The sequence below is a fragment of the Schistocerca serialis genome, unplaced genomic scaffold, assembly GCF_023864345.2.
Source record: "Schistocerca serialis cubense isolate TAMUIC-IGC-003099 unplaced genomic scaffold, iqSchSeri2.2 HiC_scaffold_1370, whole genome shotgun sequence".
NCBI lineage: Eukaryota > Metazoa > Arthropoda > Insecta > Orthoptera > Acrididae > Schistocerca > Schistocerca serialis.
Window position 1 is genome coordinate 5184483 of NW_026047592.1, and position 72089 is coordinate 5256571.

Genomic DNA, 72089 nt, shown 5'->3' on the forward strand with positions numbered 1-72089 from the left:
TTGCATCGGAATTAAATACAAAAGGCACAATGCCGACGTAAGTACAAGAAGACTGACTCTTCTTACTGTCTATGTTTGAACCATTCCGGTGACACTAGTTATAGATTGCGATGCTTCACTTCAGGTTTACTGTATGCCTTGGATCTTCTTTTTGACGACGAAACACAGATATTGCAACAGAATTAAATACAAAAGGCACAATGCCGACTTACGTACAAGGAGAGTGGCTCTTCTTACTTTCTATGCTTTGAACCATTCCTGTGACACTAGATATAGATTCCGATGCCTCACTTAAGGTTTACTGTATCCCTTGGACCTTCTTATTGACGACGAAACACAGATATTGTATCGGAAATGAATACAAATGGCAAAATTTCGACTTAAGTACAAGAAGACTGGCTCTTCTTATTGTCTATGTTCTGAACCATTCCTGTGACACTAGTTATAGATTCCGATGCTTCACTTCAGGTTTACTGTATCCCTTGGAACTTCTTATTGACGACGAAACACAGAAATTGCATCGGAATTAAATACAAAAGGCACAATGCCGACGTAAGTACAAGAAGACTGACTCTTCTTACTGTCTATGTTTTGAACCATTCCTGTGACACAAGTTAAGGATTCCGATGCTTCATGTTAGGTTTACTGATTCCGTCTCAACTTCTTATTGACGACGAAACACAGAAATTGCGTCGGAATTAAATACAAAATGCACAATGCAGACTCAAGTACAAGAAGACTGGCTCTTCTTACTGTCTATGTATTGAACCTTTCCTGTGAGACCGGTTTTAGATTCCGATGCTTCACTTCAGGTTTACTGTATCCCTTGGACCTTCTTATTGTCGATGAAACTCAGAAATTGCATCGGATTTAAATTCAAAAGGCACAGTGCCGACTGAAGTACAAGAAGACTGACTCTTCTTGCTAACTATTTTTTGATCATTTCCTGTGAGACCAGTTAAAGATTCCGATGCTTCACTATATGTTTACTGTATCCCTTGGACCTTCTTATTGACGATGAAAGACAGATATTGCATCGGAGTTAAATTCAAAAGGCACAATGCTGACTTAAAAACTAGAAGACGGTTTCTTCCCACTGTCTATGTTTTGAACTAATCCTGTGACACTAGTTATAGATTCCGATGCCTCACTTAAGGTTTACTGTATACCTTGGACCTTCTTATTACGACGAAACACAGAAATTGCATCGGAATTAAATACAAAAGGCACAATCCTGACTTAAGTACAAGAAGACTGACTCTTCTTACTGACTATGATTTGAACATATCCTGTGAGACCAGTTTTAGTTTCCAATGCTTCACTATATGTCTACTGTGTCCCTTGGACATTCTTATTGACGATGAAACACAGAATTTGCATCGGAATGAAATACAAAAGGCACAATGCCGACTTAAGTACAAGAAGACTGGCACTTCTTACTGTCTATGTTTTGAACCATTCCTGTGACACTAGTTATAGAATCTGATGCTTCACTTCAGGTTTACTGTATGCCTTGGACCTTCTTTTTGACGACGAAACACAGATATTGCAACAGAATTAAGTACAAAAGGCACAATGCCGACTTAAGTACAAGAGGAGTGGCTCTTCTTACTTTCTATGCTTTGAACCATTCCTGTGACACTAGATATAGATACCGATGCCTCACTTAATGTTTACTGTATCCCTTGGACCTTCTTATTGACGACGAAACACAGAAATTGTATCGGAAATGAATACAAAATGCACAATTTCGACTTAAGTACAAGAAGACTGGCTATTCTTACTGTCTATGTTCTGAACCATTGCTGTGACACTAGTTATAGATTCCGATACTTCACTTCAGGTTTACTGTATCCCTTGGAACTTCTTATTGACGACGAAACACAGAAATTGCATCGGAATTAAATACAAAATGCACAATGCAGACTCAAGTACAAGAAGACTGGCTCTTCTTACTGTCTATGTATTGAATCTTTCCTGTGAGACCGGTTTTAGTTTCCGATGCTTCACTTCAGGTTTACTGTATGCCTTGGACCTTCTTTTTGACGACGAAACACAGAAATTGCAACAGTATTAAATACAAAAGGCACAATGCCGACTTAAGTTCAAGAAGACTGACTCTTCTTACTGACTATGTTTTTAACATTTCCTGTGAGACCAGTATTTAATTCCGATGTTTCAATATATGTTTAATGTATCCCTTAGACCTTCTTATTGACGATGAAACACAGAAATTGCATCGGAATTAAATACAAAAGGCACAATGCCGACTTTAGTACAAGAAGAGTGGCTCTTCTTACTGTCTATGCTTTGAACCATTCCTGTGACACTAGTTATAGAATCTGATGCTTCACTTCAGGTTTACTGTATCCCTTGGACCTTCTTATAGCCGACGAACCCCAGATATTGCATCTGGAATAAATACAAAAATGACCAATGCCGACTTAAGTACAGGAAGACTTGCTCTTCTTAGTGTTTATGTTTTGAACCATTCCAGTGACACTAGTTATATATTCCGATGCTTCACTTCGGGTTTACTGTATCCCTTGGACCTTCTTATTGACGACGAAACACAGAAATTGTATCGGAAATGAATATAAAAGGCACAATGCCGACTTAAGTACAAGAAGACTGACTCTTCTTACTGTCTATGTTCTGAACCATTCCTGTGACACTAGTTATAGATTCCGATAATTCACTTCAGGTTTACTGTATCCCTCTGACCTTCTTATTGACGATGAAACACAGAAATTGCATCGGAATTAAATACAAAAGGCACAATGCCGACTTTAGTACAAGAAGAGTGGCTCTTCTTACTGTCTATGCTTTGAACCATTCCTGTGACACTAGTTATAGAATCTGATGCTTCACTTCAGGTTTACTGTATCCCTTGGACCTTCTTATTGCCGACGAACCCCAGATATTGCATCTGAAATAAATACAAAAATGACCAATGCCGACTTAAGTACAGGAAGACTTGCTCTTCTTAGTGTTTATGTTTTGAACCATTCCAGTGACACTAGTTATATATTCCGATGCTTCACTTCGGGTTTACTGTATCCCTTGGACCTTCTTATTGACGACGAAACACAGAAATTGTATCGGAAATGAATATAAAAGGCACAATGCCGACTTAAGTACAAGAAGACTGACTCTTCTTACTGTCTATGTTCTGAACCATTCCTGTGACACTAGTTATAGATTCCGATAATTCACTTCAGGTTTACTGTATCCCTCTGACCTTCTTATTGACGATGAATCACAGAAATTGCATTGGAATTAAATACAAAAGGCACAATGAAGACATAGGTACAAAAAGACTGACTCTTCTTACTGTCTATGTTTTGAACCATTCCTGTGACACTAGTTATAGTTTCCGATGCTTCACTTCAGGTTTACTGTATCCCTCTGATCTTCTTATTGACGATGAATCACAGAAATTGCATCGGAATTAAATACAAATGGCACAATGCCGACTTATGTACATGAAGACTGACTCTTCTTACTGTCTATGTGTGAACCATTCCTGTGACACTAGTTAAGGATTCCGATGCTTCACCTCAGGTTTACGGTATCCCACTGACCTTCTTATTGACGATGAAACCCAGAAATTCCATCGGAATTAAATACAAAAGGCACAATGCCGACTCAATTCCAAGAAGACTGGCTCTTCATACTGTCTATGCTTTGAACCATTCCTGTGACACTAGATATAGATTCCGATGCCTCACTTAAGGTTTACTGTATCCCTTGGACCTTCTTATTGACGACGAAACACAGAAATTGTATCGGAAATGAATACAATTGGCACAATTTCGACTTAAGTACAAGAAGACTGGCTCTTCTTACTGTCTATGTTCTGAACCATTCCTGTGACACTAGTTATAGATTCCGATGCTTCACTTGAGGTTTACTGTATCCTTTGGAACTTCTTATTGACGACGAAACACAGAGATTGCATCGGAATTAGATACAAAAGGCACAATGCTGACGTAAGTACCAGAAGACTGACTCTTCTTACTGTCTATGTTTTGAACCATTCCTGTGACACTAGTTAAGGATTCCGATGCTTCACGTTAGGTTTACTGATTCCCTCTCACCTTCTTATTGACGACGAAACACAGAAATTGCGTCGGAAATAAATACAAAATGCACAATGCAGACTCAAGTACAAGAAGACTGGCTCTTCTTACTGTCTATGTATTGAACCTTTCCTGTGAGACCGGTTTTAGATTCCGTTGCTTCACTTCAGGTTTACTGTATCCCTTGGAACTTCTTATTGACGATGAAACTCAGAAATTGCATCGTAATTAAATTCAAAAGGCACAATGACGACTTAAGTACAAGAAGACTGACTCTTCTTTCTGACTATGTTTTGATCATTTCCTGTGAGACCAGTTAAAGATTCCGATGCTTCACTATATGTTTACTGTATCCCTTGGACCTTCTTATTGACGATGAAACACAGATATTGCAACGGAATTAAATACAAAAGGCACAATGCTGACTTAAGTACTAGAAGACGGTTTCTTCTCACTGTCTATGTTTTGAACTATTCCTGTTACACTACTTATAGATTCCGATGCTTCACTTCAGGTTTACTGTATCCCTTGGTCCTTCTTATTGACGACGGAACACAGAAATTGAATCGGAAATTAATAAAAAAGGCACAATGCCGACTTAAGTACAAGAAGACTGGCTCTCCTTACTGTCTATGTTATGACCCATTCCTGTGACACTAGTTATAGATTCCGATGCTTCACTTCAGCTTTACAGTAAACCTTCGACCTTCTTATTGACGACGAAAGACAGAAATTGCATCGGTATTACATATAAAAGGCACAATGCAGACTTAAGTACAGGAAGACTGGCTCTTCTTACTGTCTATGTTTTGAACCATTCCAGTGACACTAGTTATAGATTCCTATGCTTCACTTCGGGTTTACTGTATCCCTTGGACCTTCTTATTGACGACCATACACAGAAATTGCATAGGAATTAAATACAAACGGCACAATGCCGACTTAAGTACAAGACGACTGACTCTTCTTACTGACTATATTTGAACATTTCCTGTGAGAGCAGTTTTAGATTCCGATGCTTCACTATATGTTATCTGTATCCCTTGGACCTTCTTATTGACGACGAAACACAGAAATTGCATCGGAATTAAATTCAAAAGGCACAATGCCGACTTAAGTACAAGAAGACTGGCTCTTCTTACTGTCTATGTTTTGAACATTTCCTGTGACACTAGTTACAGATTCCGATGCCTCACTTCAGGTTTACTGCATACCTTGGACCTTCTTATTGACGACGAAACACAGAAATTGCATCGCAATTAAATACAAAAGGCACAATCCTGACTTAAGTACTAGAAGACTGACTCTTCTTACTGACTATGATTTGAACATATCCTGTGAGACCAGTTTTAGTTTCCGATGCTTCACTATATGTCTACTGTGTCCCTTGGACATTCTTATTGACAATGAAACACAGAATTTGCATCGGAATTAAATACAAAAGGCACAATGCCGACGTAAGTACAAGAAGACTGACTCTTCTTACTGTCTATGTTTGAACCATTCCAGTGACACTAGTTATAGATTGCGATGCTTCACTTCAGGTTTACTGTATGCCTTGGATCTTCTTTTTGACGACGAAACACAGATATTGCAACAGAATTAAATACAAAAGGCACAATGCCGACTTACGTACAAAGAGAGTGGCTCTTCTTACTTTCTATGCTTTGAACCATTCCTGTGACACTAGATATAGATTCCGATGCCTCACTTAAGGTTTACTGTATCCCTTGGACCTTCTTATTGACGACGAAACACAGAAATTGTATCGGAAATGAATACAAAAGGCACAATTTCGACTTAAGTACAAGAAGACTGACTCTTCTTACTGTCTATGTTCTGAACCATTCCAGTGACACTTGTTATAGTTTGCGATGCTTCACTTCAGGTTTACTGTATCCCTTGGAACTTCTTATTGACGACGAAACACAGAAATTGCATCGGAATTAAATACAAAAGGCACAATGCCGACGTAAGTACAAGAAGACTGACTCTTCTTACTGTCTATGTTTTGAACCATTCCTGTGACACAAGTTAAGGATTCCGATGCTTCATGTTAGGTTTACTGATTCCGTCTCACCTTCTTATTGACGACGAAACACAGAAATTGCGTCGGAATTAAATACAAAATGCACAATGCAGACTCAAGTACAAGAAGACTGGCTCTTCTTACTGTCTATGTATTGAACCATTCCTTCGAGACCGGTTTTAGATTCCGATGCTTCACTTCAGGTTTACTGTATCCCTTGGACCTTCTTATTGTCGATGAAACTCAGAAATTGCATCGGATTTCAATTCAAAAGGCACAGTGCCGACTGAAGTACAAGAAGACTGACTCTTCTTGCTAACTATTTTTTGAACATTTCCTGTGAGACCAGTTTTAGATTCCGATGCTTCAGTATATGTTTACTGTATCCCTTGGACCCTCTTATTGACCATGAAACACAGAAATTGCATCGGAATCAAATACAAAGGCACAATGCAGACTTAAGTAGAAGACGACTGACTCTTCTTTCCGACTATGTTTTGATCATTTCCTGTGAGACCAGTTAAAGATTCCGATGCTTCACTATATGTTTACTGTATCCCTTGGCCCTTCTTATTGACGATAAAAGACAGATATTGCATCGGAATTAAATTCAAAAGGCACAATGCTGACTTAAGTACTAGAAGACGGTTTCTTCCCACTGTCTATGTTTTGAACTAATCCTGTGACACTAGTTATAGATTCCGATGCCTCACTTAAGGTTTACTGTATCCCTTCGACCTTCTTATTGACGACGGAACACAGAAATTGCATCGGAAATTAATACAAAAGACACAATGCCGACTTAAGTACAAGAAGACTGGCTCTCCTTACTGTCTATGCTTTGAACCATTCCTGTGACATTAGTTATAGATTCCGATGCTTGACTTCAGGTTTACAGTAAACCTTCGACCTTCTTATTGACGACGAAACACAGAAATTGCATCGGAATTACATACAAAAGGCACAATGCAGACTTAAGTACAGGAAGACTGGCCTTTCTTACTGTCTATGTTTTGAACCATTCCAGTGACACTAGTTATAGATTCCGATGCTTCACTTCGGGTTTACTGTATCCCTTGGACCTTCTTATTGACGACGAAACACAGAAATTGCATAGGAATTAAATACAAACGGCACAATGCCGACTTAAGTATAAGAAGACTGACTCCTCTTACTGACTATCTTTGAACATTTCCTGTGAGAGCAGTTTTAGATTCCGATGCTTCACTATATGTTTACTGTATCCCTTGGACTTTCTTATTGACGACGAAACACAGAAATTGCATCGGAATTAAATTCAAAAGGCACAATGCCTACTTAAGTACAAGGCGACTGGTTCTTCTTACTGTCTATGCTTTGAACAATTCCTGTGACACTAGTTACAGATTCCGATGCCTCACTTCAGGTTTACTGTATACCTTGGACCTTCTTATTGACGACGAAACACAGAAATTGCATCGGAATTAAATACAAAAGGCACAATCCTGACTTAAGTCCAAGAAGACTGACTCTTCTTACTGACTATGATTTGAACATATCCTGTGAGACCAGTTTTAGTTTCCAATGCTTTACTATATGTCTACTGCGTCCCTTGGACATTCTTATTGACTATGAAACACAGAATTTGCATCGGAATGAAATACAAAAGGCACAATGCCGACTTAAGTACAAGAAGACTGGCACTTCTTACTGTCTATGTTTTGAACCATTGCTGTGACACTAGTTATAGATTCCGATACTTCACTTCAGGTTTACTCTATGCCTTGGACCTTCTTTTTGACGACGAAACACAGAAATTGCAACAGTATTAAATACAAAAGGCACAATGCCGACTTAAGTTCAAGAAGACTGACTCTTCTTACTGACTATGTTTTTAACATTTCCTGTGAGACCAGTATTTAATTCCGATGTTTCAATATATGTTTAATGTATCCCTTAGACCCTCTTATTGACGATGAAACACAGAAATTGCATCGGAATTAAATACAAAAGGCACAATGCCGACTTTAGTACAAGAAGAGTGGCTCTTCTTACTGTCTATGCTTTCAACCATTCCTGTGACACTAGTTATAGAATCTGATGCTTCACTTCAGGTTTACTGTATCCCTTGGACCTTCTTATTGCCGACGAACCCCAGTTATTGCATCTGAAATAAATACAAAAATGCACAATGCCGACTTAAGTACAGGAAGACTTGCTCTTCTTAGTGTTTATGTTTTGAACCATTCCAGTGACACTAGTTATATATTCCGATGCTTCACTCCGGGTTTACTGTATCCCTTGGACCTTCTTATTGACGACGAAACACAGAAATTGTATCGGAAATGAATATAAAAGGCACACTGCCGACTTAAGTACAAGAAGACTGGCTCTTCTTACTGTCTATGTTCTGAACCATTCCTGTGACACTAGTTGTAGATTCCGATAATTCACTTCAGGTTTACTGTATCCCTCTGACCTTCTTATTGACGATGAATCACAGAAATTGCATTGGAATTAAATACAAAAGGCACAATGAAGACATAGGTACAAAAAGACTGACTCTTCTTACTGTCTATGTTTTGAACCATTCCTGTGACACTAGTTATAGTTTCCGATGCTTCACTTCAGGTTTACTGTATCCCTCTGATCTTCTTATTGACGATGAGTCACAGAAATTGCATCGGAATTAAATACAAATGGCACAATGCCGACTTATGTACATGAAGACTGACACTTCTTACTGTCTATGTGTGAACCATTCCTGTGACACTAGTTAAGGATTCCGATGCTTCACTTCCGGTTTACGGTATCCCACTGACCTTCTTATTGACGACGAAACACAGAAATTGCATCGGAATTAAATACAAAAGGCACAATGCCGACATAAGTACAAGAAGAGTGGCTCTTCTTACTTTCTATGCTTTGAACCATTTCTGTGACACTAGATATAGATTCCGATGCCTCACTTAAGGTTTACTGTATCCCTTGGACCTTCTTATTGACGACGAAACACAGAAATTGTATCGGAAATGAATACAATTGGCACAATTTCGACTTAAGTACAAGAAGACTGGCTCTTCTTACTGTCTATGATCTGAACCATTCCTGTGACACTAGTTATAGATTCCGATGCTTCACTTGAGGTTTACTGTATCCTTTGGAACTTCTTATTGACGACGAAACACAGAGATTGCATCGGAATTAGATACAAAAGGCACAATGCCGACGTAAGTACCAGAAGACTGACTCTTCTTACTGTCTATGTTTTGAACCATTCCTGTGACACTAGTTAAGGATTCCGATGCTTCACGTTAGGTTTACTGATTCCCTCTCACCTTCTTATTGACGACGAAACACAGAAATTGCGTCGGAAATAAATACAAAATGCACAATGCAGACTCAAGTACAAGAAGACTGGCTCTTCTTACTGTCTATGTATTGAACGTTTCCTGTGAGACCGGTTTTAGCTCCGTTGCTTCACATCAGGTTTACTGTATCCCTTGGAACTTCTTATTGACGATGAAACTCAGAAATTGCATCGGAATTAAATTCAAAAGGCACAATGCCGACTTAAGTACTAGAAGACTGACTCTTCTTTCTGACTATGTTTTGATCATTTCCTGTGAGACCAGTTAAAGATTCCGATGCATCACTATATGTTTACTGTATCCCTTGGACCTTCTTATTGACCATGAAACACAGATATTGCATCGGAATTAAATACAAAAGGCACAATGCTGACTTAAGTAATAGAAGACGGTTTCTTCTCACTGTCTATGTTTTGAATTATTCCTGTGACACTACTTATAGATTCCGATTGTTCACTTCAGGTTTACTGTATCCCTTGGTCCTTCTTATTGACGACGGAACACAGAAATTGAATCGGAAATTAATACAAAAGGCACAATGCCGACTTAAGTACAAGAAGACTGGCTCTCCTTACTGTCTATGTTTTGACACATTCCTGTGACACTAGTTATAGATTCCGATGCTTCACTTCTGCTTTACAGTAAACCTTCGACCTTCTTATAGACGACGAAAGACAGAAATTGCATCGGTATTACATACAAAAGGCACAATGCAGACTTAAGTACAGGAAGACAGGCTCTTCTTACTGTCTATGTTTTGAACCATTCCAGTGTCACTAGTTATAGATTCCGATGCTTCGCTTCGGGTTTACTGTATCCCTTGGACCTTCTTATTGACGACGAAACACAGAAATTGCATAGGAATTAAATACAAACGGCACAATGCCGACTTAAGTACAAGACGACTGACTCTTCTTACCGACTATCTTTGAACATTTCCTGTGAGAGCAGTTTTAGATTCCGATGCTTCACTATATGTTATCTGTATCCCTTGGACCTTCTTTATGACGACGAAACACAGAAATTGCATCGGAATTAAATTCAAAAGGCACAAGGCCGACTTAAGTACAAGAAGACTGGCTCTTCTTACTGTCTATGTTTTGAACATTTCCTGTGACACTAGTTACATTTTCCGATGCCTCACTTCAGGTTTACTGTATACCTTGGACCTTCTTATTGACGACGAAACACCGAAATTGCATCGGAATTAAATACAAAAGGTACAATCCTGACTTAAGTACAAGAAGACTGACTCTTCTTACTGACTATGATTTGAACATATCCTGTGAGACCAGTTTTAGTTTCCGATGCTTCACTATATGTCTACTGTGTCCCTTGGACATTCTTATTGACATTGAAACACAGAATTTGCATCCGAATTAAATACAAATGGCACAATGCCGACTTAAGTACAAGAAGACTGCCACTTCTTACTGTCTATGTTTTGAACCATTCCTGTGACACTAGTTATAGATTGCGATGCTTCACTTCAGGTTTACTGTATCCCTTGGAACTTCTTATTGACGACGAAACACAGAAATTGCATAGGAATTAAATACAAAAAGCACAATGCCGACGTAAGTACAAGAAGACTGACTCTTCTTACTGTCTATGTTTTGAACCATTCCTGTGACACAAGTTAAGGATTCCGATGCTTCATGTTAGGTTTACTGATTCAGTCTCACCTTCTTATTGACGACGAAACACAGAAATTGCGTCGGAATTAAATACAAAATGCACAATGCAGACTCAAGTACAAGAAGACTGGCTCTTCTTACTGTCTATGTATTGAACCTTTCCTGTGAGACCGGTTTTAGATTCCGATGCTTCACTTCAGGTTTACTGTATCCCTTGGACTATCTTATTGACGATGAAACTCAGAAATTGCATCGGAATTAAATTCAAAAGCCACAGTGCCGACTGAAGTAGGAGAAGACTGACTCTTCTTACTAACTATTTTTTGAACATTTCCTGTGAGACCAGTTTTAGATTCCGATGCTTCAGTATATGTTTACTGTATCCCTTGGACCCTCTTATTTATCATGAAACACAGAAATTGCAACGGAATCAAATACAAAAGGCACAATGCAGACTTAAGTAGAAGACGACTGACTCTTCTTTCTGACTATGTTTTGATCATTTCCTGTGAGACCAGTTAAAGATTCCGATGCTTCACTATATGTTTACTGTATACCTTGGACATTCTTATTGACGATGAAAGACAGATATTGCATCGGAATTAAATTCAAAAGGCACAATGCTGACTTAAGTACTAGAAGACGGTTTCTTCTCACTGTCTATGTTTTGAACTATTCCTGTGACACTAGTTATAGATTCCGATGCTTCACTTCAGGTTTACTGTATCCCTTGGACCTTCTTATTGACGACGAAACACAGAAATTGCATAGGAATTAAATACAAACCGAACAATGCCGACTTAAGTACAAGAAGACTGATTCTTCTTACTGACTATCTTTGAACATTTCCTGTGAGAGCAGTTTTATATTCCGATGCTTCACTATATGTTTACTGTATCCCTTGGACCCTATTATAGTCGACGAAACACAGAAATTGCATCGGAATTAAATTCAAAAGGCACAATGCCAACTTAAGTACAAGAAGACTGGCTCTTCTTACTGTCTATGTTTTAAACATTTCCTGTGACACTAGTTACAGATTCCGATTCCTCACTTCAGGTTTACTGTATACCTTGGACCTTCTTATTGACCACGAAACACAGAAATTGCATAGGAATTAAATACAAAAGGCACAATCCTGACTTAAGTACAAGAAGACTGACTCTTCTTACTGACTATGATTTGAACATATCCTGTGAGATCAATTTTAGTTTCCGATGCTTAACTATATGTCTACTGTGTCCCTTGGGCATTCTTAATGACGATTACACACAGAATTTGCATCGGAATTAAATACAAAAGGCACAATGCAGACTTAAGTACAAGAAGACTGGCATTTCTTACTGTCTATGTTTTGAACCATTCCTGTGACACTAGTTATGGATTCCGATGCTTCACTTCAGGTTTACTGTATGCCTTGGATCCTCCTTTTGACGACGAAACACAGAAATTGCAACAGAATTAAATACAAAAGGCACAATGCCGACGTAAGTACAAGAAGACTGACTCTTCTTACTGTCTATGTTTTGAACCATTCCTGTGACACAAGTTAAGGATTCCGATGCTTCATGTTAGGTTTACTGATTCCGTCTCACCTTCTTATTGACGACGAAACACAGAAATTGCTTCGGAATTAAATACAAAATGCACAATGCAGACTCAAGTACAAGAAGACTGGCTCTTCTTACTGTCTATGTATTGAACCTTTCCTGTGAGACCGGTTTTAGATTCCGATGCTTCACTTCAGGTTTACTGTATCCCTTGGACCTTCTTATTGACAATGAAACTCAGAAATTGCATCGGAATTAAATTCAAAAGGCACAGTGCCGACTGAAGTACAAGAAGACTGACTCTTCTTACTAACTATTTTTTGAACATTTCCAGTGAGACCAGTTTTAGATTCCGATGCTTCAGTATATGTTTACTGTATCCCTTGGACCTTCTTATTGACGACGAAACACAGAAATTGCATCGGAATTAAATTCAAAAGGCACAATGCCGACTTAAGTACAAGGCGACTGGCTCTTCTTACTGTCTATGCTTTGAACAATTCCTGTGACACTAGTTACAGATTCCGTTGCCCCACTTCAGGTTTACTGTATACCTTGGACCTTCTTATTGACGACGATACACAGAAATTGCATCGGAATCAAATACAAAAGGCACAATGCAGACCTAAGTAGAAGACGACTGACTCTTCTTTCTGACTATGTTTGATCATTTCCTGTGAGACCAGTTAAAGATTCCGATGCTTCACTATATGTTTACTGTATCCCTTGGACCTTCTTATTGACGATGAAAGACATATATTGCATCGGAATTAAATTCAAAATGCACAATCCTGACTTAAGTACTATAAGATGGTTTCTTCTCACAGTCTATGTTTTGAACTATTCCTGTGACACTAGTTATAGATTCCGATGCTTCACTTCAGGTTTACTGTATCCCTTGGTCCTTCTTATTGACGACGGAACACAGAAATTGCATCGGAAATTAATACAAACGGCACAATGCCGACTTAAGTATAAGAAGACTGACTCTTCTTACTGACTATCTTTGAACATTTCCTGTGAGAGCTGTTTTAGATTCCGATGCTTCACTATATGTTTACTGTATTTCTTGGACCTTCTTATTGACGACGAAACACAGAAATTGTATTGGAAATGAATACAATTGGCAAAATTTCGACTTAAGTACAAGAAGACTGGCTCTTCTTACTGTCTATGTTCTGAACCATTCCTGTGACACTAGTTATATATTCCGATGCTTCCCTTGAGGTTTACTGTATCCTTTGGAACTTCTTATTGACGACGAAACACAGAGATTGCATCGGAATTAGATACAAAAGGCACAATGCCGACGTAAGTACCAGAAGACTGACTCTTCTTACTGTCTATGATTTGAACCATTCCTGTGACACTAGTTAAGGATTCCGATGCTTCACGTTAGGTTTACTGATTCCCTCTCACCTTCTTATTGACGACGTAACACAGAAATTGCGTCGGAAATAAATACAAAATGCACAATGCAGACTCAAGTACAAGAAGACTGGCTCTTCTTACTGTCTATGTATTGAACCTTTCCTGTGAGACCGGTTTTAGGTTCAGTTGCTTCACTTCAGGTTTACTGTATCCCTTGGAACTTCTTATTGACGATGAAACTCAGATATTGCATCGGAATTAAATTCAAAAGGCACAATGCCGACTTAAGTACAAGAAGACTGACTCTTCTTTCTGACTATGTTTTGATCATTTCCTGTGAGACCAGTTAAAGATTCCGATGCATCACTATATGTTTACTGTATCCCTTGGACCTTCTTATTGACGATGAAACAAAGATATTGCATCGGAATTAAATACAAAAGGCACAATGCTGACTTAAGTACTAGAAGACGGTTTCTTCTCACTGTCTATGTTTTGAACTATTCCTGTGACACTACTTATAGATTCCGATGCTTCACTTCAGGTTTACTGTATCCCTTGGTCCTTCTTATTGACGACGGAACACAGAAATTGAATCGGAAATTAATATAAAAGGCACAATGCCGACTTTAGTACAAGAAGACTGGCTCTCCTTACTGTCTATGTTTTGACCCATTCCTGTGACACTAGTTATAGATTCCGATGCTTCACTTCAGCTTTACAGTAAACCTTCGACCTTCTTATTGACGACGAAAGACAGAAATTGCATCGGTATTACATACAAAAGGCACAATGCAGACTTAAGTACAGGAAAACAGGCTCTTCTTACTGTCTATGTTTTGAACCATTCCAGTGACACTAGTTATAGATTCCGATGCTTCACTTCAGGTTTACTGTATCCCTTGGAACTTCTTATTGACGACGAAACACAGAAATTGCATAGGAATTAAATACAAAAAGCACAATGCCGACGTAAGTACAAGAAGACTGACTCTTCTTACTGTCTATGTTTTGAACCATTCCTGTGCCTCAAGTTAAGGATTCCGATGCTTCATGTTAGGTTTACTGATTCCGTCTCACCCTCTTATTGACGACGAAACACAGAAATTGCATCGGAATCAAATACAAAAGGCTCAATGCAGACTTAAGTAGAAGACGACTGACTCTTCTTTCTGACTATGTTTTGATCATTTCCTGTGAGACCAGTTAAAGATTCCGATGCTTCACTATATGTTTACTGTATCCCTTGGACATTCTTATTGACGACGAAACACAGAAATTGCATACGAATTAAATACAAACCGAACAATGCCGACTTAAGTACAAGAAGACTGATTTTTCTTACTGACTATCTTTGAACATTTCCTGTGAGAGCAGTTTTATATTCCGATGCTTCACTATATGTTTACTGTATCCCTTGGACCCTATTATTGTCGACGAAACACAGAAATTGCATCGGAGTTAAATTCAAAAGGCACAATGCCAACTTAAGTACAAGAAGACTGGCTCTTCATACTGTCTATGTTTTAAACATTTCCTGTGACACTAGTTACAGATTCTGATGCCTCACTTCAGGTTTACTGTATACCTTGGACCTTCTTATTGACCACGAAACACAGAAATTGCATCGGAATTAAATACAAAAGGCACAATCCTGACTTAAGTACAAGAAGACTGACTCTTCCTACTGACTATGATTTGAACATATCCTGTGAGACCAATTTTAGTTTCCGATGCTTCACTATATGTCTACTGTGTCCCTTGGACATTCTTAATGACGATTACACACAGAATTTGCATCGGAATTAAATACAAAAGGCACAATGCAGACTTAAGTACAAGAAGACTGGCACTTCTTACTGTCTATGTTTTGAACCATTCCTGTGACACTAGTTATAGATTCCGATGCTTCACTTCAGGTTTACTGTATGCCTTGGATCCTCTTTTTGACGACGAAACACAGAAATTGCAACAGAATTAAATACAAAAGGCACAATGCCGACGTAAGTACAAGAAGACTGACTCTTCTTACTGTCTATGATTTGAACCATTCCTGTGACACAAGTTAAGGATTCCGATGCTTCATGTTAGGTTTACTGATTCCGTCTCACCTTCTTATTGACGACGAAACACAGAAATTGCGTCGGAATTAAATACAAAATGCACAATGCAGACTCAAGTACAAGAAGACTGGCTCTTCTTACTGTCTATGTATTGAACCTTTCCTGTGAGACCGGTTTTAGATTCCGATGCTTCACTTCAGGTTTACTGTATCCCTTGTACCTTCTTATTGACAATGAAACTCAGAAATTTAATCGGAATTAAATTCAAAAGGCACAGTGCCGACTGAAGTACAAGAAGACTGACTCTTCTTACTAACTATTTTTTGAACACTTCCTGTGAGACCAGTTTTAGATTCCGATGCTTCAGTATATGTTTACTGTATCCCTTGGACCTTCTTATTGACGACGAAACACAGAAATTGCATCGGAATTAAATTCAAAAGGCACAATGCCGACTTAAGTACAAGGCGACTGGCTCTTCTTACTGTCTATGCTTTGAACAATTCCTGTGACACTAGTTACAGATTCCGTTGCCTCACTTCAGGTTTACTGTATACCTTGGACCTTCTTATTGACGACGATACACAGAAATTGCATCGGAATCAAATACAAAAGGCACAATGCAGACCTAAGTAGAAGACGACTGACTCTTCTTTCTGACTATGTTTTGATCATTTCCTGTGAGACCAGTTAAAGATTCCGATGCTTCACTATATGTTTACTGTATCCCTTGGACCTTCTTATTGACGATGAAAGACAGATATTGCATCGGAATTAAATTCAAAATGCACAATGCTGACTTAAGTACTATAAGACGGTTTCTTCTCACTGTCTATGTTTTGAACTATTCCTGTGACACTAGTTATAGATTCCGATGCTTCACTTCAGGTTTACTGTATCCCTTGGTCCTTCTTATTGACGACGGAACACAGAAATTGCATCGGAAATTAATACAAACGGCACAATGCCGACTTAAGTACTAGAAGACTGGCTCTTCTTACTGTCTATGATTTGAACCATTCCTGTGACGCTAGTTATAGATTCCGATGCTTCACTTCAGGTTTACAGTAACCCTTCGACCTTCTAATTGACGTCGAAACACAGAAATTGCATCGTAATTAAATACAAAAGGTACAATGCCGACTTAAGTACAGGAAGACTGGCTCTTCTTACTGTTTATGTTTTGAACCATTCCAGTGACACTAGTGATATATTCCGATGCTTCACTTCAGGTTTACTGTATCCCTCTGACCTTCTTACGGACGATGAATCACAGAAATTGCATTGGAATTAATTACAAATGGCACAATGCCAACTTATGTACAAGAAGACTGACTCTTCTTACTGTCTATGTTTGAACCATTCCTGTGACACTACTTAAGGATTCCGATGCTTCACTTCAGGTTTACTGTATCCCTCTGACCTTCTTATTGACGATAAAATCAAGAAATTCCATCGGAATTAAATACAAATGGCACAATGCCGACTCAAGTACTAGAAGACTGGCTCTTCTTACTGTCTATGTTTTGAACCTTTCATGTGAGACCGGTTTTAGATTCCGATGCTTCATTTCAGGTTTACTGTATCCCTTCGACGTACTTATTGACGACGAAACACAGAAATTTCATCGGAATTAAATACAAAAGGCACAATGCCACCTTAAGTACAAGAAGACTGGCTCTTCTTACTGTCTATGTTTTGAACCATTCCTGTGACACTAGTTATAGATTCCGATGCTTCACTTCAGGTTTACTGTATCCCTTGGACCTTCTTACTGACGACGAAATACAGAAATTGCATCGGAATTAAATACAAAAAGCACAATGCCGACTTAAGTACAGGAAGACTGGCTCTTCTTACTGTCTATACTTTGAAACATTCCTGTGACACTAGTTATAGATTCCGATGCTTCACGTCAGGTTTGCTCTATCCCTTGGACCATCTTATTGACGACGAACCACAGTTATTGCATCTGAAATAAATACAAAAGGCACAATGCCGACTTAAGTACAAGAAGACTGGCACTTCTTACTGTCTATGAATTGAACCATTCCTGTGACGCTACTTATAGATTCCGATGCTTCACTTCAGGTTTACTGTATCCCTTAGACCATCTTATTGACGACGAAACACTAAAATTGCATTGGAATTAAATACAAAAGGCACAATGCCGACTTAAGTACTAGAAGACTGGCTCTTCTTACTGTCTATGCTTTGAACCATTCCTGTGACACTAGTTATAGATTTCGATGCTTCACTTCAGGTTTACTGTATCCCTTGGACCTTCTTATTGACGACGAATCACAGTTATTGCAACTGACTTAAATACAAAAGGCACAATGCCGACTTAAGTTCAAGAAGGAACTGGCACTTCTCACTGTCTATGTTTTGAACCATTCCTGTGACACTAGTTATGGATTCCGATGCTTCACTTCAGGTTTACTGTATCCCTTGGACCTTCTTATTGACGACGAAACACAGAAATTGCATCGGAATTAAATACAAATAGCACAATGCCGACTTAAGTACAGGAGGACTGGCTCTTCTTAGTGTCTATATTTTGAAACATTCCTGTGACACTAGTTATAGATTCCGATTCTTCACGTCAGGTTTACTGTATCCCTTGGACCTTCTTATTGACGACGAACCACAGTTATTGCATCTGAATTAAATACAAAAGGCACAATGCCGACTTAAGTACTAGAAGACTGGCTCTTCTTACTGTCTATGATTTGAACCATTCCTGTGACGCTAGTTATAAATTCCGATGCATCACTTCAGGTATACAGTAACCCTTCGACCTTCTTATTGACGACGAAATCCAGAAATTGCATCAGAATTAAATACAAAATGCACAATGCCGACTTAAGTACTAGAAGACTGGCACTTCTTACTGTCTATGTTTTGAACCATTCCTGTGACACTAGTTATAGATTCCGATGCTTCACTTCAGGTTTACTGTATCCCTTGGTCATTCTTATTGACGACGGAACACAGAAATTGCATCGGAAATTAATACAAACGGCACATTGCCGACTTAAGTATAAGAAGACTGACTCTTCTTACTGACTATATTTGAACATTTCCTGTGAGAACAGTTTTAGATTCCGATGCTTCACTATATGTTTACTGTATCCCTTGGACCTTCTTATTGACGACGAAACACAGAAATTGCATCGGAATTAAATTCAAAAGGCACAATGCCGACTTAAGTACAAGGCGACTAGCTCTTCTTACTGTCTATGCTTTGAACAATTCCTGTGACACTAGTTACAGATTCCGATGCCTCACTTCAGGTTTACTGTATACCTTGGACCTTCTTATTGACGACGAAACACAGAAATTGCATCGGAATTAAATACAAAAGGCACAATCCTGACTTAAGTACAAGAAGACTGACTCTTCTTACTGACTATGATTTGAACATTTCCTGTGAGACCAGATTTAGTTTCCAATGCTTCACTATATGTCTACTGTGTCCCTTGGACATTCTTATTGACGATGAAACACAGAATTTGCATCGGAATGAAATACAAAACTCACAATGCCGACTTAAGTACAAGAAGACTGGCACGTCTTACTGTCTATGTTTTGAACCATTCCTGTGACACTAGTTATAGATTCCGATGCTTCACTTCAGGTTTACTGTATGCCTTGGACCTTCTTTTTGACGACGAAACACAGAAATTGCAACAGAATTAAGTACAAAAGGCACAATGGCAACTTAAGTACAAGAGGAGTGGCTCTTCTTACTTTCAATGCTTTGAACCATTCCTGTGACACTAGATATAGATACCGATGCCTCACTTAAGGTTTACTGTTTCCCTTGGACTTTCTTATTGACGACGAAACACAGAAATTGAATCGGAAATGAATACAAAAGGCACAATTTCGACTTTAGTACAAGAAGACTGGCTCTTCTTACTGTCTATGTTCTGAACCATTGCTGTGACACTAGTTATAGATTCCGATGCTTCACTTCAGGTTTACTGTATCCCTCTGACCTTCTTATTGACGATAAAACCAAGAAATTCCATCGGAATTAAATACAAATGGCACAATGCCGACTCAAGTACTAGAAGACTGGCTCTTCTTACCGTCTATGTTTTGAACCTTTCATGTGAGACCGGTTTTAGATTCCGATGCTTCATTTCAGGTTTACTGTATCCCTTGGACGTACTTATTGACGACGAAACACACAAATTGCATCGGAATTAAATACAAAAGGCACAATGCCGACTTAAGTACAAGAAGACTGGCTCTTCTTACTGTCTATGTTTTGAACCATTCCTGTGACACTAGTTATAGATTCCGATGTTTCACTTCAGGTTTACTGTATCCCTTGGACCTTCTTACTGACGACGAAACACAGAAATTGCATCGGAATTAAATACAAAAAGCACAATGTCGACTTAAGTAGAGGAAGACTGGCTCTTCTTACTGTCTATACTTTGAAACATTCCTGGGACATTAGTTATAGATTCCGATGCTTGACGTCAGGTTTACTCTATCCCTTGGACCATCTTATTGACGACGAACCACAGTTATTGCATCTGAATTAAATACAAAAGGCACAATGCCGACTTAAGTACAAGAAGACTGGCACTTCTTACTGTCTATGTTTTGAACCATTCCTGTGACACTAGTTATAGATTCCGATGCTTCACTTCAGGTTTACTGTATGCCTTGGATCCTCTTTTTGACGACGAAACACAGAAATTGCAACAGAATTAAATACAAAAGGCACAATGCCGACTTACGTACAAGAAGAGTGGCTCTTCTTACTTTCTATGCTTTGAACCATTCCTGTGACACTAGATATAGATTCCGATGCCTCACTTAAGGTTTACTGTATCCCTTGGACCTTCTTATTGACGACGAAACACAGAAATTGTATCGGAAATGAATACAAAAGGCACAATTTTGCCTTAAGTACAAGAAGACTGGCACTTCTTATTGTCTATGTTCTGAACCATTCCTGTGACACTAGTTATAGATTCCGATGCTTCACTTCAGGGTTACTGTATCCCTTGGAACTTCTTATTGACGACGAAACACAGAAATTGCATCGGAATTAAATTCAAAAGGCACAATGCCGACTTAAGTACAAGGCGACTGGCTCTTCTTACTGTCTATGCTTTGAACAATTCCTGTGACACTAGTTACAGATTCCGTTGCCTCACTTCAGGTTTATTGTATACCTTGGACCTTCTTATTGACGACGAAACACAGAAATTCCATCGGAATCAAATACAAAAGGCACAATGCAGACCTAAGTAGAAGACGACTGACCCTTCTTTCTGACTATGTTTTGATCATTTCCTGTGAGACCAGTTAAAGATTCCGATGCTTCACTATATGTTTACTGTATCCCTTGGCCCTTCTTATTGACGATGAAAGACAGATATTGCATCGGAATTAAATTCAAAAGGCACAATGCTGACTTTAGTACTATAAGACGGTTTCTTCTCACTGTCTATGTTTTGAACTATTCCTGTGACACTAGTTATAGATTCCGATGCTTCACTTCAGGTTTACTGTATGCCTTGGACCTTCTTATTGACGACGAAACACAGAAATTGCATCGGAATTAAATTCAAAACGCCCAATGCCGACTTAAGTACAAGGCGACTAGCTCTTCTTACTGTCTATGCTTTGAACAATTCCTGTGACACTAGTTACAGATTCCGATGCCGCACTTCAGGTTTACTGTATACCTTGGACCTTCTTATTGACAACGAAACACAGAAATTGCATCGGAATTAAATACAAAAGGCACAATCCTGACTTAAGTACAAGAAGACTGACTCTTCTTACTGACTATGATTTGAACATTTCCTGTGAGACCAGTTTTAGTTTCCAATGCTTCACTATATGTCTACTGTGTCCCTTGGACATTCTTATTGACGATGAAACACAGAATTTGCATCGGAATGAAATACAAAAGGCACAATGCCGACTTAAGTACAAGAAGACTGGCACTTCTTACTGTCTATGTTATGAACCATTCCTGTGACACTAGTTATAGATTCCGATGCTTCACTTCAGGTTTACTGTATGCCTTGGACCTTCTTTTTGACGACGAAACACAGAAATTGCAACAGAATTAAGTACAAAAGGCACAATGGCAACTTAAGTACAAGAGGAGTGGCTCTTCTTACTTTCTATGCTTTGAACCATTCCTGTGACACTAGATATAGATACCGATGCCTCACTTAAGGTTTACTGTTTCCCTTGGACTTTCTTATTGACGACGAAACACAGAAATTGTATCGAAAATGAATACAAAAGGCACAATTTCGACTTAAGTACAAGAAGACTGGCTCTTCTTACTGTCTATGTTCTGAACCATTGCTGTGACACTAGTTATAGATTCCGATGCTTCACTTCAGGTTTACTGTATCCCTTGGAACTTCTTATTGACGACGAAACACAGAAATTGCATCGGAATTAAATACAAAATGCACAATGCCGACTTAAGTACAAGAAGACTGACTCTTCTTACTGACTATGTTTTTAACATTTCCTGTGAGACCAGTATTAAATTCCGATGCTTCACTATATGTTTAATGTATCCTTTGGACCTTCTTATTGACCATGAAACACAGAAATTGCATCGGAATTAAATACAAAAGGCACAATGCCGACTTAAGTACAGGAGGACTGGCTCTTCTTACTGTTTATGTTTTGAACCATTCCAGTGACACTAGTTATATATTCCGATGCTTCACTTCGGGTTTACTGTATCCCTTGGACCTTCTTATTGACGACGAAACATAGAAATTGCATGGAATTAAATACAAAAGGCGCAATGCCGAATTAAATACAAGCGACTGACAATTCTTACTGACTATGTTCGAACATTTCCTGTGAGACCAGTTTTAGATTCCGATGCTTCACTATATGTTTAATGTATTCTTTGGAACTTCTTATTGACCATGAAACACAGAAATTGCATCGGAACTACATACAAAAGGCACATGGCCGACTTAAGTACAAGAAGACTGGCACTTCTTACTGTCAATGTTTTGAACCATTCCTGTGACACTAGTTATAGATTCCGATGCTTCACTTCAGGTTTACTGTATCCCTCTGACCTTCGTATTGACGATGAATCACAGAAATTGCATCGGAAATAAATACAAAAGTCACAATGCCGACAACAGTACAAAAAGACTGACTCTTCTTACTGTCTATGTTTTGAACCATTCCTGTGACACTAGTTATAGATTCCGATGTTTCACTTCAGGTTTACTGTATCCCTCTGACCTTCTTACGGACGATGAATCACAGAAATTGCATTGGAATTAATTACAAATGGCACAATGCCGACTTATGTACAAGAAGACTGACTCTTCTTACTGTCTATGTTTGAACCATTCCTGTGACACTACTTACGGATTCCGATGCTCCACTTCAGGTTTACTGTATCCCTCTGACCTTCTTATTGACGATAAAATCAAGAAATTCCATCGGAATTAAATACAAATGGCACAATGCCGACTCAAGTACTAGAAGACTGGCTCTTCTTACTGTCTATGTTTTGAACCTTTCATGTGAGACCGGTTTTAGAATCCGATGCTTCATTTCAGGTTTACTGTATCCCTTGGACGTACTTATTAACGACGAAACACAGAAATTGCATCGCAATTAAATACAAAAGGCACAATGGCGACTTAAGTACAAGAAGACTGGCTCTTCTTACTGTCTATGATTTGAACCATTCCAGTGACAATAGTTATAGATACCAATGCTTCACTTCAGGTTTACTGTATCCCTTGGACCTTCTTACTGACGACGAAACACAGAAATTGCATCGGAATTAAATACAAAAAGCACAATGCCGACTTAAGTACCGGAAGACTGGCTCTTCTTACTGTCTATACTTTGAAACATTCCTGTGACACTAGTTATAGATTCCGATGCTTCACGTCAGGTTTACTCTATCCCTTGAACCATCTTATTGACGACGAACCACATTTATTGCATCTGAATTAAATACAAAAGGCACAATGCCGTCTTAAGTACAATAAGACTGGCACTTCTTACTGTCTATGATTTGAACCATTCCTGTGACGCTACTTATAGATACCGATGCTTCACTTCAGGTTTACTGTATCCCTTAGACCATCTTATTGACGACGAAACACTAAAATTGCATTGGAATTAAATACAAAAGTCACAATGCCGACTTAAGTACTAGAAGACTGGCTCTTCTTACTGTCTATGTTTTGAACCATTCCTGTGACACTAGTTATAGATTTCGATGCTTCACTTCAGGTTTACTGTATCCCTTGGACCTTCTTATTGACGACGAATCACAGTTATTGCAACTGAATTAAATACAAAAGGCACAATGCCGACTTAAGTTCAAGAAGGTACTGGCACTTCTCACTGTCTATGTTTTGAACCATTCCTGTGACACTAGTTATAGATTCCGATGCTTCACTTCAGGTTTACTGTATCCCTTGGACCTTCTTATTGACGACGAAACACAGAAATTGCATCGGAATTAAATGCAAATAGCACAATGCCGGCTTAAGTACAGGAGGACTGGCTCTTCTTAGTGTCTATATTTTGAAACATTCCTGTGACACCAGTTATAGATTCCGATTCTTCACGTCAGGTTTACTGTATCCCTTGGACCTTCTTATTGACGACGAACCACAGTTATTGCATCTGAATTAAATACAAAAGGCACAATGCCGACTTAAGTACTAGAAGACTGGCTCTTCTTACTGTCTATGATTTGAACCATTCCTGTGACGCTAGTTATAAATTCCGATGCTTCACTTCAGGTTTACATTAACCCTTCGACCTTCTTATTGACGACGAAATCCAGAAATTGCATCAGAATTAAATACAAAATGCACAATGCCGACTTACGTACTAGAAGACTGGCTCTTCTTACTGTCTATGTTTTGAACCATTCCTGTGACACTAGTTATAGATTCAGATGCTTCACTTCAGGTTTACTGTATCCCTTGGTCCTTCTTATTGACGACGAAACACAGAAATTGCATCGGAATTAATTTCAAAACGCCCAATGCCGACTTAAGTACAAGGCGACTAGCTCTTCTTACTGTCTATGCTTTGAACAATTCCTGTGACACTAGTTACAGATTCCGATGCCGCACTTCAGGTTTACTGTATACCTTGGACCTTCTTATTGACAACGAAACACAGAAATTGCATCGGAATTAAATACAAAAGGCACAATCCTGACTTAAGTACAAGAAGACTGACTCTTCTTACTGACTATGATTTGAACATTTCCTGTGAGACCAGTTTTAGTTTCCAATGCTTCACTATATGTCTACTGTGTCCCTTGGACATTCTTATTGACGATGAAACACAGAATTTGCATCGGAATGAAATACAAAAGGCACAATGCCGACTTAAGTACAAGAAGACTGGCACTTCTTACTGTCTATGTTTTGAACCATTCCTGTGACACTAGTTATAGATTCCGATGCTTCACTTCAGGTTTACTGTATGCCTTGGACCTTCTTTTTGACGACGAAACACAGAAATTGCAACAGAATTAAGTACAAAAGGCACAATGGCAACTTAAGTACAAGAGGAGTGGCTCTTCTTACTTTCTATGCTTTGAACCATTCCTGTGACACTAGATATAGATACCGATACCTCACTTAAGGTTTACTGTTTCCCTTGGACTTTCTTATTGACGACGAAACACAGAAATTGTATCGAAAATGAATACAAAAGGCACAATTTCGACTTAAGTACAAGAAGACTGGCTCTTCTTACTGTCTATGTTCTGAACCATTGCTGTGACACTAGTTATAGATTCCGATGCTTCACTTCAGGTTTACTGTATCCCTTGGAACTTCTTATTGACGACGAAACACAGAAATTGCATCGGAATTAAATACAAAATGCACAATGCCGACTTAAGTACAAGAAGACTGACTCTTCTTACTGACTATGTTTTTAACATTTCCTGTGAGACCAGTATTAAATTCCGATGCTTCACTATATGTTTAATGTATCCTTTGGACCTTCTTATTGACCATGAAACACAGAAATTGCATCGGAAGTAAATACAAAAGGCACAATGCCGACTTAAGTACAGGAAGACTGGCTCTTCTTACTGTTTATGTTTTGAACCATTCCTGTGACACTAGTTATAGATTCCGATGCTTCACTTCAGGTTTACTGTATCCCTTGGACCTTCCTATTGACGACGAAACACAGAAATTGCATCGGAATTAAATGCAAATAGCACAATGCCGGCTTAAGTACAGGAGGACTGGCTCTTCTTAGTGTCTATATTTTGAAACATTCCTGTGACACCAGTTATAGATTCCGATTCTTCACGTCAGGTTTACTGTATCCCTTGGACCTTCTTATTGACGACGAACCACAGTTATTGCATCTGAAGTAAATACAAAAGGCACAATGCCGACTTAAGTACTAGAAGACTGGCTCTTCTTACTGTCTATGATTTGAACCATTCCAGTGACACTAGTTATATATTCCGATGCTTCACTTCAGGTTTACTGTATCCCTCTGACCTTCGTATTGACGATGAATCACAGAAATTGCATCGGAAATAAATACAAAAGTCACAATGCCGACAAAAGTACAAAAAGACTGACTCTTCTTACTGTCTATGTTTTGAACCATTCCTGTGACACTAGTTATAGATTCCGATGTTTCACTTCAGGTTTACTGTATCCCTCTGACCTTCTTACGGACGATGAATCACAGAAATTGCATTGGAATTAATTACAAATGGCACAATGCCGACTTATGTACAAGAAGACTGACTCTTCTTACTGTCTATGTTTGAACCATTCCTGTGACACTACTTAAGGATTCCGATGCTCCACTTCAGGTTTACTGTATCCCTCTGACCTTCTTATTGACGATAAAATCAAGAAATTCCATCGGAATTAAATACAAATGGCACAATGCCGACTCAAGTACTAGAAGACTGGCTCTTCTTACTGTCTATGTTTTGAACCTTTCATGTGAGACCGGTTTTAGAATCCGATGCTTCATTTCAGGTTTACTGTATCCCTTGGACGTACTTATTGACGACGAAACACAGAAATTGCATCGCAATTAAATACAAAAGGCACAATGGTGACTTAAGTACAAGAAGACTGGCTCTTCTTACTGTCTATGTTTTGAACCATTCCTGTGACACTAGTTACAGATTCCGATGCTTCACTTCAGGTTTACTGTATCCCTTGGACCTTCTTACTGACGACGAAACACAGAAATTGCATCGGAATTAAATACAAAAAGCACAATGCCGACTTAAGTACCGGAAGACTGGCTCTTCTTACTGTCTATACTTTGAAACATTCCTGTGACACTAGTTATAGATTCCGATGCTTCACGTCAGGTTTACTCTATCCCTTGAACCATCTTATTGACGACGAACCACATTAATTGCATCTGAATTAAATACAAAAGGCACAATGCCGACTTAAGTACATTAAGACTGGCACTTCTTACTGTCTATGATTTGAACCATTCCTGTGACGCTACTTATAGTTTCCGATGCTTCACTTCAGGTTTACTGTATCCCTTAGACCATCTTATTGACGACGAAACACTAAAATTGCATTGGAATTAAATACAAAAGGCACAATGCCGACTTAAGTACTAGAAGACTGGCTCTTCTTACTGTCTATGTTTTGAACCATTCCTGTGACACTAGTTATAGATTTCGATGCTTCACTTCAGGTTTACTGTATCCCTTGGACCTTCTTATTGACGACGAATCACAGTTATTGCAACTGAATTAAATACAAAAGGCACAATGCCGACTTAAGTTCAAGAAGGTACTGGCACTTCTCACTGTCTATGTTTTGAACCTTTCCTGTGACACTAGTTATAGATTCCGATGCTTCACTTCAGGTTTACTATATCCCTTGGACCTTCTTATTGACGACGAAACACAGAAATTGCATCGGAATTAAATACAAATAGCACAATGCCGGCTTAAGTACAGGAGGACTGGCTCTACTTAGTGTCTATATTTTGAAACATTCCTGTGACACTAGTTATAGATTCCGATTCTTCACGTCAGGTTAACTGTATCCCTTGGACCTTCTTATTGACGACGAACCACAGTTATTGCATCTGAATTAAATACAAAAGGCACAATGCCGACTTAAGTACTAGAAGACTGGCTCTTCTTGCTGTCTATGATTTGAACCATTCCTGTGACGCTAGTTATAAATTTCGATGCTTCACTTCAGGTTTACAGTAACCCTTCGACCTTCTTATTGACGACGAAATCCAGAAATTGCATCAGAATTAAATACAAAATGCACAATGCCGACTTAAGTACTAGAAGACTGGCTCTTCTTACTGTCTATGTTTTGAACCATTCCTGTGACACTAGTTATAGATTCAGATGATTCACTTCAGGTTTACTGTATCCCTTGGTCCTTCTTATTGACGACGAAACACAGAAATTGCATCGGAATTAAATTCAAAACGCCCAATGCCGACTTAAGTACAAGGCGACTAGCTCTTCTTACTGTCTATGCTTTGAACAATTCCTGTGACACTAGTTACAGATTCCGATGCCTCACTTCAGGTTTACTGTATACCTTGGACCTTCTTATTGACAACGAAACACAGAAATAGCATCGGAATTAAATACAAAAGGCACAATCCTGACTTAAGTACAAGAAGACTGACTCTTCTTACTGACTATGATTTGAACATTTCCTGTGAGACCAGTTTTAGTTTCCAATGCTTCACTATATGTCTACTGTGTCCCTTGGACATTCTTATTGACGATGAAACACAGAATTTGCATCGGAATGAAATACAAAAGGCACAATGCCGACTTAAGTACAAGAAGACTGGCACTTCTTACTGTCTATGTTTTGAACCATTCCTGTGACACTAGTTATAGATTCCGATGCTTCACTTCAGGTTTACTGTATGCCTTGGACCTTCTTTTTGACGACGAAACACAGAAATTGCAACAGAATTAAGTAGAAAAGGCACAATGGCAACTTAAGTACAAGAGGAGTGGCTCTTCTTACTTTCTATGCTTTGAACCATTCCTGTGACACTAGATATAGATACCGATGCCTCACTTAAGGTTTACTGTTTCCCTTGGACTTTCTTATTGACGACGAAACACAGAAATTGTATCGAAAATGAATACAAAAGGCACAATTTCGTCTTAAGTACAAGAAGACTGGCTCTTCTTACTGTCTATGTTCTGAACCATTGCTGTGACACTAGTTATAGATTCCGATGCTTCACTTCAGGTTTACTGTATCCCTTGGAACTTCTTATTGACGACGAAACACAGAAATTGCATCGGAATTAAATACAAAATGCACAATGCCGACTTAAGTACAAGAAGACTGACTCTTCTTACTGACTATGTTTTTAACATTTCCTGTGAGACCAGTATTAAATTCCGATGCTTCACTATATGTTTAATGTATCCTTTGGACCTTCTTATTGACCATGAAACACAGAAATTGCATCGGAATTAAATACAAAAGGCACAATGCCGACTTAAGTACTAGAAGACTGGCTCTTCTTACTGTCTATGATTTGAACCATTCCTGTGACGCTAGTTATAGATTCCGATGCTTCACTTCAGGTTTACAGTAACCCTTCGACCTTCTTATTGACGTCGAAACACAGAAATTGCATCGTAATTAAATACAAAAGGCACAATGCCGACTTAAGTACAGGAAGACTGGCTCTTCTTACTGTTTATGTTTTGAACCATTCCAGTGACACTAGTTATATATTCCGATGCTTCACTTCGGGTTTACTGTATCCCTTGGACCTTCTTATTGACGACGAAACATAGAAATTGCATGGAATTAAATACAAAAGGCGCAATGCCGAATTAAATACAAGCGACTGACAATTCTTACTGACTATGTTCGAACATTTCCTGTGAGACCAGTTTTAGATTCCGATGCTTCACTATATGTTTAATGTATTCTTTGGAACTTCTTATTGACCATGAAACACAGAAATTGCATCGGAATTACATACAAAAGGCACATGGCCGACTTAAGTACAAGAAGACTGGCACTTCTTACTGTCAATGTTTTGAACCATTCCTGTGACACTAGTTATAGATTCCGATGCTTCACTTCAGGTTTACTGTATCCCTCTGACCTTCGTATTGACGATGAATCACAGAAATTGCATCGGAAATAAATACAAAAGTCACAATGCCGACAACAGTACAAAAAGACTGACTCTTCTTACTGTCTATGTTTTGAACCATTCCTGTGACACTAGTTATAGATTCCGATGTTTCACTTCAGGTTTACTGTATCCCTCTGACCTTCTTACGGACGATGAATCACAGAAATTGCATTGGAATTAATTACAAATGGCACAATGCCGACTTATGTACAAGAAGACTGACTCTTCTTACTGTCTATGTTTGAACCATTCCTGTGACACTACTTAAGGATTCCGATGCTCCACTTCAGGTTTACTGTATCCCTCTGACCTTCTTATTGACGATAAAATCAAGAAATTCAATCGGAATTAAATACAAATGGCACAATGCCGACTCAAGTACTAGAAGACTGGCTCTTCTTACTGTCTATGTTTTGAACCTTTCATGTGAGACCGGTTTTAGATTCCGATGCTTCATTTCAGGTTTACTGTATCCCTTGGACGTACTTATTGACGACGAAACACAGAAATTGCATCGCAATTAAATACAAAAGGCACAATGGCGACTTAAGTACAAGAAGACTGGCTCTTCTTACTGTCTATGTTTTGAACCATTCCTGTGACACTAGTTATAGATTCCGATGCTTCACTTCAGGTTTACTGTATCCCTTGGACCTTCTTACTGACGACGAAACACAGAAATTGCATCGGAATTAAATACAAAAAGCACAATGCCGACTTAAGTACCGGAAGACTGGCTCTTCTTACTGTCTATACTTTGAAACATTCCTGTGACACTAGTTATAGATTCCGATGCTTCACGTCAGGTTTACTCTATCCCTTGAACCATCTTATTGACGACGAACCACATTTATTGCATCTGAATTAAATACAAAAGGCACAATGCCGACTTAAGTACAATAAGACTGGCACTTCTTACTGTCTATGATTTGAACCTTTCCTGTGACGCTACTTATAGATTCCGATGCTTCACTTCAGGTTTACTGTATCCCTTAGACCATCTTATTGACGACGAAACACTAAAATTGCATTGGAATTAAATACAAAAGGCACAATGCCGACTTAAGTACTAGAAGACTGGCTCTTCTTACTGTCTATGTTTTGAACCATTCCTGTGACACTAGTTATTGATTTCGATGCTTCACTTCAGGTTTACTGTATCCCTTGGACCTTCTTATTGACGACGAATCACAGTTATTGCAACTGAATTAAATACAAAAGGCACAATGCCGACTTAAGTTCAAGAAGGTACTGGCACTTCTCACTGTCTATGTTTTGAACCTTTCCTGTGACACTAGTTATAGATTCCGATTCTTCACGTCAGGTTTACCGTATCCCTTGGACCTTCTTATTGACGACGAACCACAGTTATTGCATCTGAATTAAATACAAAAGGCACAATGCCGACTTAAGAACTAGAAGACTCGCTCTTCTTACCGTCTATGATTTGAACCATTCCTGTGACGCTAGTTATAAATTCCGATGCTTCACTTCAGGTTTACAGTAACCCTTCGACCTTCTTATTGACGACGAAATCCAGAAATTGCATCAGAATTAAATACAAAATGCACAATGCCGACTTAAGTACTAGAAGACTGGCTCTTCTTACTGTCTATGTTTTGAACCATTTCTGTGACACTAGTTATAGATTCAGATGCTTCACTTCAGGTTTACTGTATCCCTTGGTCCTTCTTATTGACGACGAAACACAGAAATTGCATCGGAATTAAATTCAAAACGCCCAATGCCGACTTAAGTACAAGGCGACTAGCTCTTCTTACTGTCTATGCTTTGAACAATTCCTGTGACACTAGTTACAGATTCCGATGCCTCACTTCAGGTTTACTGTATACCTTGGACCTTCTTATTGATAACGAAACACAGAAATTGCATCGGAATTAAATACAAAAGGCACAATCCTGACTTAAGTACAAGAAGACTGACTCTTCTTACTGACTATGATTTGAACATTTCCTGTGAGACCAGTTTTAGTTTCCAATGCTTCACTATATGTCTACTGTGTCCCTTGGACATTCTTATTGACGATGAAACACAGAATTTGCATCGGAATGAAATACAAAAGGCACAATGCCGACTTAAGTACAAGAAGACTGGCACTTCTTACTGTCTATATTTTGAACCATTCCTGTGACACTAGTTATAGATTCCGATGCTTCACTTCAGGTTTACTGTATGCCTTGGACCTTCTTTTTGACGACGAAACACAGAAATTGCAACAGAATTAAGTACAAAAGGCACTATGGCAACTTAAGTACAAGAGGAGTGGCTCTTCTTACTTTCTATGCTTTGAACCATTCCTGTGACACTAGATATAGATACCGATGCCTCACTTAAGGTTTACTGTTTCCCTTGGACTTTCTTATTGACGACGAAACACAGAAATTGTATCGAAAATGAATACAAAAGGCAGAATTTCGACTTAAGTACAAGAAGACTGGCTCTTCTTACTGTCTATGTTCTGAACCATTGCTGTGACACTAGTTATAGATTCCGATGCTTCACTTCAGGTTTACTGTATCCCTTGGAACTTCTTATTGACGACGAAACACAGAAATTGCATCGGAATTAAATACAAAATGCACAATGCCGACTTAAGTACAAGAAGACTGACTCTTCTTACTGACTATGTTTTTAACATTTCCTGTGAGACCAGTATTAAATTCCGATGCTTCACTATATGTTTAATGTATCCTTTGGACCTTCTTATTGACCATGAAACACAGAAATTGCATCGGAATTAAATACAAAAGGCACATGGCCGACTTAAGTACAAGAAGACAGGCACTTCTTACTGTCAATGTTTTGAACCATTCCTGTGACACTAGTTATGGATTCCGATGCTTCACTTCAGGTTTACTGTATCCCTCTGACCTTCGTATTGACGATGAATCACAGATATTGCATCGGAAATAAATACAAAAGTCACAATTACGACATCAGTACAAAAAGACTGGCTCTTCTTACTGTCTATGTTTTGAACCATTCCTGTGACACTAGTTATAGATTCCAATGCTTCACTTCTGGTTTACTGTATCCCTCTGACCTTCTTACGGACGATGAATCACAGAAATTGCATTGGAATTAATTACAAATGGCACAATGCCGACTCATGTACAAGAAGACTGACTCTTCTTACTGTCTATGTTTGAACCATTCCTGTGACACTACTTAAGGATTCCGATGCTTCACTTCAGGTTTACTGTATCTCTCTGACTTTCTTATTGACGATAAAACCAAGAAATTCCATCGGAATTAAATACAAATTGCACAATGCCGACTCAAGTACTAGAATACTAGCTCTTCTTACTGTCTATGTTTTGAACCTTTCATGTGAGACCGGTTTTAGATTCCGATGCTTCATTTCAGGTTTACTGTATCCCTTGGACGTACTTATTGACGACGAAACACAGAAATTGCATCGGAATTAAATACAAAAGGCACAATGCCGACTTAAGTACAAGAAGACTGGCTCTTCTTACTGTCTATGTTTTGAACCATTCCTGTGACACTAGTTATAGATTCCGATGCTTCACTTCAGGTTTACTGTATCCCTTGGACCTTCTTACTGACGACGAAACACAGAAATTGCATCGGAATTAAATACAAAAAGCACAATGCCGACTTAAGTACAGGAAGACTGGCTCTTCTTACTGTCTATACTTTGAAACATTCCTGTGACACTAGTTATAGATTCCGATGCTTGACGTCAGGTTTACTCTATCCCTTGGACCATCTTGTTGACGACGAAACACTAAAATTGCATTGGAATTAAATACAAAAGGCACAATGCCGACTTAAGTACTAGAAGACTGGCTCTTCTTACTGTCTATGCTTTGAACCATTCCTGTGACACTAGTTATAGATTCCGATGCTTCACTTCAGGTTTACTGTATCCCTTAGACCTTCTTATTGACGACGAATCACAGTTATTGCAACTGAATTAAATACAAAAGGCACAATGCCGACTTAAGTTCAAGAAGGTACTGGCACTTCTTACTGTCTATGTTTTGAACCATTCCTGTGACACTAGTTATAGATTCCGATGCTTCACTTCAGGTTTACTGTATCCCTTGGACCTTCTTATTGACGACGAACCACAGTTATTGCATCTGAATTAAATACAAAAGGCACAATGCCGACTTAAGTACTAGAATACTGGCTCTTCTTACTGTCTATGATTTGATCCATTCCTGGGACGCTAGTTATAAATTCCGATGCTTCACTTCAGGTTTACAGTAACCCACCGACCTTCTTATTGACGACGAAATCCAGAAATTGCATCAGAATTAAATACAAAATGCACAATGCCGACTTAAGTACTAGAAGACTGACTCTTCTTACTGACTATTTTTGAACATTTCCTGTGAGAGCAGTTTTAGATTCCGATGCTTCACTATATGTTTACTGTATCCCTTGGACCTTCTTATTGACGACGAAACACAGAAATTGCATCGGAATTAAATTCAAAAGGCACAATGCCGACTTAAGTACAAGGCGACTAGCTCTTCTTACTGTCTATGCTTTGAACAATTCCTGTGACACTAGTTACAGATTCCGATGCCTCACTTCAGGTTTACTATATACCTTGGACCCTCTTATTGACGACGAAACACAGAAATTGCATCGGAATTAAATACAAAAGGCACAATCCTGACTTAAGTACAAGAAGACTGACTCTTCTTACTGACTATGATTTGAACATTTCCTGTGAGACCAGATTTAGTTTTCAATGCTTCACTATATGTCTACTGTGTCCCTTGGACATTCTTATTGACGATGAAACACAGAATTTGCATCGGAATGAAATACAAAAGGCACAATGCCGACTTAAGTACAAGAACACTGGCACTTCTTACTGTCAATGTTTTGAACCATTCCTGTGACACTAGTTATAGATTCCGATGCTTCACTTCTGGTTTACTGTATGCCTTGGGCCTTCTTTTTGACGACGAAACACAGAAATTGCAACAGAATTAAGTACAAAAGGCACAATGGCAACTTAAGTACAAGAGGAGTGGCTCTTCTTACTTTCTATGCTTTGAACCATTCCTGTGACACTAGATATAGATACCGATGCCTCACTTAAGGTTTACTGTTTCCCTTGGATCTTCTTATTGACGACGAAACACAGAAATTGTATCGGAAATGAATACAAAAGGCACAATTTCGACTTAAGTACAAGAAGACTGGCTCTTCTTACTGTCTATGTTCTGAACCATTGCTGTGACACTAGTTACAGATTCCGATGCTTCACTTCAGGTTTACTGTATCCCTTGGAACTTCTTATTGACGACGAAACACAGAAATTGCATCGGAATTAAATACAAAATGCACAATGCAGACTCAAGTACAAGAAGACTGGCTCTTCTTACTGTCTATGTATTGAACCTTTCCTGTGAGACCGGTTTTAGATTCCGATGCTTCACTTCAGGTTTACTGTATGCCTTGGGTCTTCTTTTTGACGACGAAACACAGAAATTGCAACAGAATTAAATACAAAAGGCACAATGCCGACTTAAGTTCAAGAAGACTGACACTTCTTACTGACTATGTTTGAACATTTCCTGTGAGATCAGTTTTAGATTCCGATGCTTCACTATATGATCTCTGTATCCCTTGGACCTTCTTATTGACGACGAAACACAGAAATTGCATCGGAATTAAATACAAAAAGGCACAATGCCGACTTAAGTACAAGAAGACTGACTCTCCTTACTGACTATGTTTTTAACATTTCCTGTAAGACCAGTATTAAATTCCGATGCTTCACTATATGTTTAATGTATCCTTTGGACTTTCTTATTGACGATGAAACACAGAAATTGCATCGGAATTAAATACAAAAGGCACCATGCCAACTTAAGAACAAGAAGAGTGGCTCTTCTTACTGTCTATGATTTGAACCATTCTTGTGACACTAGTTATAGATTCCGATGCTTCACTTCAGGTTGACTGCATCCCTTGGACCTTTTTATTGAGGACGAAACACAGAAATTGCATCGGAATTAAATACAAATGGCACAATGCTGACTCAAGTACAAGAAGACTGGCCCTTCTTACTGTCTATGATTTGAACCTTTCCTTTGAGACCGGTTTTAGATTCCGATGCTTCACTTCAGGTTTACTGTATCCCTTGGACGTACTTATTGACGACGAACCACAGTTATTGCATCGGAATTAAATACAAAATGCACAATGCCGACTTAAGTACAGGAAGACTGGCTCCACTTACTGTCTATATTTTAAACCATTCCTGTGACACTAGTTATAGGTTACGATGCTTCACGTCAGGTTTACTGTATCTCTTGGACCTTCTTATTGACGACGAACCACAGTTATTGCATCGGAATTAAATACAAAAGGCGCAATGCCGACTTAAGTACAAGAAGACTGGCTCTTCTTACTGTGTATGATTTGATCCATTCCTGTGACGCTACTTATAGATTCCGATGCTTCACTTCAGGTTTACTGTATCCCTTGGACCATCTTATTGACGACGAATCACTGAAATTGCTTCGGAAATAAATACAAAAGGCACAATGCCGACTTAAGTACTAGAAGACTGGCTCTTCTTACTGTCTATGTTTTGAACCATTCCTGTGACACTAGTTATAGATTCCGATGCTTCACTTCAGGTTTACTGTATCCCTTGGTCCTTCTTATTGACGACGAAACACAGAAATTGCATCAGAATTAAATACAAAGGGCACAATGCCGACTTAAGTACAGGAAGTCTTTCTCTTCTTACCGTTTATGCTTTGAACCATTCCAGTGACACTAGTTATATATTCCGATGCTTCACTTCGGGTATACTGTATATCTTCGACCTTCTTATTGACGACGAAATGCAGTAAATGCATCGGAATTAAATACAAAAGGCACAATGCCGACTTAAGTACAAGAAGACTGACACTACTTACTGACTATGTTTGAACATTTCCTGTGAGACCAGTTTTAGATTCTGATGCTTCACTTCAGGTTTAGTGTATCCCTTGGTCCTTCTTATTGACGACGAAACACAGAAATTGCATCGGAAATTAATACAAAAGGCACAATGCCGACTTAAGTACACGAAGACTGGCTCTCCTTACTGTCTATGTTTTGAACCATTCCTGTGACACTAGTTATAGATTCCGATGCTTCACTTCAGGTTTACTGTATCCCTTGGACCTTCTTACTGACGACGAATCACAGAAATTGCATCGGAATTAAATACAAAAAGCACAATACCGACTTAAGTACAGGAAGACTGGCTCTTCTTACTGTCTATGTTTTGAACCATTCCTGTGACACTAGTTATAGGTTCCGATGCTTCACGTCAGGTTTACTGTATCCCTTGGACCTTCTTATTGACGACGAAACACAGAAATTGCATCGGAATTAAATACAAAATGCACAATGCAGACTCAAGTACAAGAAGACTGGCTCTTCTTACTGTCTATGTATTGAACCTTTCCTGTGAGACCGGTTTTAGATTCCGATGCTTCACTTCAGGTTTACTGTATGCCTTGGGTCTTCTTTTTGACGACGAAACACAGAAATTGCAACAGAATTAAATACAAAAGGCACAATGCCGACTTAAGTTCAAGAAGACTGACACTTCTTACTGACTATGTTTGAACATTTCCTGTGAGATCAGTTTTAGATTCCGATGCTTCACTATATGATCTCTGTATCCCTTGGACCTTCTTATTGACGACGAAACACAGAAATTGCATCGGAATTAAATACAAAAAGGCACAATGCCGACTTAAGTACAAGAAGACTGACTCTCATTACTGACTATGTTTTTAACATTTCCTGTAAGACCAGTATTAAATTCCGATGCTTCACTATATGTTTAATGTATCCTTTGGACTTTCTTATTGACGATGAAACACAGAAATTGCATCGGAATTAAATACAAAAGGCACCATGCCAACTTAAGAACAAGAAGAGTGGCTCTTCTTACTGTCTATGATTTGAACCATTCTTGTGACACTAGTTATAGATTCCGATGCTTCACTTCAGGTTGACTGTATCCCTTGGACCTTTTTATTGAGGACGAAACACAGAAATTGCATCGGAATTAAATACAAATGGCACAATGCTGACTCAAGTACAAGAAGACTGGCCCTTCTTACTGTCTATGATTTGAACCTTTCCTTTGAGACCGGTTTTAGATTCCGATGCTTCACTTCAGGTTTACTGTATCCCTTGGACGTACTTATTGACGACGAACCACAGTTATTGCATCGGAATTAAATACAAAATGCACAATGCCGACTTAAGTACAGGAAGACTGGCTCCACTTACTGTCTATATTTTAAACCATTCCTGTGACACTAGTTATAGGTTCCGATGCTTCACGTCAGGTTTACTGTATCTCTTGGACCTTCTTATTGACGACGAACCACAGTTATTGCTTCGGAATTAAATACAAAAGGCACAATGCCGACTTAAGTACAAGAAGACTGGCTCTTCTTACTGTGTATGATTTGATCCATTCCTGTGACGCTACTTATGGATTCCGATGCTTCACTTCAGGTTTACTGTATCCCTTGGACCATCTTATTGACGACGAATCACTGAAATTGCTTCGGAAATAAATACAAACGGCACAATGCCGACTTAAGTACTAGAAGACTGGCTCTTTTTACTGTCTATGTTTTGAACCATTCCTGTGACACTAGTTATAGATTCCGATGCTTCACTTCAGGTTTACTGTATCCCTTGGTCCTTCTTATTGACGACGAAACACAGAAATTGCATCAGAATTAAATACAAAGGGCACAATGCCGACTTAAGTACAGGAAGTCTTTCTCTTCTTACCGTTTATGTTTTGAACCATTCCAGTGACACTAGTTATATATTCCGATGCTTCACTTCGGGTATACTGTATATCTTCGACCTTCTTATTGACGACGAAATGCAGAAATTGCATCGGAATTAAATACAAAAGGCACAATGCCGACTTAAGTACAAGAAGACTGACACTACTTACTGACTATGTTTGAACATTTCCTGTGAGACCAGTTTTAGATTCCGATGCTTCACTTCAGGTTTACTGTATCCCTTGGACGTACTTATTGACGACGAACCACAGTTATTGCATCGGAATTAAATACAAAAGCACAATGCTGACTTAAGTACTAGAAGACGGGCTCTTCTCACTGTCTATGTTTAAAACCATTCCTGTGACACTAGTTATAGATTCTGATGCTTCACTTCAGGTTTAATGTATCCCTTGGTCCTTCTTATTGACGACGAAACACAGAAATTGCATCGGAAATGAATACAAAAGGCACAATGCCGACTTAAGTACACGAAGACTGGCTCTCCTTACTGTCTATGTTTTGAACCATTCCTGTGACACTAGTTATAGATTCCGTGGCTTCACTTCAGATTTACTGTATCCCTTGGACCTTCTTATTCACGACGAAACACAGAAATTGCATCGGAATTAAATACAAAAAGGCACAATGCCGACTTAAGTACAAGAAGACTGACTCTCCTTACTGACTATGTTTTTAACATTTCCTGTAAGACCAGTATTAAATTCCGATGCTTCACTATATGTTTAATGTATCCTTTGGACTTTCTTATTGACGATGAAACACAGAAATTGCATCGGAATTAAATACAAAAGGCACCATGCCAACTTAAGAACAAGAAGAGTGGCTCTTCTTACTGTCTATGATTTGAACCATTCTTGTGACACTAGTTATAGATTCCGATGCTTCACTTCAGGTTGACTGTATCCCTTGGACCTTTTTATTGAGGACGAAACAAAGAAATTGCATCGGAATTAAATACAAATGGCACAATGCTGACTCAAGTACAAGAAGACTGGCCCTTCTTACTGTCTATGATTTGAACCTTTCCTTTGAGACCGGTTTTAGATTCCGATGCTTCACTTCAGGTTTACTGTATCCCTTGGACGTACTTATTGACGACGAACCACAGTTATTGCATCGGAATTAAATACAAAATGCACAATGCCGACTTAAGTACAGGAAGACTGGCTCCACTTACTGTCTATATTTTAAACCATTCCTGTGACACTAGTTATAGGTTCCGATGCTTCACGTCAGGTTTACTGTATCTCTTGGACCTTCTTATTGACGACGAACCACAGTTATTGCATCGGAATTAAATACAAAAGGCACAATGCCGACTTAAGTACAAGAAGACTGGCTCTTCTTACTGTGTATGATTTGATCCATTCCTGTGACGCTACTTATGGATTCCGATGCTTCACTTCAGGTTTACTGTATCCCTTGGACCATCTTATTGACGACGAATCACTGAAATTGCTTCGGAAATAAATACAAACGGCACAATGCCGACTTAAGTACTAGAAGACTGGCTCTTCTTACTGTCTATGTTTTGAACCATTCCTGTGACACTAGTTATAGATTCCGATGCTTCACTTCAGGTTTACTGTATCCCTTGGTCCTTCTTATTGACGACGAAACACAGAAATTGCATCAGAATTAAATACAAAGGGCACAATGCCGACTTAAGTACAGGAAGTCTTTCTCTTCTTACCGTTTATGTTTTGAACCATTCCAGTGACACTAGTTATATATTCCGATGCTTCACTTCGGGTATACTGTATATCTTCGACCTTCTTATTGACGACGAAATGCAGAAATTGCATCGGAATTAAATACAAAAGGCACAATGCCGACTTAAGTACAAGAAGACTGACACTACTTACTGACTATGTTTGAACATTTCCTGTGAGACCAGTTTTAGATTCCGATGCTTCACTTCAGGTTTACTGTATCCCTTGGACGTACTTATTGACGACGAACCACAGTTATTGCATCGGAATTAAATACAAAAGCACAATGCTGACTTAAGTACTAGAAGACGGGCTCTTCTCACTGTCTATGTTTAAAACCATTCCTGTGACACTAGTTATAGATTCTGATGCTTCACTTCAGGTTTAATGTATCCCTTGGTCCTTCTTATTGACGACGAAACACAGAAATTGCATCGGAAATGAATACAAAAGGCACAATGCCGACTTAAGTACACGAAGACTGGCTCTCCTTACCGTCTATGTTTTGAACCATTCCTGTGACACTAGTTATAGATTCCGTGGCTTCACTTCAGATTTACTGTATCCCTTGGACCTTCTTATTCACGACGAAACACAGAAAGTGCATCGGATTTAAATACAAAAGCCACAATGCCGACTTAAATACAAGAAGACTGGCTCTTCTTACTGTCAATTTTTTGAACCATTCCTGTGACACTAGTTATAGAATCCGATGCTTCACTTCAGGTTTACTGTATCCCTTGGACCTCCTTATTGCCGACGAACCCCAGTTATTGCATCTGAAATAAATACAAAAAGGCACAATGCCGACTTAAGTACAAGAAGACTGGCTCTTCTTACTGTCTATGATTTGAGCCATTCCTGTGACGCTAGTTATAGATTCCCATGCTTCACTTCAGGTTTACTGTATCCCTTGGACCATCTTATTGACGACGAAACACTGAAATTGCGTCGGAATTAAATACAAAAGGCACAATGAAGACTTAAGAACTAGAAGACTGGCTCTCCTTACTGTCTATGATTTGAACCATTCCTGTGACGCTAGTTATAGATTCCGATGCTTCACTTCAGGTTTACAGTAACCCTTTGACCTTCTTATTGACGTCGAAACACAGAAATTGCATCGTAATTAAATACAAAAGGCACAATGCCGACTTAAGTACAGGAAGACTGGCTCTACTTACTGTTTATGTTTTGAACCATTCCAGTGACGCTAGTTATATATTCCGATGCTTCACTTCGGGTTTACTGTATCCCTTGGACCTTCGTATTGACGACGAAACACAGAAATTGCATCGGAATTAAATACAAATGGCGCAATGCCGATTTAAATACAAGCGACTGACAATTCTTACTGACTATGTTCGAACATTTCCTGTGAGACCAGTTTTAGATTCCGATGCTTCACTATGTGTTTACTGTATCCCTTGGACCTTCTTATTGACGACGAAACACAGAATTTTCATCGGAATTAAATACAAAATGGCACAATGCCGACTTAAGTACAAGAAGACTGACTCTTCTTACTGACTATGTTTTAACATTTCCTGTGAGACCAGTATTAAATTCCGATGCTTCACTATATGTTTAATGTATCCTTTGGACCTTCTTATTGACCATGAAACACAGAAATTGCATCGGAATTACATACAAAAGGCACATGGCCGACTTAAGTACAAGAAGACTGGTACTTCTTACTGTCAATGTTTTGAACCATTCGTGTGACACTAGTTATAGATTCCGATGCGTCACTTCAGGTTTCCTATATCCCTCTGACCTTCGTATTGACGATGAATCACAGAAATAGCATCGGAAATAAATACAAAAGGCACAATGCCGACATCAGTACAAAAAGACTGACTCTTCTTACTGTCTATGTTTTGAACCATTCCTGTGACACTAGTTATAGATTCCGATGTTTCACTTCAGATTTACTGTATCCCTCTGACCTTCTTATGGACGATGAATCACAGAAATTGCATTGGAATTAATTACAAATGGCACAATGCCGACTTATGTACAAGAAGACTGACTCATCTTACTGTCTATGTTTGAACCATTCCTGTGACACTAGTTATAGATTCCGATGCTTCACTTCAGGTTGACTGTATCCCTTGGACCTTCTTATTGAGGACGAAACACAGAAATTGCACCGGAATTAAATACAAATGGCACAATGCCGACTCAAGTACAAGAAGACTGGCCCTTTTTACTGTCAATGATTTGAACCTTTCCTTTGAGATCGGTTTTAGATTCCGATGCTTCACTTCAGGTTTACTGTATCCCTTGGACGTACTTATTGACGACGAAACACAGAAATTGCATCGAAATTAAATACAAAAGGCACAATGCCGACTTAAGTACAAGAAGACTGGCTCTACTTACTGTCTATGTTTTGAACCATTCCTGTGACACTAGTTATAGATTCCGATGCTTCACTTCAGGTTTACTGTATCCCTTGGACCTTCTTACTGACGACGAAACACAGAAATTGCATCGGAATTAAATACAAAAAGCACAATACCGACTTAAGTACAGGAAGACTGGCTCTTCTTACTGTCTATGTTTTGAACCATTCCTGTGACACTAGTTATAGATTTCGATGCTTCACTTAAGGTGACTGTATCCCTTAAACCTTTTTATTGAGGACGAAACACAGAAATTGCATCGGAATTAAATACAAATGGCACAATGCCAACTCAAGTACAAGAAGACTGGCCCTTTTTACTGTCTATGATTTGAACCCTTCCTTTGAGACTGGTTTTAGATTCCGATGCTTCACTTCAGGTTTACTGTATCCCTTGGACGTACTTATTGACGACGAAACACAGAAATTGCATCGGAATTACATACAAGAGGCACAATGCCGACTCAAGTACAAGAAGACTGGCTCTTCTTACTGACTATGTTTTGAACCATTCCTGTGACACTAGTTATAGATTCCGATGCTTCACTTCAGGTTTACTGTATCCCTAGGACCTTCTTATTGACGACGAAACACAGAGATTGCATCGGAATTGAATACAAAATGCACAATGCTGACTTAAGTACAAGAAGACTGGCTATTCTTACTGTCTATGCTTTGAACCATTCCTGTGACGCTAGTTATAGATTCCGATGCTTCACGTCAGGTTTACTGAATCCCTTGGACCTTCTTATTGTTAATGAAACACAGAAATTACATCGGAATTAAATTCAAAAGGCACAGTGCCGACTTAAGTACAAGAAGACTGACTCTTCTTACCGACTATGTTTTGAACATTTCCTGTGAGACCAGTTTTAGATTCCGATGCTTCAGTATATGTTTACTGTATCCCTTGGACCCTCTTATTTACGATGAAACACGGAAATTGCATCGGAATCTAATACAAAAGGCACAATGCAGACTTAAGTACAAGACGACTGACTCTTCTTTCTGACTATGCTTTGAACATTTCCTGTGAGACCAGTTTAAGATTCTGATGCTTCACTATATGTTTACTATAGCCCTTGGACCTTCTTATTGACGATGAAACACAGATATTGCGTCGGAATTAAATACAAAAGCACAATGCTGACTTAAGTACTAGAAGACGGGCTCTTCTCACTGTCTATATTTTGAACCATTCTTGTGACACTAGTTATAGATTCTCATGCTTCACTTCAGGTTTAATGTATCCCTTGGTCCTTCTTATTGACGACGAAACACAGAAATTGCATCGGAAATTAATACAAAAGGCACAATGCCGACTTAAGTACACGAAGACTGGCTCTCCTTATTGTCTATGTTTTGAACCATTCCTGTGACACTAGTTATAGATTCCGTTGCTTCACTTCAGATTTACTGTATCCCTTGGACCTTCTTATTCACGACGAAACACAGAAATTGCATCGGAATTAAATACAAAAGCCACAATGCCGACTTAAATACAAGAAGACTGGCTCTTCTTACTGTCAATGTTTTGACCATTCCTGTGACACTAGTTATAGATTACGATGCTTCACTTCAGGTTTACTGTATCCCTTGGACCTTCTTATTGACGACGAAACACAGATATTGCATCGGAATTAAATACAAAAGGTACAATGCCGACTTAAGTACAAGAAGACTGGCTCTTCTTAGTGTCTATGATCTGAAAGATTCCTGTGACACTAGTTATAGATTCCGATGCTTCACTTCAGGTTTACTGTATCCCTTGGACCTTCTTATTGACGACGAAACACTGAAATTGCATCGGAAATAAATACAAAAGGCACAATGCCGACTTAAGCACTAGAAGACTGATTCTTCTAACTATCTATGTTTTGAACCATTCCTGTGACGTTAGTTATAGATTACGATGCTTCACTTCAGGTTTACAGTAAACCTTCGACCTTCTTATTGACTACGAAACACAGAAATTGCATCGGAATTACATACAAAGGGCACAATGCAGACTTAAATACAGGAAGACTAGCTCTTCTTACTGTCTATGTTTTGAACCATTCCAGTGACACTAGTTATGGATTCCGATGCTTCACTTCGGGTTTACTGTATCCCTAGGACCTTCTTATTGACGACGAAACACAGATATTGCATCGGAATTAAATACAAAAGGCACAATGCCGACTTAAGTACAAGAAGACTGGCTCTTCTTAGTGTCTATGATCTGAAAGATTCCTGTGACATTAGTTATAGATTACGATGCTTCACTTCAGGTTTACAGTAAACCTTCGACCTTCTTATTGACTACGAAACACAGAAATTGCATCGGAATTAAACACAAAAGGCACAATGCCGACTTAAGTACAAGAAGACTGACTCTTCTTACTGACTATCTTTTAACATTTCCTGTGAGAGCAGTTTTAGATTCCGATGCTTCACTATATGTTTACTGTATCCCTTGGACCTTCTTATTGACGACGAAACACAGAAATTGCATCGGAATTAAATACAAAAGGCACAATGCCGACTTAAGTACAAGAAGACTGGCTTTTCTTACTGTCTATGTTTTGAACAATTCCTGTGACACTAGTTGCGTATTCCGATGCCTCACTTTAGGTTTACCTTATCCCTTGGACCTTCGTATTGACGACGAAACACAGAAATTGCATGGAAATTAAATACAAAACGCACAATGCTGACTTAAGTACAAGAAGACTGACTCCTCTTACTGACTATGTTTTGAACATTTCCTGTGATACCAGTTTTAGTTTCCGATGCTTCACTCAATGTCTACTGTATCTCTTGGACCTTCTTATTGACGATGAAACACAGAAGTTGCATCGGAATTAAATACAAAAGGCACAATGCCGACTTAAGTACAAGTAGACTGGCACTTCTTACTGTCTATGTTTTGAACCATTCCTGTGACACTAGTTATAGATTCCCTAGCTTCATTTCAGGTTTACTGTATGCCTTGGACCTTCTTACTGCCGACGAAACACAGAAATTGCAACAGAATTAAATACAAAAGGCACAATGCCGACTTAAGTACAAGAAGACTGACTCTTCTTACTGACTATGTTATTAACATTTCCTGTGAGACCAGTATTAAATTCCGATGCTTCACTATATGTTTAATGTATCCCTTGGATCTCCTTATTGACGATGAAACACCGAAATTGCATCGGAATTAAATACAAAAGGCACAATGCCGACTTCAGTACAAGAAGAGTGGCTCTTCTTACTGTCTATGCTTTGAACCATTCCTGTGACACTAGTTATAGATTCCGATGATTCACTTCAGGTTTACTGTATCCCTTGGACCTTCTTATTGCCGACGAACCACAGTTATTGCATCTGAATTAAATACAAAAGGCACATTGCCGACATAAGTACAAGAAGACTGGCTCTTCTTACTGTCTATGATTCGAACCATTCCTGTGACGCTAGTTATAGATTCCGATGCTTCACTTTAGGTTTACTGTATCCCTTGGACCATCTTATTGACGACGAAACACTGAAATTGCATCGGAATTAAATACAAACGGCACAATGCCGACTTAAGTACTAGAAGACTGGCTCTTCGAACTGTCTATGTTTTGAACCATTCCTGTGACACTAGTTATAGATTCCGATGCTTCACTTCAGGTTTACTGTATCCCTTGGACCTTTTTATTGAGGACGAAACACAGAAATTGCATCGGAATTAAATACAAATGGCACAATGCCGACTCAAGTAAAAGAAGACTGGCCCTTTTTACTGTCTATGATTTGAACCTTTCCTTTGAGACCGGTTTTAGATTCCGATGCTTCACTTCAGGTTTACTGTATCCCTTGGACGTACTTATTGACGACGAAACACAGAAATTGCATCGGAATTACATACCAGAGGCACAATGCCGAGTTAAGTACAAGAAGACTGGCTCTTCTTACTGACTATGTTTTGAACCATTCCTGTGACACTAGTTATAGATTCCGATGCTGCACTTCAGGTTTACTGTATCCCTAGGACCTTCTTATTGACGACGAAACACAGAGATTGCATCGGAATTAAATACAAAATGCACAATGCCGACTTAAGTACAGGAAGACTGGCTCTACTTTCTGTCTATATTTTAAACCATTCCTGTGACACTAGTTATAGGTTCCGATGCTTCACGTCAGGTTTACTGTATCCCTTGGACCTTCTTATTGACGACGAACCACAGTTATTGCATCGGAATTAAATACAAAAGGCACAATGCCGACTTAAGTACAAGAAGACTGGCTCTTCTTACTGTCTGTAATTTGATCCATTCCTCTGACGCTACTTATAGATTCCGATGCTTCACTTCATGTTTACTGTATCCCTTGGACCATCTTATTGACGACGAATCACTGAAATTGCTTCGGAAATAAATACAAAAGGCACAATGCCGACTTAAGTACTAGAAGACATGCTCTTCTTACTGTCTATGCTTTGAACCATTCCTGTGACGCTAGTTATAGATTCCGATGCTTCACTTCAGGTTTACAGTAACCATTCGACCTTCTTATTGCCGACGAAACACAGAAATTGCATCAGAATTAAATACAAAGGGCACAATGCCGACTTAAGTACAGGAAGTCTGGCTCTTCTTACCGTTTATGTTTTGAACCATTCCAGTGACACTAGTTATATATTCCGATGCTTCACTTCGGGTATACTGTATATCTTCAACCTTCTTATTGACGACGAAATACAGAAATTGCATCGGAATTAAATACAAAAGGCACAATGCCGACTTAAGTACAAGAAGACTGACACTTCTTACAGACTATGTTTGAACATTTCCTGTGAGACCAGTTTTAGATTCCGATGCTTCACTATATGTTTACTGTATCCCTTGGACTTTCTTATTGACGACGAAACACAGAAATTGCATCGGAATTAAATACAAAAAGGCAGAATGCCGCCTTATGTACAAGAAGACTGACTCTTCTAACTGACTATGTTTTTAACATTTCCTGTGAGACCAGTATTAAATTCCGATGCTTCATTATATGTTTAATGTATCCCTTGGACCATCTTATTGACGATGAATGACAGAAATTGCATCGGGATTAAATACGAAAGGCACAATGCCGACTTAACTACAAGAAGATTGGTTCTTCTTACTGTCTACGATTTGAACCATTCCTGTGACAATAGTTATAGATTCCGATGCATCACGTCAGGTTTACTGTATCCCTTGGACCTTCTTACTGACGACGAAACACAGAAATTGCATCGGAATTAAATACAAAAAGCACAATACCGACTTAAGTACAGGAAGACTGGTTCTTCTTACTGTCTATGTTTTGAACCATTCCTGTGACACTAGTTATAGATTTCGATGCTTCACTTCAGGTTTACTGTATCCCTTAAACCTTTTTATTGAGGACGAAACACAGAAATTGCATCGGAATTAAATACAAATGGCACAATGCCGACTCAAGTACAAGAAGACTGGCCCTTTTTACTGTCTATGATTTGAACCTTTCCTTTGAGACCGGTTTTAGATTCCGATGCTTCACTTCAGGTTTACTGTATCCCCTGGACGTACTTATTGACGACGAAACACAGAAATTGCATCGGAATTACATACAAGAGGCACAATGCCGACTCAAGTATAAGAAGACTGGCTCTTCTTACTGACTATGTTTTGAACCATTCCTGTGACACTAGTTATAGATTCCAATGCTTCACTTCAGGTTTACTGTATCCCTAGGACCTTCTTATTGACGACGAAACACAGAGATTGCATCGGAATTAAATACAAAATGCACAATGCCGACTTAAGTACAGGAAGACTGGCTCTACTTACTGTCTATATTTTAAACCATTCCTGTGACACTAGTTATAGGTTCCGATGCTTCACGTCACGTTTACTGTATCAGTTGGACCTTCTTATTGACGACGAACCACAGTTATTGCATCGGAATTAAATACAAAAGGCACAATGCCGACTTAAGTACAAGAAGACTGGCTCTTCTTACTGTCTATGCTTTGAACCATTCCTGTGACGCTAGTTATAGATTCCGATGCTTCACTTCAGGTTTACAGTAACCATTCGATCTTCTTATTGCCGACGAAACACAGAAATTGCATCAGAATTAAATACAAAGGGCACAATGGCGACTTAAGTACAGGAAGTCTGGCTCTTCTTACCGTTTATGTTTTGAACCATTCCAGTGACACTAGTTATATATTCCGATGCTTCACTTCGGGTATACTGTATATCTTCGACCTTCTTATTGACGACGAAATACAGAAATTGCATCGGAATTAAATACAAAAAGGCACAATGCCGACTTATGTACAGGAAGACTGACTCTTCTAACTGACTATGTTTTTAACATTTCCTGTGAGACCAGTATTAAATTCCGATGCTTCATTATATGTTTAATGTATCCATTGGACCATCTTATTGCCGATGAAAGACAGAAATTGCATCGGAATTAAATACAAAAGGCACAATGCCGACTTAACTACAAGAAGATTGGCTCTTCTTACTGTCTACGATTTGAACCATTCCTGTGACAATAGTTATAGATTCCGATGCGGTACTTCAGGTTTACTGTATCCCTTGGACCTTCTTATTGACGACGAAACACTGAAATTGCATCGGAAATTAATACAAAAGGCACAATGCCGACTTAAGTACACGAAGACTGGCTCTCCTTACTGTCTATGTTTTGAACCATTACTGTGACACTAGTTATAGATTCCGTTGCTTCACTTCAGATTTACTGTATCCCTTGGACCTTCTTATTCACGACGAAACACAGAAATTGCATCGGAATTAAATACAAAAGCCACAATGCCGACTTAAATACAAGAAGACTGGCTCTTCTTACTGTCAATGTTTTGACCATTCCTGTGACACTAGTTATAGATTACGATGCTTCACTTCAGGTTTACTGTATCCCTTGGACCTTCTTATTGACGACGAAACACAGATATTGCATCGGAATTAAATACAAAAGGCACAATGCCAACTTAAGTACAAGAAGACTGGCTCTTCTTAGTGTCTATGATCTGAAAGATTCCTGTGACACTAGTTATAGATACCGATGCTTCACTTCAGGTTTACTGTATCCCTTGGACCTTCTTATTGACGACGAAACACTGAAATTGCATCGGAATTAAATACAAAAGGCACAATGCAGACTTAAGCACTAGAAGACTGATTCTTCTAACTATCTATGTTTTGAACCAATCCTGTGACGTTAGTTATAGATTACGATGCTTCACTTCAGGTTTACAGTAAACCTTCGTCCTTCTTATTGACTACGAAACACAGAAATTGCATCGGAATTACATACAAAGGGCACAATGCAGACTTAAATACAGGAAGACTAGCTCTTCTTACTGTCTATGTTTTGAACCATTCCAGTGACACTAGTTATGGATTCCGATGCTTCACTTCGGGTTTACTGTATCCCTAGGACCTTCTTATTGACGACAAAACACAGATATTGCTTCGGAATTAAATACAAAAGGCACAATGCCGACTTAAGTACAAGAAGACTGGCTCTTCTTAGTGTCTATGATCTGAAAGATTCCTGTGACACTAGTTATAGATTACGATGCTTCACTTCAGGTTTACAGTAAACCTTCGACATTCTTATTGACTACGAAACACAGAAATTGCATCGGAATTAAATACAAAAGGCACAATGCCGACTTAAGTACAAGAAGACTGGCTTTTCTTACTGTCTATGTTTTGAACAATTCCTGTGACACTAGTTGCATATTCCGATGCCTCACTTCAGGTTTACCTTATCCCTTGGACCTTCGTATTGACGACGAAACACAGAAATTGCATGGAAATTAAATACAAAAGGCACAATGCTGACTTAAGTACAAGAAGACTGACTCCTCTTACTGACTATGTTTTGAACATTTCCTGTGATACCAGTTTTAGTTTCCGATGCTTCACTCAATGTCTACTGTATCTCTTGGACCTTCTTATTGACGGTGAAACACAGAAGTTGCATCGGAATTAAATACAACTGGCACAATGCCGACTTAAGTACAAGTAGACTGGCACTTCTTACTGTCTATGTTTTGAACCATTGCTGTGACACTAGTTATAGATTCCGATGCTTCATTTCAGGTTTACTGTATGCCTTGGACCTTCTTACTGCCGACGAAACACAGAAATTGCAACAGAATTAAAAACAAAATGCACAATGCCGACTTAAGTACAAGAAGACTGACTCTTCTTACTGACTATGTTATTAACATTTCCTGTGAGACCAGTATTAAATTCCAATGCTACACTATATGTTTAATGTATCCCTTGGATCTCCTTATTGACGATGAAACACCGAAATTGCATCGGAATTACATTCAAGAGGCACAATGCCGACATAAGTACAAGAAGACTGGCTCTTCTTACTGACTATGTTTTCAACCATTCCTCTGACACTAGTTATAGATTCCGATGCTTCACTTCTGGTTTACTGTATCCCTTGGACCTTTTTATTGAGGACGAAACACAGAAATTGCATCGGAATTAAATACAAATGGCACAATGCCGACTCAAGTACAAGAAGACTGGCCCTTTTTACTGTCTATGATTTGAACCTTTCCTTTGAGACCGGTTTTAGATTCCGATGCTTCACTTCAGGTTTACTGTATCCCTTGGACGTACTTATTGACGACGAAACACAGAAATTGCATCGGAATTACATACAAGAGGCACAATGCCGACTTAAGTAAAAGAAGACTGGCTCTTCTTACTGACTATGTTTTCAACCATTCCTGTGACACTAGTTATAGATTCCGATGCTTCACTTCAGGTTTACTGTATCCCTAGGACCTTCTTATTGACGACGAAACACAGAGATTGCATCGGAATTAAATACAAAATGCACAATGCCGACTTAAGTACAGGAAGACTGGCTCTTCTTACCGTCTATGATTTGATCCATTCCTGTGACGCTACTTATAGATTCCGATGCTCCACTTCAGGTTTACTGTATCCCTTGGACCATCTTATTGACGACGAATCACTGAAATTGCTTCGGAAATAAATACAAAAGGCACAATGCCGACTTAAGTACTAGAAGACAGGCTCTTCTTACTGTCTATGCTTTGAACCATTCCTGTGACGCTAGTTATAGATTCCGATGCTTCACTTCAGGTTTACAGTAACCATTTGACCTTCTTATTGCCGACGAAACACAGAAATTGCATCAGAATTAAATACAAAGGGCACAATGCCGACTTAAGTACAGGAAGTCTGGCTCTTCTTACCGTTTATGTTTTGAACCATTCCAGTGACACTAGTTATATATTCCGATGCTTCACTTCGGGTATACTGTATATCTTCGACCTTCTTATTGACGACGAAATACAGAAATTGCATCGGAATTAAATACAAAAGGCACAATGCCGACTTAAGTACAAGAAGACTGATACTTCTTACAGACTATGTTTGAACATTTCCTGTGAGACCAGTTTTAGATTCCGATGCTTCACTATATGTTTACTGTATCCCTTGGACCTTCTTATTGACGACGAAACACAGAAATTGCATCGGAATTAAATACAAAAGGGCACAATGCCGACTTATGTACAAGAAGACTGACTCTTCTAACTGACTTTGTTTTTAACATTTCCTGTGAGACCAGTATTAAATTCCGATGCTTCATTATATGTTTAATGTGTCCCTTGGACCATCTTATTGACGATGAAAGACAGAAATTGCATCGGAATTAAATACAAAAGGCACAATGCCGACTTAACTACAAGAAGATTGGCTCTTCTTACTGTCTACGATTTGAACCATTCCTGTGACAATAGTTATAGATTCCGATGCATCACGTCAGGTTTACTGAATCCCTTGGACCTTCTTATTGACAATGAAACACAGAAATTGCATCGGAATTAAATTCAAAAGGCACAGTGCCGACATAAGTACACGAAGACTGGCTCTCCTTACTGTCTATGTTTTGAACCATTACTGTGACACTAGTTATAGATTCCGTTGCTTCACTTCAGATTTACTGTATCCCTTGGACCTTCTTATTCACGACGAAACACAGAAATTGCATCGGAATTAAATACAAAAGCCACAATGCCGACTTAAGCACTAGAAGACTGATTCTTCTCACTATCTATGTTTTGAACCATTCCAGTGACGTTAGTTATAGATTACGATGCTTCACTTCAGGTTTACAGTAAATCTTCGACCTACTTATTGAGTACGAAACACAGAAATTGCATCGGAATTACATACAAAGGGCACAATGCAGACTTAAGTATAGGAGGACTGGCTCTTCTTACTGTCTATGTTTTGAACCATTCCAGTGACACTAGTTATGGATTCCGATGCTTCACTTCGGGTGTACTGTATCCCTAGGACCTTCTTATTGACGACGAAACAGAGAAATTGCATCGGAATTAAATACAAAAGGCACAATGCCGACTTAAGTACAAGAAGACTGACTCTTCTTACTGACTATCTTTTAACATTTCCTGTGAGAGCAGTTTTAGATTCCGATGCTTCACTATATGTTTACTGTATCCCTTGGACCTTCTTATTGACGACGAAACACAGAAATTGCATCGGAATTAAATACAAAAGGCACAATGCCGACTTAAGTACAAGAAGAGTGGCTCTTCTTACTGTCTATGATTTGAACCATTCCTGTGACACTAGTAATAGATTGCGATGCTTCTCTTCAGGTTTACTGTATCCCTTGGACCTTCTTATTGCCGACGGACCACAGTTATTGCATCTGAATTAAATACAAAAGGCACAATGGCGACATAAGTACAAGAAGACTGGCTCTTCTTACTGTCTATGATTTGAACCATTCCTGTGACGCTAGTTATAGATTCCGATGCTTCACTTTAGGTTTACTGTGTCCCTTGGCCCTACTTATTAACGACGAACCACAGTTATTGAATCGGAATTAAATACAAAAGGCACAATGCTGACTTAATTACTAGAAGACTGGCTCTTCTTACTGCCTATGTTTTGAACCATTCCTGTGACGCTAGTTATAGATTCCGATGCTTCACTTCAGGTTTACAGTAACCCTTCGACCTTCTTAATGACGACGAAACACAGAAATTGCATCGGAATTAAATACGAAAGGCACAATGCGGACTTAAGTACAGGAAGACTGGCTCTTCTTACTGTTTATGTTTTGAACCATTCCAGTGACACTAGTTATATATTCCAATGCTTCACTTCGGGTATACTGTATCCCTTGGACCTCGTTATTGACGACGAAACACAGAAATTGCATCGGAATTAAATACAAAAGGCACAATGCCGACTAAAGTAGTAGAAGACTGAAATTTGTTACTGACTATGTTTGAACATTTCCTGTGAGACCAGTTTTAGATTCTGGTGATTCACTATATGTTTACTGTATCCCTTGGACTTTCTTATTGACGACGAAACACAGAAATTGCATCGGAATTAAATACAAAAAGGCACAATGCCGACTTAAGTACAAGAAAACTGACTCTTCTTACAGACTATGTTTTTGACATTTCCTGTGAGACCAGTATTAAATTCCGATGCTTCATTATATGTTTAATGTATCCCTTGGACCTTCTTATTGACGATGAAACACAGAAATTGCATCGGAATTAAATGCAAAATGCATTATGCCGACTTAAGTACAAGAAGAGTGGCTCTTCTTACTGTCTATGATTTGAACCATTCCTGTGACACTAGTAACAGATTGCGATGCTTCACTTCAGGTTTACTGTATCGCTTGGACCTTCTTATTGACGTCGAAACACAGAAATTGCATCGGAATTAAATACAAAAGGCACGATGCCGACTTAAGTACAAAAAGACAGGCTCTTCTTACTTTCTATGTTTTGAACCATTCCTGTGACACTAGATATAGATTCCGATGCTTCACTTCAGGTTTACTGTATCCCTCTGACCTTCTTATTGACAATGAATCACAGAAATTGCATCGGAATTAAATACAAGAGGCACAATGCCGACATAAGTACAAAATTACTGACTCTTCTTACTGTCTATGTTTTGAACCATTCCTGTGACACTAGGTATAGATTCTGATGCTTCTCTTCAGGTTTACTGAATCGCTCTGACCCCCTTATTGACGATGAATGACAGAAATTGCATTGGAATTAAATACAAATGGCACAATGCCGACTTACGTACAAGAAGACTGACTCTTCTTACTGTCTATGTTTGAACCATTCCAGTGACACTACATAAGGATTCAGATGCCTCACTTCAGGTTTACTGTATCCCTCTGACCTTCTAATTGACGTTGAAACTCAGAAATTCCATCGGAATTAAATACAAAAGGCACAATGCCGACTTAAGTACAAGAAGACTGACTCTTCTTACTGACTATGTTTTCAACCATTCCTGTGACACTAGTTATAGATTCCGATGCTTCACTTCAGGTTTACTGTATCCCTTGGACCTTCTTATTGACGACGAAACACTGAAATTGCATCGGAAATTAATACAAAAGGCACAATGCCGACTTAAGTACACGAACACTGGCTCTCCTTACTGTCTATGTTTTGAACCATTCCAGTGACACTAGTAACAGATTGCGATGCTTCACTTCAGGTTTACTGTATCGCTTGGACCTTCTTATTGACGTCGAAACACAGAAATTGCATCGGAATTAAATACAAAAGGCACGATGCCGACTTAAGTACAAAAAGACAGGCTCTTCTTACTTTCTATGTTTTGAACCATTCCTGTGACACTAGATATAGATTCCGATGCTTCACTTCAGGTTTACTGTATCCCTCTGACCTTCTTATTGACAATGAATCACAGAAATTGCATCGGAATTAAATACAAGAGGCACAATGCCGACATAAGTACAAAATTACTGACTCTTCTTACTGTCTATGTTTTGAACCATTCCTGTGACACTAGGTATAGATTCTGATGCTTCTCTTCAGGTTTACTGAATCGCTCTGACCCCCTTATTGACGATGAATGACAGAAATTGCATTGGAATTAAATACAAATGGCACAATGCCGACTTACGTACAAGAAGACTGACTCTTCTTACTGTCTATGTTTGAACCATTCCAGTGACACTACATAAGGATTCAGATGCCTCACTTCAGGTTTACTGTATCCCTCTGACCTTCTAATTGACGTTGAAACTCAGAAATTCCATCGGAATTAAATACAAAAGGCACAATGCCGACTTAAGTACAAGAAGACTGACTCTTCTTACTGACTATGTTTTCAACCATTCCTGTGACACTAGTTATAGATTCCGTTGCTTCACTTCAGATTTACTGTATCCCTTGGACCTTTTTATTGAGGACGAAACACAGAAATTGCATCGGAATTAAATACAAATGGCACAATGCCGACTCAAGTACAAGAAGACTGGCCCTTTTTACTGTCTATGATTTGAACCTTTCCTTTGAGACCGGTTTTAGATTCCGATGCTTCACTTCAGGTTTACTGTATCCCTTGGACGTACTTATTGACGACGAAACACAGAAATTGCATCGGAATTACATACAAGAGGCACAATGCCGACTTAAGTACAAGAAGACTGGCTCTTCTTACTGACTATGTTTTCAACCAATCCTGTGACACTAGTTATAGATTCCGATGCTTCACTTCAGGTTTACTGTATCCCTAGGACCTTCTTATTGACGACGAAACACAGAGATTGCATCGGAATTAAATACAAAATGCACAATGCCGACTTAAGTACAGGAAGACTGGCTCTTCTTACTGTCTATGTTTTGAACCATTCCAGTGACACTAGTTATAGATTCCGATGCCTCACCTCAGGTTTACTGTATCCCTTGGACCTTCTAATTGACGACGAAACACAGAAATTGCAACAGATTTAAATACAAAAGGCACAATGCCCACTTAAGTACAAGAAGACTGAATCTTCTTACTGACTATGCTTTTAACATTTCCTGTGAGACAAGTATTAAATTCCGATGCTTCACTATATGTTTAATGTAACCCTTGGACCTTCTTATTGACGATGATACACAGAAATTGCATCGGAAATAAATACAAAAGGCACAATGCCGACTTAAGTACAAGAAGACTTGCTCTTCTTACTGTCTATGTTTTGAGCCATCACTGTGACACTAGTTACAGATACCGATGCTTCACGTCAGGTTTACTGTATCCCTTGGAAACTCTTATTGACGACGAAACACAGAAATAGCATCGGAATTTAGTACAAAAGGCACAATGACGACTTAAGTACAAGAAGACTGGCTCTTCTTACTACGTTTTGAACCATTCCTGTGACACTAGTTATAGATTCCGATGCTTCACTTCAGGTTTACTGTATCCCTTGGACCTTCTTATTGACGACGAAACACAGAAATTGCATCGGAATTAAATTCAAAAGGCACAATGCCGACTTAAGCACAGGAAGACTGGCTCTTCTTACTGTCTATACTTTGAACCATTCCTGTGACACTAGTTATAGATTCCGTTGCTTCACGTCAGGTTTATTGTATCCCATGGACCTTCTTATTGACGACGAAACACAGAAATAGCATCCTAATTAAATACAAAATGCACAGCATCTTCTTAAGTACAAGACGACTGGCTCTTCTTACTGTCTATGTTTCGAACCATTCCTGTGACACTAGTTATAGGTTCCGATGCTTCACTTCAGGTTTACTGTATCCCTTGGACCCTCTTATCAACGACGAAAAACAGATTTTGGATCGGAATAAATTTTGTAAAGGCACAATGCCGACGTAAGTACAAGAAGACCGGCTCCTCTTACTGTCTATGTTTTGAACCATTCCTGTGACACTAGCTACATATTCCGAGGCTTCACGTAAGGTTTACTGTATCTTTTGGACCTTCTTATTGACGACGAAACATAGAAGTTGCATCGGAATTAAATACAAAATTCACAATGCCGACTTAAGTACAAGAAGACTGACTCTTCTTACTGTCTATGTTATGAACCATTCCTGTGACACTAGTTATAGATTCCGATGCTTCACATCAGGTTTACTGTATCCCTCCGACATTCTTATTGACGATGAAACACAGAAATTCCATCGGATTTTAATATAAAAGGCACAATGCCGACTTCCGTACAAGAAGACTGGCACTTCTTACTGACTATGTTTTGAACCATTCCTGTGAGACCAGTTTCAGATTCTGATGCTTCACTTCAGGTTTACTGTTTCCCTTGGACATTCTAATTGACGACGAAACACGGAAATTGCATCGGAATTAAATAGAAAAGGCACAATGCCAACTTAAGTACAAGAAAACTGACTCTTCTTACTGTCTATGTTTTGAACCATTCCTGTGACACTAGTTATAGATTCCGATGCTTCACTTCAGGTTTACTGTATGCTTTGGACCTTCTTATTGACGACGAAACACAGAAATTGCAACAGAATTAAATACAATAGGCACATAGCCGACTTCAGTACAAGAAGGCTGACTCTTCTTACTGACTATGTTTTAACTTTTTCTGTGAGACCAGTATTCAATTCCGGTACTTCACTATATGTTTAATGTATAACTTGAACCTTCTTATTGACGATGAAACACAGAAATTGCATCGGAATTAAATACAAAAGGCAGAATGCCAACATAAGTACAAGAAGAGTGGCTCTTCTTACTGTCTATGTTTTGAACTATTCCTGTGACACTAGTTATACATTCCGATGCTTCATTTCAGGTTTACTGTATCCCTTGGACCTTCCTATTGACGACGAAACACGGAAATTCCATCGGAAATAAATACAAAAGGCCCAATGCCGAGTTAAGTACAACAAGACTGGCTCTTCTTACTGTCTATGTTTGAACCATTCCTGTGACACTAATTGTCGATACCGATGCTTCACATCAGGTTTACTGTATCCCTGGGACCTTCTTATTGACGACGAAATACAGAAATTGCATCGGAATTAAATACAAAAGGAACAATGCCGACTTAAGTACAAGAAGACTGGCTCTTCTTACTGTCTATGTTTTGAACCATTCCTGTGACACTAGTTCTAAGTTCCGATGTGTCACTTCAGGTTTACCGTATCCCTTGGACCTTCTTATCTACGACGAGACATAGAAATTGCTTCGGAATAAATTTTGAAAAGGCACAATGCCGACCTAAGTGTCAGAAGACTGGCTCATCTTACTGTCTATGTTTTGAACCATTCCTGTGACACAAGTTATAGATTCCGATGCTTCACGTCAGGTGTACTGTATCCCTTGGACCTTCTTATTGACGACGAAACACAGAAATTGCATCGGAATTACATACAAAACGCACAATGCCGACTTAAGGACAAGACGACTGACTCTTCCTACTGTCTATGTTTGAACCATTCCTGTGACACTAGTTATAGACTCCGATGTTTCACTTCAGGTTTACTGTATCCCTTGGACATTCTTATTGACGACGAAACACAGATTTTACATCGAACTAAATTTTGAAAAAGCAAAATGCCGACGTAAGTACAAGAAGACTGGCTCCTCTTACTGTTTATGTTTTGAACCATTCCTGTGACACTAGTTACAGATTCCGATGCTACACGTCAGTTTTACTGTCTTCCTTGGACCATCTTATTGACGACGAAACATAGAAATTGCATCGGAATTAAATACAAAAGGCACAATGCCGACTTAAGTACAAGAAGACTGACTCTTCTTACTGTCTATATTTTGAACCTTGCTTGTGAGACCGGTTTCAGATTCCGATGATTCACTTCAGGTTTACTGTATCCCTTGGAACTTCTTATTGACGACGAAACACAGAAATTGCAGCGGAATTAAATACAAAAGCCACAATTCCGACTTAAGTTCAAGAAGAGTGGCTCTTCTTACTGTCTATGATTGAACCATTCCTGTGACACTAGATATAGATTCCGATGATTCTCTTCACGTTTACTGTATCCCTTGGACCTTCTTATTGACGACGAAACACAGAAATTGCATCGGAAATAAATACAATAGGCACAATGCTGACTCAAGTACAAGAGGAGTGGCTCTTCTTACTGTCTATGTTTTGAACCTTTCCTGTGAGCCCGGTTTTAGATTCCGATGCTTCAGTTCAGGTTTACTGTATCCATTGGACCTCCTTATTGACGACGGAACATAGAAATTGCATCGGAATGAAATAGAAAAGGCACAATGCCGACTTAAGTATAAGAAAACTGAATCTTCTTACTGTCTATGTTTTGAACCATTCCTGTGACACTAGTTATAGATTCCGTTGCTTCACGTTAGGTTGATTGTATCCCATGGACCTTCTTATTGACGACGAAACACAGAAATAGCATCCAAATTAAATACAAAATGCACAGTGCCTACTTAAGTACAAGACGACTGGCTCTTCTTACTGTCTATGTTTCGAACCATTCCTGTGACACTAGTTATAGGTTCCGATGCTTCACTTCAGGTTTACTGTATCTCTAGGAACCTCTTATTGACGACGAAAAACAGATTTTGGAGCGGAATAAATTTTGAAAAGGCACAATGCCGACGTAAGTACAAGAAGACTGGCTCCTCTTACTGTCTATGTTTTGAACCATTCCTGTGACACTAGTTATAGATTCCGATGCTTCACTTCAGGTTTACTGTATCCCTCTGACCTTCTTATTGACGATGAAACACAGAAATTGCATCGGAATTAAATACAAAAGGGACAATGCCGACTTAAGTACAAGAAGACTGACTCTTCTTACTGTCTATGTTTTGAACTATTCCTGTGACACTAGATATAGATTCTAAAGCTTCACTTCAGGTTTCCTGTATCCATCTAACCTTGTTAGTGCCGATGAAACACAGAAATTGCATCGGAATTAAATACAATAGGCACAATGCCGTCTCAAGTAGAAGAAGAGTGGCTCTTCTTACTGCCTATGCTTTGAACCTTTCCTGTGAGCTTGGTTTCAGATTCCGACGCTTCAGTTCAGGTTTTTTGTATCCCTTGGACCACCTTATTGACGACGAAACACAGAAATTGCATCGTAATTAAATACAAAAGGCACAATGCCGACTTAAGTACAAGAAGACTGATTCTTCTTACTGACTATGTTTGAACATTTCCTGTGAGACCAGTTTTCGATTCCGATGCTTCACTATATGTTTACTGTATCCCTTGGACCTTCTTATTGACGACGAAACACAGAAATTGCATCGGATTAAATAGAAAAGTCACAATGCCGACGTAAGTACAAGAAGACTGGCACTTCTTACTGCCTATGGTTTGAACCATTCCTGTGACACTAGTTATAGATTCCGATGCCCCACTTCAGGTATACTGTATCCCTTGGACCTTCTTATTGACGACGAAACACAGAAATTGCATCGGAATTAAATAGAAAAGGCACAATGCCGACTTAAGTACAAGAAGACTGGCTCTTCGTACTGTCTATGTTTTGAACCATTCCTGTGACACTATTTATAGTTTCCGATGCTTCACTTCACGTTTACTGTATCCCTTGGACCTTCATATTAACGACGAAACACAGAAATTGCATCGGTATATTTTTTTAAAAGGCACAATGCCGACTTAAGTACAAGAAGACTGGCTCTTCTTACTGTCTATATATTGAACCATTCCTGTGACACTAGTTATAGATTCCGATGCTTCACGTCAGGTTTACTATATCCCTTGGACCTTCTTATTGACGACGAAACACAGAAATAGCATCGGAATTAAATACAAAATGCACAATGCCGACTTAAGTACAAGAAGACTGGCACTTCTTACTGCCTATGGTTTGTACCATTCCTGTGACACTAGTTATAGATTCCGATGCCTCACTTCAGGTTTACTGTATCCCTTGGACCTTCTTATTGACGACGAAACACAGAAATTGCATCGGAATTAAATACAAAAGCCACAATGCCGAGTTAAGTACAAGAAGACTGACTCTTCTTACTGACTATGTTTTGAACATTTCCTGTGAGACCAGTTTAAGTTTCCGATGCTTCACTATATGTCTACTATATCCCTTGGACCATCTTATTGACGATGAAACACAGAAGTTGCATCGGAATTAAATACAAAAGGCACAATGCCGACTTAAGTACAAGAAGACTGGCACTTCTTACTGTCTATGTTTAGAACCATTCCTGTGACACTAGTTATAGATTCCGATGCTTCACTTCAGGTTTACTGTATGCCTTGGACCTTCTTATTGACGTCGAAACACAGAAATTGCAACAGAATTAAATACAATAGGCACAATGCCGACTTAAGTACAAGATGACTGACTCTTCTTACTGACTATGTTTTTAACATTTCCTGTGAGACCAGTATTAAATTCCGATACTTCACTATATGTTTAATTTATAACTTTGACCTTCTTATTGACGATGAAACACAGAAATTGCATCGGAATTAAATACAAAAGGCACAATGCCGACCTAAGTACAAGAAGAGTGGCTCTTTTTACTGTCTATGTTTTGAACTATTCCTTTGACACAAGTTATACATTCCGATGCTTCATTTCAGGTTTACTGTATCCCTTGGACCTTCTTATTGACGACGAAACACGGAAATTGCATCGGAATTAAATACAAAAGGCACAAAGCCGACATAAGTACTAGAGGACAGGCTCTTCTTACTGTCTATGATTTGAACCATTTTTGTGACACTAGATATAGATTCCGATGCTTCACTTCAGGTTTACTGTATCCCTTGGACCTTCTTATTGACGAAGAAACACAGAAATTGCATCGGAAATAAATACAAAAGGCACAATGCCGACTTAAGTACAAGAAGACTGACTCTTCTTACTGTATATATTTTGAACCTTCCTTGTGAGACCGGTTTCAGATTCCAATGATTCACTTCAGGTTTACTGTATCCCTTGGAACTTCCTATTGACGACGAAACACAGAAATTGCAGCAGAATTAAATACAAAAGGCACAATGCCGACTTAAGTACATGAAGAGTGGCTCTTCTTACTGTCTATGATTGAACCATTACTGTGACACTAGTTATAGATTCCGATGCTTCACTTCAGGTTTACCGTATCATATGTACCTTCTTATTGACGACGAAACACAGAAATTGCCTCGGAATCCAATACAAAAGGCACAATGCCGACTTAAGTGCAAGAAGACTGGCTCTTCTTACTGTCTATGTTTTGAAACATTCCTGTGACACTAGATATAGATTCCGATGATTCACTTCACGTTTACTGTATCCCTGGGACCTTGTTATTGACGACGAAACACAGAAATTGCATCGGAAATAAATACAATGGGCACAATGCTGACTCAAGTACAAGAGGAGTGGCTCTTCTTACTGTCTATGTCTTGAACCTTTCCTGTGAGCCCGGTTTTAGATTCCGATGCTTCACTTCAGGTTTACTGTATCCCTTGGACCTCCTTATTGACGACGGAACATAGAAATTGCATCGGAATGAAATAGAAAAGGCACAATGCCGACTTAAGTACAAGAAAACTGAATCTTCTTACTGTCTATGTTTTGAACCAGTCCTGTGACACTAGTTATAGATTCCGCTGCTTCACTTCAGGTTTACTGTATCCCTCTGACCTTCTTATTGACGACGAAACACAGAAATTGCATCGGAATTAAATAGAAAATGCACAATGCCGACTTAAGTGCAAGAAGACTGGCACTTCTTACTGTCTATGGTTTGAACCATTCCTGTGACACTACTTATAGATTCCGATGCCTCACTTTAGGTTTACTGTATCCCTTGGACGTTCTTATTGACGACGAAACACAGAAATTGCATCGGAAATAAATACAAAAGGCACAATGCCAACTTAAGTACAAGAAGACCGGCTCCTCTTACTGTCTATGTTTTGAACCATTCCTGTGACACTAGTTATAGATTCCGATTCTTCACTTCAGGTTTACTGTATCCCTTGGACCTTCTTATTGACGACGAAACACAGAAATAGCATCGGAAATAAATACAAAATGCACAATGCCGACTTAAGTACAAGACGACTGGCTCTTCTTACTGTCTATGTTTTGGACCATTCCTGTGACACAAGTTATAAGTTCCGATGCTTCACTTCAGGGTTACTGTATCCCTTGGACCGTCTTATTTACGACGAAACACAGAAATTGCTTCGGAATAAATTTTGAAAAGGCACAATGCCGACCTAAGTACTAGAAGACTGGCTCTTCTTACTGTCTACGTTTTCAACCATTCCTGTGACACTAGTTAAAGATTCCGATGCTTCAAGTCAGGTGTACTGTATCCCTTGGACCTTCTTATTGACGACGAAACACAGAAATTGCATCGGTATTAATTACAAAAGGCACAATGCCGACTTAAGTACAAGACGACTGACTCTCCTTAGTGTCTATGTTTTGAACCATTCCTGTGACACTAGTTATAGATTCCGATGCCTCACTTCAGGTTTACTGTGTCCCTTGGACCTTCTAATTGACGACGAAAAACAGAAATTCCATCGCAATTAAATACGAAGGGCACAATGCCGACTTAAGTACAAGAAGACTGACTCTTCTTACTGTCTATGTTTTGAACCATTCCTGTGACACTAGTTAAGGATTCCGATGCTTCACTACAGGTTTACTGTATCCCTCTGACCTTCTTATTGACGACGAAGCACAGAAATTCCATCGGAATTAAATACAAAATGCACAATGCAGACTCAAGTACAAGAAGACTGGCTCTTCTTACTGTCTAAGTTTGAACCTTTCCTGTGAGACCGGTTTTAGATTCCGATCCTTCACTTCAGGTTTACTGTATGTCTTGGACCTTCTTTTTGACGACGAAACACAGAAATTGCATCGGAATTAAATACAAAAGGCACAATGCTGACTTAAGTACAAGAAGAGTGGCTCTTCTTACTGTCTATGTTTGAACCAATCCTGTGACACTAGTTATAGATTCCAATGCTTCACTTCAGGTTTACCGTATCCCTTGTACCTTCTTATTGACGACGAAACACAGAAATTGCCTCGGAACCCAATACAAAAGGCACAATTCCGACTTAAGTGCAAGAAGACTGACTCTTCTTACTGTCTATGTTTTGAACCATTCGTGTGACACTAGATATAGATTCCGTTGATTCACTTCAGGTTTACTGTATCCCTTGGACCTTCTTATTGACGACGAAACACAGAAATTGCATCGGAAATAAATACAATAGGCACAATGCTGACTCAAGTACAAGAGGAGTGGCTCTTCTTACTGTCTATGTTTTGAACCTTTCCTGTAAGCCCGGTTTTAGATTCCGATGCTTCAGTTCAGATTTACTGTATCCTTGGACCTCCTTATTGACGACGAAACACAGAAATTGCATCGGAATGAAATAGAAAAGGCACAATGCCGACTTAAGTACAACAAAACTGACTCTTCTTACTGTCTATGTTTTGAACCATTCCTGTGACACTAGTTATAGATTCCGATGCTTCACTTCAGGTTTACTGTATCACTTTGACCTTCTTATTGACGATGAAATATAGAAATTGCATCGGAATTAAATACAAAAGGCACAATGCCGACATAAGTACAAGAAGACTGACTCTTCTTACTGTCTATGTTTTGAACCACTCCTGTGACACTAGTTATAGATTCCGATGCTTCACATCAGATTTACTGTATCCCTCTGTCCTTCTTATTGACGATGAAACCCAGAAATTGCATCGGAATTAAATACAAAAGGCACAATGCCGACTCAAGTAGAAGTAGGCTGGCTCTTCTTACTGTCTGTGTTTTGAACCTTTCCTGTGAGACTGGTTTTCGATTCCGATGCTTCACTATATGTTTGCTGTATCCCTTGGACCTTCTTATTAACGATGAAACACAGAAATTCCATCGGAATTAAATACAAAAGGCACAATGCCGACTTAAGTACAAGAAAACCGACTCTTCTTACTGTCTATGTTTTGAACCATTCCTGTGACACTAGTTATAGATTCTGATGCTTCACTATATGTTTACTGTATCCCTTGGACCTTCTTATGGCCGATGAATCACAGAAATTGCATCGAAATTAAATACAAAAGGCACAATGCCGACTTAAGTACAAGAAGACTGATTCTTCTTACTGACTATGTTTTGAACATATCCTGTGAGACCAGTTTTAGAATCCGATGCTTCACTATATGTTTACTGTATCCCTTGGACCTTCGTATTGACGATGAAACGCAGAAACTGCATCGGAATCAAATACAAAAGGCACAATGCCGACTTAAGTACAAGAAGACTGGCACTTTTTACTGTCTATGTTTTGAACCATACCTGTGACAGTAGTTATTGTTTCCGATGCTTCATTTCAGGTTTACTGTTTCCCTTGGACCTTCTTATTGACGACGATACATGGAAATTGCATCGGAATAAATACAAAAGCCACAATGCCGACTTAAGTACAAGAAGACTGGCTCTTCTTACTGTCTATGATTTGAACCATTCCTGTGACACTAGTAACGGATTCCGATGCTTCACTTCAGGTTTACTGTATCCCTTGGACCTTCTTATTGACGACGAAACACAGAAATTGATCCGGAATTAAATACAAAAGGCACAATGCCGAATTAAGTACAAGAAGACTGACTCTTCTTACTGACTATGAATTTAACATTTCCTGTGAAACCAGTACTAAATTCCGATGCTTCACTATATGTTTAATGTATCCCTTGGACCTTCTAATTGACGATGAAACACAGGAATTGCATCGGAATTAAATACAAAATGCACAATTCCGACTTAAGTGCAAGAAGACTGACTCTTCTTACTGTCTATGTTTTGAACCATTCCTGTGACACTAGTTATAGTTTCCGATGCTTCACTTCAGGTTTACTGTATCCCTTGGACCTTCTTATTGACGACGAAACACAGAAATGGCATCGGAAATAAATACAATGGGCACAATGCTGACTCAAGTACAAGAGGAGTGGCTCTTCTTACTGTCTATGTCTTGAACCTTTCCTGTGAGCCCGGTTTTAGATTCCGATGCTTCACTTCAGGTTTACTGTATCCCTTGGACCTCCTTATTGACGACGGAACATAGAAATTGCATCGGAATGAAATAGAAAAGGCACAATGCCGACATAAGTACAAGAAAACTGAATCTTCTTACTGTCTATGTTTTGAACCATTCCTGTGACACTAGTTATAGATTCCGATGCTTCACTTCAGGTTTACTGTATCCCTCTGACCTTCTTATTGACGATGAAACACAGAAATTGCATCGGAATTAAATAGAAAATGCACAATGCCGACTTAAGTGCAAGAAGACTGGCACTTCTTACTGTCTATGGTTTGAACCATTCCTGTGACACTAGTTATAGATTCCGATGCCTCACTTTAGGTTTACTGTATCCCTTGGACGTTCTTATTGACGACGAAACACAGAAATTGCATCGGAATTAAATACAAAATGCACAATGCCGACTTAAGTTCAAGACGACTTGCTCTTCTTACTGTCTATGTTTTGAACCATTCCTGTGACACTAGTTATAAGTTCCGATGCTTCACTTCAGGTGTACTGTATCCCTTGGACCGTCTTATTTACGACGAAACGCAGAAATTGGATCGGAATTAATTACAAAAGGCACAATGCCGACTTAACTACAAGACGACCGACTCTCCTTAGTGTCTATGTTTTGAACCATTCCTGTGACACTAGTTATAGATTCCGATGCCTCACTTCAGGTTTACTGTGTCCCTTGGACCTTCTAATTGACGACGAAAAACAGAAATTGCATCGCAATTAAATACGAAGGGCACAATGCCGACTTAAGTACAAGAAGACTGACTCTTCTAACTTTCTATGTTTTGAACCATTCCTGTGACACTAGTTAAGGATTCCGATGCTTCACTACAGGTTTACTGTATCCCTCTGACCTTCTTATTGACGACGAAGCACAGAAATTGCATCGGAATTAAATACAAAATGCACAATGCAGACTCAAGTACAAGAAGGCTGGCTCTTCTTACTGTCTATGTTTTGAACCTTTCCTGTGAGCCCGGTTTAAATTCCGATGCTTCAGTTCAGATTTACTGTATCCTTGGACCTCCTTATTGACGACGAAACACAGAAATTGCATCGGAATGAAATAGAAAAGGCACAATGCCGACTTAAGTACAACAAAACTGCCTCTTCTTACTGTCTATGTTTTGAACCATTCCTGTGACACTAGTTATAGATTCCGATGCTTCACTTCAGGTTTACTGTATCACTTTGACCTTCTTATTGACGATGAAATATAGAAATTGCATCGGAATTAAATACAATAGGCACAATGCCGACTCAAGTAGAAGTAGACTGGCTCTTCTTACTGTCTGTGTTTTGAACCTTTCCTGTGAGACTGGTTTTCGATTCCGATGCTTCACTATATGTTTACTGTATCCCTTGGACCTTCTTATTAACGATGAAACACAGAAATTGCATCGGAATTTAATACAAAAGGCACAATGCCGACTTAAGTACAAGAAGACTGACTATTCTTACTGTCTATGATTTTAACCATTCCTGTGACACTAGTTATGGATTCCTATGCTTCACTTCAGGTTTACTGTATCCCTGTGACCTTCGTATTGACGATGAATCACAGAAATTGCATCGGAATGACATAGAAAAGTCACAATTCCGACTTCAGTACAAGAAAACTGACTCTTCTCAGTGTCTATATTTTAAACCATTCCTGTGACACTAGTTATAGATCCCGATGCTTCACTTCGGGTTTACTGTATCCCTCTGACCTTCTTATTGACGCTGAAACACAGAAATTGCATCGGAATTAAATACAAAATGCACAATGCCGACTTAACTACAAGAAAACCGACTCTTCTTACTGTCTATGTTTTGAACCATTCCTGTGACACTAGTTATAGATTCCGATGCTTCACTGTATGTTTACTGTATCCCTTGGACCTTTTTATTGCCGATGAAACACAGAAGTTTGCATCGAAATTAAATACAAAAGGCACAATGCCGACTTAAGTACAAGAAGACTGATTCTTCTTACTGACTATGTTTTGAACATATCCTGTGAGACCAGTTTTAGATTCCGATGCTTCACTATATGTTTACTGTATCCCATGGACCTTCGTATTGACGATGAAACGCAGAAATTGCATCGGAATCAAATACAAAAGGCACAATGCCGATTTAAGTACAAGAAGACTGGCACTTTTTACTATCTATGTTTTGAACCATTCCTGTGACAGTAGTTATTGTTTCCGATGCTTCATTTCAGGTTTACTGTTTCCCTTGGACCTTCTTATTGACGACGAAACATAGAAATTGCATCGGAATAAATACAAAAGCCACAATGCCGACTTAAGTACAAGAAGACTGGCTGTTCTTACTGTCTATGTTTAGAACCATTCCTCTGACACTAGTTATAGATTCCGATGCTTCACTTCAGGTTTACTGTATCCCTCTGACCTTCTTATTGACGGCGAATCACAGAAATTGCATCGGAATTAAATACAAAAGGCACAATGCCGACATAAGTACAAGAAGACTGACTCCTCTTACTGTCTATCTTTTGAACCATTCCAGTGACACTAGTTATAGATTACGATGCCTCACTTGAGGTTTACTGAATCCCTCTCACCTTCTTATTGACGATGAATCACAGAAATGGCATCGGAATTAAATACAAATGGCACAATGCTGACTTAAGTACAAGAAGACTGACTCTTCTTACTGTCTTTGATTTGAACCATCCCTGTGACACCACTTAAGGATTCCGATGCTTCACTTCAGGTTTACAGTATCCCTCTGACCTTCTTATTGACGATGAAACCCAGTAATTCCATCGGAATTAAATACAAATGGCACAATGCCGTCTCAAGTTTAAGAAGTCGGGCTCTTCTTACTGTCTATGATTAGAACCTTTCCAGTGAGACAGGTTTTACATTCCGATGCTTCACTTCAGGTTTACTGTATCCCTTGGACCTTCTTATTGACGACGAAAGACAGAAATTGCATCGGAATTAAATACAAAAAGCAAAATGCCGACTTAAGTACAAGAAGACTAACTCTTCTTACTGTCTATGTTTTGAACCATTCCTGTGACACTAGTTAAGGATTCCGATGCTTCACTTCAGGTTTACTGTTATCCTCTGACCTTCCTATTGACGACAAAACACAGAAATTGCATCGGAATTAAATACAAAAGGCACAATGCAGACTCAACTAAAAGAGGACTGGCTCTTCTTACTGTCTATGTTTGAACCTTTCCTGTGAGACCGGTTTTAGATTCCGATGCTTCACTTCAGGTTTACTGTATCCCTTGGTCCCTCTTATTGATGACGAAACTCAGAAATTGCATCGGAATTAAATACAAAAGGCACAATGCCAACTTAAGTACAGGAAGAATGGCTCTTCTTACTGTCTATGTTTTGAACCATTCCTGTGACACTAGTTATAGATTCCGATGCTTCACTTCTGGTTTACTGTATCCCTTGGACCTTCTTATTGACGGCGAAACACAGAAATTGCATCGGAATTAAATACAAAAGGCACAATGCCGACTAAAGTACAAGAAGACTGACTCTTCGTACTGACTATGTTTTGAACAATTCCTGTGAGACATGTTTTAGATTCCGATGCTTCACTATATGTTTACTGTATCCCCTGGACCTTATTATTGACGACGAAACACAGAAATTGCATCGGAATTAAATACAAAAGCCACAGTGCCGACTTAAGTACAAGAAGACTGGCCCTTCTTACTGTCTACGTTTTGAACCATTCCTGTGACACTAGTTATGGATTCAGTTGCCTCACTTCTGGTTTTATGTATCCCTTTGACCTTCTTATTGACGACGAAACACAAAAATTGCATCGGAATTAAATACAAAAGGCACAATGCCGACTTAAGTAATAGAAGACAGAATCTTCTTACTGACTAAGATTTGAACATTTCCTGTGAGACCAGTTTTGGTTTCCGATGCTTCACTATATGTCTAATGTATCCCTTGGACCTTCTTATTGACGATGAAGCACAGAAGTTCCATCGGAGTTAAATACAAAAGGCACAATGCCGACTTAAGTACAAGAAGACTGGCACTTCTTACTGCCTATGTTTTGAACCATTTATGTGACACTAATTATAGCTTCCGATGCTTCACTTCAGGTTTACTGTATCCCTTGGACCTTCTTATTGACGACGAAATACAGATTTTGCACCGGAATAAATTTTGAAAAAGCACAATGCCGACGTAAGTACAAGAAGACTGGCTCCTCTTACTGTCTATGATTTGAACCACTCCTGTGACACTAGTTATAGATTCGGATGCTTCACTTCAGGTTTACTGTATGCCTTGGACCTTCATATTGACGATGAATCACAGAAATTGCATCGGAATTAAATACAAAAGGCACAAGCCGACTTAAGTACAAGAAGACTGACTCTTCTTACTGTCTATGCTTTGAACCATTCCTGTGACACCAGTTAAGGATTCCGATGCTTCACTTCGGGTTTACTGTATCCCTTGGACCTTCTTATTGACGACGAAACACAGAGATTGCGTCGGAATTAAATACAAAAGGCACAATGCCTACTCAAGTACAAGAATACTGGCTCTTCTTTCTGTCTATGTATTGAACCTTTCCTGTTAGACCGGTTTTAGATTCCTATGCTTCACTACCGGTTTACTGCATCCCTTCACCATTCTTATTGACGACGGGACAAAGAAATTGCATCGGCATTAAATACAAAAGCCACAATGCCTGCTTAAGTACAAGATGACTGGCTCTTCTTACTGTCTATGATTGAACCTTTCCTAAGAGACAGGTTTTACATTCCGATGCTTCACTTCAGGTTTAATATATCCCTCTGACCTTCTTATTGACGATGAAACCCAGAAATTGCATCGGAATGAAATACAAAAGGCACAATGCCGACTTAAGTACAAGAAGACTGACTCTT